A 60,948-nucleotide genomic window follows, 5' to 3' on the forward strand; every position below is an offset into this window, starting at 1 on the left:
AGGTACCCCTCCAAATTATATGTTGAAGTCCTAGCCCTAAATATCACTGTATTTGGAGATAAGGCCTTTCAGGAGGAAATTAGAGTTAAATGGGATCATTCAGGTGGGACTCCAATCTAAGAGGACTGGTGTCCTTATAATGAGAAGAAATATTAGAAGTATGCTCACACTGAGGAAAGGCCATGTGAGGTAGCCAGCAAGAAGGTGGCTATCTGCAAGTTAGGAGAGGGGGCCTCAGAAGAAATCAACCCTACCAACACCACCTTGATCTTGAACTTCTAGACTCCAAGAACTAATGGAAAATACATTTCTGTTCCTGCCCCCATCTGTTGTATTTTACAGCAGCCCTACCAGACTAACACAGCTGTGTAACCACCACCATAATGAAGATATAGATTATTTGCAACATTTCAAAAAAATTTTTGTCAACTTTCTTCCCCTACCTCCAGTTCCTGACAGCCACTAATCTGATTTCTGTTCCTATAGTTTTAACTTTTCCAAAATGTCATGTAAGTGGAATCAAATACTTACTCAAAGACTTTTGAGTCTGGCTTTTTTCATTTAGTGTTATGGTTTGAGATTAATTTACTTTGTTGCAAGGAGAATCATTACAATGAAATGTTTTGAGAGTGATCAAGAGAAAAGAAAGAGAAGAAAGAGAAATAGAACAATGGTTTTGAGGAGTATGGTGATGTTGATCAAGAATCAGGTATTTGAGGGGGCCGGGGTGGCTCAGTGGTTAAGCATCTGCCTTTGGCTCCGATTGTGATCCCAGGGTCCTGGGATCAAGTCCCCCATCAGGCTCCCCTCTGCCTATGTCTCTGCCTCTCTTTCTGTGTCTCTCATGAATAAATAAATAAAATCTTTAAAAAAAAAAAAAACAGGTATTTGAGAAATTGACTGCACTCAAAATATGATGCAGATAACTACTTCAGATTTTTCCAAACTCTACTTTAGACAAATCTCTTTCAGTTTGCTCCCTCTCCTTGGTCTTAGGTTAGAGCTGAGATAACCATCTTTCTTGGTTCCTAATATCCTATTACCTTTACCCTACGTGAGGCCTCACTCCTGCTTAATTTTATTATGTCTCACAGTTTATCCTTTACACTACCATTTCTCTCCCTCCAGACTCTCTCTTTTGAACGTGTTCACTATTCATGCTTATGTGTATATAGATCTTTAAAACATATATAGTGCTGGTTTGTATATTTATATGTTTTGAATATACATAAATGAGTTTGTACTCTTTTCAGTCAGCACTTTTTTAAAGATCTATTCATGATGAATTAATGTGTAGTTCTCTGTAAACTATAAAGCGCTCTACAAATATTTAACTACCTCTAGAGGTAGTAATAATAATAGTAATTTGTTCAAGAAACTTTTTTGAGCACCTAGTATATTCTATGTACTTTGTAAAACTTTGCATATAAAGAAATTATTTTTTAAAGTTTCCTTGCAAATACAGTAAATGAATAATTGCATAATTAACTATATAAATATGATCATAATAATCCTAAAATTGTAAATAACCATGTGGTATGAGAGTTTCTAACAGGAAGTCCTAACTTCATCTTGAGACTCAGGGACAGCTTCTCTGAGACAGGGATACTTCAGCCAATTTTTTGTCCCATTCGTTCAGGCTCATGAAAGACTCATATAAACCACAAATATATATGTATATACATATATGTATGTGTGTGTGTGTGTGTGTGTGTATATGTATGTATCTATACCACGTATACACTGAATGGGTCTCCCTTTTTTTTTTTTTTCAAAAGGGATGTTTGACCCATAACAAAAACAACAAAAATCTAGGACTGAGCTTTGGAAAATTGGGTGCAAAGACTGCTTTGGAGGAATGAGTCAAACCCAGATGAGCCGGAGGCAACAGAGCTATACAAATCATTTAAAACTGGAATAATCAACAGTATGAGTCAACTTCTCATTCCAAGCAAGTGGATTTCAGCAGCAGCCACCAGCATCATCAGAAAAAATATGAATTAACCTCCTCTTGCCATTCCTTGCGACTGTGGTCTGTTTGTTTACTTGGATGGAGGAGCAGTTAGAGATAGTAAGGAATAGAATGGCCAGACACAAGATTGAGTCATTCATTACCCTCAACTTTGGTACTGATTGCACCAAAAGAAAGAAAAAAATCCAACTTCAAAATACAGGACTAATGCCCTCAAACTGAGTAAGCCATTTACATTGCATTAATTTCAACATAATATAATGTAAGAAAGATGAACAAAAGAGAAAAATGCACAACCTAAAAACAGAGCACATATTCAAGTGTGGCTGTTCAGATAGCATGCAAATCCTAACTCTATTTCCATTAGCATCAAGAATAGCACTGCCCCATGGGTTAATGGCATACCCAAATATTTTTCCCTTTGGTGAGAAAGCCATATAAAGATTTTGAGAACTGTCAACAGGATTTTTTCTCTTAATGCAAGCCTATGTAAACACTGTTCTTCATTTAGAGAGCATTTATGTATTTTCTAATAATGCAGACTTATTTGAAAATGGCCTGGTCAATCCTCTCCCAATCTACTCCTGCCCCAGGAACTAATCTCTTCAACATCTGCATCCTTGTGTTAGAATAACATTTCATTTTAACTGCTTACTGATTTGCAAGTCCTCTGGCTGAGGAAGTCTGAAATTGCAAACTGCTACTTAGGAGTCACCAAAATGCTTGATGTTTAATGATGCCTAAAAGACAAAAGATCATGGCCTATTTCAAATGCATTTTCAGCCTCTCAGCTTGCCTTTTTAATGGGTTGACATGAGTGGAAAATTAATAGCAAAAGTGTCTACAACGTGATGAAATGTATTCTTAAGCCCCAAGGAGTAAACTTACATAATTATAGTTTGGTCTCACCACCTTACTATCTGAACATGATCCACAGTAGCAAACATTTATTAAGCCTTCCTACTACACTCAAGAGAGAAACAAAATTAATAAGAATACAGAGCCACAGCTCTTAACCACTCCTTAAAGGGACTTCCAGTGATGGTTTAATCACCATATTGTTATTACATATCTACATCTATAAATCCAGGTGAAGGAAAATAGGACCCAAACTTTCTATCCAATTCTTAGAAGCACCTGTGTCTTCAGGGAAGCTCAGGGTCACTATCCTAGATGTGAAATAAATTATATATAAAGATTAAATGATAAATCATTAAAGGTGAAATGGCACTTCAAAGTCATAGAGTCGGATATAGTTTTCTTATGCTTACAAATGAGAGAACACTCAGGCATGGCAAGGAAACATGATGTGACTCTCCTGCCAGGTAGAATCAAGAAATGGGTCTTGCACCGTTGTCCTAAAACTAACTATGGAGAGAACTAAAGTAGGGTAAGCTGCTGAACAGAAAAGAAGTATGGAAGAGAAGGAGGGAAATTATTTGCTTAAGAGTGTCAAACAAGACCTGATATGGGATGTGGCCTTTGAAATAGTCCCAAATGGTACACTTTGAGAGATATTACTGGAAAGGTCAACGTGAGAGAAGATGGAGTATGAGTGTTATCTGGAGAAGAAACATAGGAAAGTTAAGCTAGGGATGTGAGTCCAGCTGTGTGCGTATGTTCCTCATGTAGTACAAGGAGATGGGACTGGAAAGACAGGTAGGTTGTGGCTCTATTGTGAGTGACATCAGAGACCAGATGAGAACTTACGCTTCATGAACAACACAAGTTAAAGAATCCACAAAGTACCATATCCCCTACCAAATTGCCAAAGACTCCTTTAAATGCTCATACGTACTCAGCTTTGGCAAATGCTCATAAAAATTACTGGTGGGGTAATAAATTGGTACAACCTCTCAAGGAGGTGGGGACTTATGCATCAGTATCAAAATGCCTTGAAAAGTACATAGCTTTTGACTGCACAATTTTTATTCTAGGAATTTATTTTCAGGAAACAATAATGAATGTGCCCAGAAATCTCTACCCATCACAGTGAGTAATTAGACATTACCTAATGTCCACATGAAGGGGATAAGTTAACTAAATTATGGTCCTTTCTCTAGTTAGAATGATTATTAAATATTATGCTGGAGAAGAGTAATTAATGAGAAAACATTCGTGATCACTTGTGAAGATTTTAAATTCGTTTTTACTATTTTATCTTCCCTATTTGACTTTTCTCAAGTGAGAAGCTAGAGGTTTTGAACTTGCCTGTGTGCCCTAACTGCATAGAAATCCCCTGACCCATTTTTAGAGAAATAAAGCAAGTGTGCAAAGCAGTTAAAAACACTATCATCATGATTATAAAAAGGTATATATGGGACCCCTGGGTGGCTCAGTGGTTCAGCGTCTGCCTTCGGCTCAGGGTATGATCCTCGGGTCCCGCGTCGGGCTCCCTGCATGGAGCCTGCTTCTCCCTCTGCTTGTGTCTGCCTCTCTCTGTCTCTGTGTCTCTCATGAATAAATAAATAAAATCTTTTCTAAAAAGTATAAAAAGGTATACACATGTATTTATATAGACTGAAAGGGTATTCATCAAAAAGCTAATAGTGGCTATCCCCAATTGTGAAGTTAACATTTAAAAAATTTTTTTACAAGATCCCTGGATCCTGGGGTCATGACCTGAGCCAAAGGCAGACACTCAACCACTGAGCTACCCAGGCATCCCAACATTTTAAAAAGATGGCTTTAAAAAAAAAACCGAGCTGGTGATAATATTAAAAGCAAAGCAATACCAGTGTTATTTTTTTTTAAGAGCATAATCCCTGAATGTTTATTTTTTTAGTGATTACTGACCCTAGTAGTTCTTTCTCTTCCATAATGCACATCAAAATGCCACAATACACCCTTTCTCTTAATTTATCTAATAAGGGGCTTCATTTATCTCATAGTACTTCCCCCTTCTAGAGAGCATCTCTATAAAACAGCTTTTTTGGGACCCCTGAGTGGCTCAGTGGTTGAGCATCTGCCTTCGGCTTGGGGCGTGATCCTTGGGTCCTGGGATCAAGTCCCACATCAGAGTCCCAACAGGGAGCCTGCTTCTCCCTCTGCCTATGTCTCTGCCTCTGTCTCTGTGTCTCTCATGAATAAATAAATAAATAAAAATCTTTTTAAAAACAGCTTTTTTCAATTTGAATATTCCCAAGGCTACCAAACACATATCCAACACCTACTTCCTAGGAAAGTTTCTTCTGGTTTTGTCAGAAGTTCCATTGCTGAACCAGAGGATGCTGAGTGAAGAGGAAGTAGGCTTGGCTCTAACTTGTGCTCACGTCCTTCCAGCCTGACTTCTCTTTGCACAGGAAACTGAATGGATTATACCAGACAGCAAAAACTCATGATACCATGCCAACAAACATTTCCTAGAGAAATCAGGGCTCTTCTACTGATCTTCGGAAGGGGAAAAACTCTAGGTTTTTCCTTACAAATATCACCCAATAAAGATCTAGCCCATTGCCATGCTTAAACAGACTTGATCAACTACTTTGAACGTCAGTGGAGTTTACTGTTAAAGCCTGGGGACCTGCCATTGACAGTAGACTGGATAAATATACTGGATAAATACTGTACTAAATTCCTATGAGTGGGGGAGGAGGGAGTGATAAGGATTTCCAGGGAGCTGGTAATGTTGTGTTTCTTGTTCTTGGTGTGGTTATAAGGTTTAGCTTCTAAAAATCCATTTAGTGTATACATGTGCTCCTTTTGGTATCTATGATATACTACAATTTTAAAAAGTTTTAAATAGAATTTAAAAACCAACCGGGGAATCCCTACTGACATTCTCAAAGCAAGGATTCTTAGTTGGACAAGTACTGAACTTGCAGGAGACCTGTAGGATGATTTCTATGGTTTGAGCACCTCTTCGGAGTGAAGGGAAGCAAAAAGGAGAGCAGAAAACAGGAGTGACTTATATATGCATGGAGACCAAGTTGTGTAGCCTCATATTCTGAGGAAGTGCCCAGCTGGCACACTTCAGAGAGCAGGGTGGGTGACAGTGTGGAAACACAGCCTCCTATTCCCAGCCATCACACAGGAGACTGGACTCACTTGCTCACTTTTTCTCTCTGAACTTCAGCTCAACCAACTACAAAAGGAGAATAACTATTTAACTATCCATGACCTAATGGTTTTGTCCTCACTGAGGCTTTATGTTTAAGGAAACCTGTAAAGTGTTGGGACCAGGAGGAGAGGGGGTTGTTGGTGGAGGCAGATGGTACTAAATACAACAATGACTGACAGATTCATTTTTCTTATTAGAAAGCAAACATTTATAGTCACTCTCAGGTCACTCAGAGACAGGATATAGCTGAGTGATGACAAAGCCCACTTTCCAGAACAGGATAGGCACTATGTGAGCTGAGATCTTGGACCCAGCAGAGCTGGAGCCTTCTGGCCAGCTGTTTCCCAGCAAATTCTTCGTTCAGTTCAGCCCTATTAAAAAGCTGACTACTTGGTCCAGCCCATTTCCCCTCTGGACAGTGATAGCGACCTAGGGGCCAATATCAGAGCTCCTACTTCTCCACCTCAGGGAACATCACCACCTACTCCAGTTCTATCATCAACTTTCCTCTGCTGTTCCTATACATAAAACTATGCTTGCACATGTGCATGCATAGTCTGGAGTCAACCAGTCATTTTCAAACAAACTGGTAATTCAACAGGAGGCAGCAGGATTTCTACACTTAAAGTACTGAGACTGTATTCTGTAGAACACCTATACTCAAGGATATTTATACAAATTCCTCAACAAAAAGATATGGGGTCAAAGATGTTTGTGGAATGCTGGGTTTTTAAAAGTCTTTACTTTAGAAATTCTCAGAGCCTTCAATATGCATTTACAAATGTTCAAAAGGATACAAAACTCTTAAATCTTTTCTTGTAGGGATTTTGTAGTAATTTCTCAGGCCACCTAGTTTAGGAAAACTGGCAAATTCATTCATTCAACAAATATTTATGAAGTACCCATTATGTGTCAGGCACTGTTCTGGGCAGAGAGAGGAAGCATCTTTCTTAAGGTCCTTTTCAAAATATTTTTGAAGATAATAAACCAATAAACAAATAGCTTCCGCATGTCATATATAGAGAGAGAAATAGCCGGGGCCCACTTTAAGTCTTCTCTGGAGAGCTATTTGAGCTGAAACTTGACAGTAAACATGAATCAGCCATAGGAAGAGCCATGAGGAAAGCATTCTAGACAAACAGAAGAGTAAGTGCAAAGTCCCCAAAGGCAGGAAAGACCTTGTGCTACTTCAGGACCAGTTCAGCTTTTGACCAGGCTGGTGGTGCTGGATGGTATAAGGGATGGAGATAGCAGTAGGATATGAGGTTGGAAAAGATGCAGGTATTGGATCCCTTGGGGCCTTATGGATAACAATCAGGAATTTGGATCTTAGTCTAAGGACAATGAGAAGCCACTGGGGGGGCTTTAAACAGTGAGGTACTGCCAAGGGATATGGGGGAAACTAGGTGGATTAAAAATGTGGGATCCCTGGGTGGCTCAGTGGTTTAGCATCTACCTTCCACCCAAGTCATGATCCTGGGGTCCTGGGATCTAGTTCTGCATCAGGCTCCCTTCATGGAGCCTGCTTCTCCCTCTGCCTGTGTCCCTGCCTCTCTCTCTCTCTCTCTCTCTGTCTCTCATGAACAAATAAATTTTAAAAAAAAATTTTTTTAATGTGTGTTGGGGGAATACTCTTGGGTCTAATTCTCCAGACTCCACACCTTTGAATTTTAATGCCTATTTCCCAGGCCCTGATACTCTAGCACCTGAAACTCCAATGCTAATCCCTCAGGGTCCCTTGTCTGATACCTGTGACCCTGAATCCTGATATACTGATATCTGGTTCCCCAATAAAGGAGCTCTAGCACCCAACTGCCTTGATTATCAGACCGCAGGCTTAGCCTAAGACTGCAGGTGGGTCCAGCCCAGTGTGAGCCCAGGCCTCAATGCCCCAAAGTGGAAAATTACCTTCTGAGCTCTCAACTTCTAATTCTAACTCTTAGGGCATATCAATCTCAAACACTCCTCCTTGCCCATAACAGAAGAAAACAAGCCCATGGTGCTCACTACCTCCTCCTCAAAAAAAAAAAAAAAAGAGAGAGAGAGAAAGAGATTGAGAGAAAAGAAGAGGAAAGGAAAGGAAAAGAAGAAGAAATGTGTTTTGATGGGAAAACCTCTGGGACTCTTCAGTTTTACTGTCTGAGTTTACTGGTGCCTAAAGCACAGTATCTGTGCTATTCTCATGTTATCTTACAATGGTTGTGAACGTCTGTCTCCTAGCTCAACTGCAAGTTCTCTCTCTCTAGTCTACAAACAGAAAGCAAAGATATCTTGGTATCAGAAGACCCAGGTACCATGTCTGGGCTCACACTAAGCAGCTATGAGAGTATGGACAAGTTATTTTACCTATCTGGACCTCAGGCACCTTGTCTATAAAGTGAAACCAAAGACTAAGTGATCTACTTCTAAGATTCAGAGATCTATATTCTGGACCTCTCAAGGCCGGAAGCAACATAACCAGACAAATAGAGGGAAGGGAAATGAGGATTTGCCCCCCATTCCTTGAGAGATAGCAAAGGAGAAAAATAAAAGGTCAAAGATTAGCCATTTATATTGGGTTTGTCAATATTTTCTTGGATATTACACCAAAAGCACAGCAACAAAAGCAAAATTAGATAAGCAGGGCTATTGCAAACAAAAAAGCTTCTACACAACAAAGGAAACAGTCAACAGAGGGAAAAAGCAACCTACAGAATACGCAAAAACATTTGTGAACCATGCATCTGATAAAGGATTAATAATATCCAAAATATGCAAGTAACTCCTATAACTCAATAGCAAAAAATAACAATCCAATTTAAAAATGAGCAATGGACTCAACTAGACATTTCTTTGAAGAAGACATATGAATGGCCAACAGATATATGAAAAGATGCTCAATGTCACTCATCGTCAGGAAAACACAAATTAAAACTACAATGAGATATCACCTCACACTTGTTAGAATGGCTTTTATTTTTTAAAAAAAGAGAAGTTAGCAAGGATATGGAGAAACTAGAACCCTTATACACTGTTGGTAGTAACACAAAATGGTGTGGCAGCTATGGAAAACAACACAGAGTTTCCTCAAATAATGGAAAATTAGGACTACCATATGATCAAGAAATCCTACTTCTGGGTATTTCTCTAAAGTAATTGAAGTCAGGATCTCAAAGAGATAGCTGCTCTCCCTTGTTCATTGCAGCATTATTCACAATAACCAAGATATAGAAATACCCTAAGAGTCCATTGACCAATGAACAGATAAAGTATGGTATAAATATTCAATGGAATATTATTCAGCCTTGAAACAGAAGGAAATCTTGCCTTTTGTGACAATGTGAATGACCCTAGAAGACATATGCTAAGTGAATTAAACCAGTCACAGAAGGATAAATATTGGATGATCCTACATATGTGAAAGATTCAAAATAGTCTAATTCAAAGAAGCAGTGAGTGCAATGGTGGGGACCAGGAGCTGAGAGGAGAGGGAAATGGAGAGTTGCTGTTCAGTGGGTATAAAGCTTTAGTTCTGTAAGATGATTAAGTTCTAGAGATCTACTGAACATAGTGCCTATATTGAATAATATTGTATCATATACTGAAACATTTGTTAAAGAGAGTAGATCTTATGTTAAGTATTCTTACCACACACACACACACACACACACACACACACAGAGAGAGAGAGAGAGAGAGAGAGAGGGCCCTGAGAAAACTTCTGGAGGTGATGGATGTGTTTATTACCTTGATTGTGGCGATGGTTTCACAGTGGTATGTACATGGTCAAACTCACTAATTTTATACATTAAGGATGTGTCATTTTTTTAAAGTCAAAGATTAGATATTATATTAATTTCCTGCAGTTGATGTAACAAACCACCACTAACTGTCTTACAACAACAGAAATGTATTCTTTCACATTCTGGAGACCGGAAGTCTGAAACCAAGGTGTTGGCCGGGCTGTTGCCTCCAAAGGCTCTAGAAGAGAATCAATCCTTCCTTGTCTCTTGCAGCTCCTAGCATCTCCAGGAGGTCTTGGCTTGTGGCCATATCATTCCAATGTCTGCCTTTCTCTGCTGTCATTTTGCCTCCTCCTCTTCTGCCTCAAAACTCTCCCTGCTTCTTTCTTATAAAGATATTTGTGATTGCATTTGGAGCCCATCTGGAAAATCTAGGCTAAGCTCCTATTCTCAAGAGCCCTAATTTAATTGTGTCTTTTGCCATATAAAGCAACATTCAATCTTTTACCATATACAGTAATATTCACAGTTTCTGGGGATTAGGATATGGACATATATTTGGTGGGGGGCATCATGAAGCCTGCTACTAATATCAATTATCACTCCACCCCAAATATGTCCTCATGCTGTTTTCAGATATTCATTCTTCCTCTCCAGATCCCCCATGCCAACATGACTTCGTCTCTTTCATTTCTCCTTCACGGAGCCCCATGAAAGACTGCATAGGGTAGGTAGTTTTTCAAAGAGTGCTGCTCCCACACAGAAACTTCTGGAAGCCCTTCAGTAAGAGTAGCCTGGACACTTCCCTTACAACTCAAAGGTTGGAAAAAATCAGCTAGACATCAGCTGATTTGCAAAGCAATAAAAGAATGTACTCATTGAGGCATGAAATGATCAGGGTTTAGTCCCCACTCTGTACCAGTCTGTTTTATGACCCTGGCGAGGCAAGTCTTTCCAGCCATCTGGGAGTTGGCTTTCTAAAGAGAGAGGCCTAGCACAGCTGGCTTCTAGAAAAAATTATTCTCCTCTACCCATCACAGGTTCACTGGCTGGGACCCTGTAAAATGGAGTGGCAAAGACAGAATAACAAGAGGAAATCATCTAGCTGTTTATTAGCACATGTATCACACAACACGTGGGAGGATGCAGTGATAAGTAGCTTAAAGGGGTTGGTTAGAATTTGGGCTTATATAGCATTTAACAAAAGAACACTAAATTTGTAGTGAAGTGACAATGAAAAGGAAAAGAACTTTGAGTTTTTAGGGTGGCAAATTGTGGAAAGATTAATATGTGTGGGAAAATAAGAGCTAGTTCGTAAAATTTGTTACATGGATTCCTCTGGTGCCAACTGGGAGCTAAGAAGAGCCTATGGAGTCGTCTTCAGTGGTTGAGACTCACCCCACCCTTCCTAGAAGGGAGGGGGAGGACAGAAAGTTTTCCTTGTGTCTGGCTTTTCTTAATCACCTTCATCTCAAAAGAATCCTTATGTCAGAGTAGCATATTTTAGAGTGGCATACTCTGAATACCCTTCAAATTCAAGATTAAATATGTTCTTTCTCGGGATCCTTTGAAGCACATGTTTCTTCTAAGCTACAGAAGAAAAGCATAGTAGCCCTTTGCCCCCTCCTACCACAATTTGGAGGCAAGTGTCTGCCCTAGAAAGACGAAAAGAATTGCAGTGAGATAAAAATCTTCATTTTCCAGTTCTGATAGCCTAGATCTGAACACTTGAGGCTTTTGCAATAAGGAGGGTCAAGTTTCAAAGATCACTATCTCTGCAGTAAGCTCTAGTGCTGTTTTGGAAAAAGTTAACAAATCCTCCAGCTAACAAATGTTCTTAGGTTTAGCAGCGTATAACTGACTGGATGACTGTTTCTGGCTTCTTCCCTCATCCTGTCCCCCCTTTAGCCCCACTTTCCCCATCCCAATATATCCTAAGGAAAGCTTCCTCCCATAACCCATTGAAAGAGCCAAGCTAGTAACTAGAGACATAGTAACAGAGGATCAGAAAGGGCACAAGAAAAAACACTATCCTGTCCTCCCCACCACATTCCCTTGCATAGATTCTAAAAGAGATAAATAAACTTCTGCAACCAGGAGAAAGGAAGGATGTAATATTAATTAAGCACCTACTATATACCAAGTGTTTTCCTGATTATCTAATCCTCACAACAACCCTATGGAAGATATTATCATCCCCTTTATTTTTTTTCAAATATTTTATTTATTTATTATAAGAGACAGAGACAGAGACAGAGAGAGAGAGAGGCGCAGACACAGGCAGAGGGAGAAGCAGGCTCCATGCAGGGAGCCCAATGCGGGACTGGATCCCGGGTCTCCAGAATCAGGCCCTGGGCTGAAGGCGGTGCTAAACCTCTGAGCCACCTGGGCCATCCATTATCATCCCCTTTAAAAGATATGGACACAACAGCCAAAAAGGAGAAAACAACCTAAATGTCCATTGCCAGTTGAGTGGATAAACAAAATGTGGTACACACACACACTGGAATATTACTGAGCCTTAAAAAGGAATGAATTCTGATCTGTGTTACAACATGGATGAGACATTTAGATATTATATCTAAGACATTATTATGCCAGGTGAATTGAGCCAGACACAAGGGGACAAATCCTATATGATTCCATTTACATGAGGAACCTAGAATAGGCAAATTTACAGAAATAGAAGGTAGAATATGAAAGGAGGGGAGAATAGGAGTTATTGTTTAATGGGTATAGACTTTCTATTTGGGATGATGAAAACATTCTGGAAACAATGGTATGGTAGCACACACTGTGAGCATACTGAATGCCACCAAACTGTTCATTTAAAAAAATGGTTAAATGGTAAAAATTGGGCAGCCTGGGTGGCTCAGCAGTTTAGCACCGCCTTTGGCCCAGGGTGTGATCCTGGAGACCCAGGATCAGGTCCCACATCAGGCTTCCTGCATGGAGCCTGCTTCTCCCTCAGCCTGTCTCTCTGCCTCTTTCTCTCTCTCTCTCTCTCTCTCTCTCTCTGTCTGTCGTATCTCTCATGAATAAATAAATAAAATCTTTTTTAAAAATGGTAAAAATTGATACCATGTATATTTCACTACAATTGAAAAAAAAAAAAAAGATATGGAAACTGAGGTTAACTATCCCAAACCACACAGTTCTTATAAGGGGGAGCGGGGATTTGAAATATGTCTGACATACTTTTTTCTCCACATGATAACAAATTATCATGTGGAGGAAAAAAATGTAGATAATGGTAAGACTAATCTTCAGACAAAGCAGAAACTGCAACTGAATTAACAGTAGCTTTTCAGGTCTACTCCCAACTGATTTCCTGAGCTGCGGTTGTGTTTTGGATGACATCTGGGTGAATGGAAAGAATGTTAACACATCACTCTTTGCATATTATCTAACCACATACTCATTAAGTCTCTCCTGTAGATGGCCTCCTCTGTTATGTTAGCCCCTGGTTCTACCTCTGTTTGAACTTTGAGAATAATTAAAGAATAAAAAGAAAAACAAATATGGCTCTGAAAGCCTATGGATAATGGTCTTAAGGAGAGTAAATATGGTGATTCCCTTCAGCCAGTGTCAGAGCATTTTGAGAAGTCACTAGACTGTAGTTCTTAAGCTCATCTTTGTCTCCCATCCCAGGTAGCTGACACAGTATCTGGCCAAGAGCAGTATTTTCAAATTTTTTAGTTAACTGAATTAAATTTAGAAATTTCAACCCTGGGATCCCTGGGTGGCGCAGCGGTTTGGCGCCTGCCTTTGGCCCAGGGCGCGATCCTGGAGACCCGGGATCGAATCCCACGTCGGGCTCCCGGTGCATGGAGCCTGCTTCTCCCTCTGCCTGTGTCTCTGCCTCTCTCTCTCTCTGTGTGTGACTGTCATAAAGAAATAAAGAAATAAAGAAATTTCAACCCTAAAGCTGCCAGTTGAAACTCTATAGGACCAGTCTAGATATTCAGTAAGCCAAAGTCTCTAATGGAAATCAGTGATCTAAATTCTTTAGTGGTTATTGTACCCCCTCTACCACCACCACCATAGCAAACAGAGATTAATTCTCCTTTTTGGAACCATGTTCTGGGCATGTTGATCAAAGGACCACTGGAGAAGTTTTAAGTACTGTATCCTTTCCTCATAATAATAATAGCTAATGTTGACAGCCTGACACGATCTATCTACCAAAATAATACAATATGGAACATTTAACATAACCTATGAAGCATTATATTTTTGCCTAAAATATTTATCTTGAATTTATGAGGTCTTTAGACTTAGTTTCTAATTCATGGGAAATACACAAGGCAGAGAAATAAGTTAAAATTACACTACAAACCAGTAGGTAATGATAGGATGTAAGACATTCTTCAAGACAATTGAAAAAAAAAAAAAAGACAACTGGCCTTACTTTAAGACATTAGTACCATAGAAAGTACGAGGGGGAGGAAGCTACTGTTCTAGGTTATGGGAGACTAAAAAAATATAAAATCAAAATACATGATGTGAACCTTCAATTGATTCTGATTTTTTAAAAAAACAAGTTATAAAATGGACAATTAAAAATATCTAATTATGAAAAAAGAAAAAATATCTAATTATGGACTGGAAGTTAGGTATTAGAGAATTAATGCCCAATTTTTTATGTCTGATCCTTCTTTTTAGGGAGTGCATGCTGAGGTATGTAGGGCTGGAGTGTCAATGGTGTCTAACACTTATTTTTGAAAGGTTTTACAAAAAAATACACACACATGCCTATGTGTAAGCTAAACAAATATGACAAAATGTTAACAGCTGTTAGATCTAGATATTCAGTATTTGGGTGATCATTGTACTATTTTCTTAAGCTTTCCATACTTGAACATTTTCAAATTAAAATTTATTTTAAAAAATAAACATCAAAACAAGGAAAAACTTAGTGTTTTTTGAGTGTATTCTGTGTCCGGCATTGTTCTAATATAAGACTTATATTGACAGCTCATTTAATCTCCATAACCATCCTATGAGACAGATGCTAATATTCTTCGCAATTTAGTGAGGAGGAAAATATTTATATAATACAAATCTCACAAGGAAAGAACATGGGGTCATTTCAAGGCCATTTCCCAACAGGGCTGAAGTGAATTGTTTCACTTACAATAAATGCTAAAAAAAAAAGACAAGAGGCAAGCGTGGAATCAAAACCCCCACATGGAATTCCAGATTACTGAGTGCTTTCCTGACCCGGGAAACTCATGTCTTCCTTTTTTTTTTTTCATCCCTTAAATATTCATTAACACAGCTACTGATATTGCTTCAAGCCCCATCTTTTAGGAAGTTGTTAATAAAATGGCCTCAATCCTGCCAGAATTTTGTTCAGTTTCTAACGTTGGGGTCAAGTCGTTCCGTTTTGATAGCAGGAAACAGAGCAGTGGAGCTGAGGCTCTGCACACGAGACCATTTGTCCCACCACTGCCTTCAGTGGCTGTGGTCCTCTGGCCCTTTCTCTTGTGAAATGCAGGGTCTGACCACAGAAAGCATAAGATCCTTTCCAACTGAGCCTTGCTGTCACCAGAGCTTAGAGTAATCAATTTCACAACAATCTGTTTTATTTTGTTCAATTAGGGATTTTTTTTTTTTAAGAGGTTTCTCACAGTGGGCTAAATTACTTCCCTTCTAAAGTTTTGTGGTTCTGTTTTAAAAGTGTCCTCTGCGGCCACTCCCTGACCTCTCTTTTCATCCCACCAGTCCCTTTATCTGATAACCCCTTGCGAGCTCAGGCAGGAGACTCAAGGTTCAAACAGTGGGGCCCGAGGGGGAGGGAGGCCGACAGGAAGCATTTTACATTGCAAGTCTGTCCCTCTGGTTAGAAATGGTGTGGTGTGCTAAGTTCAAGTCTCAACCTTCTTTACCTCCTCAACTTCATATCCCACCCATAGTAGGAAGGGCACAAAGTAAACCTTCAATCACCTTCAAGTTCGAAATAGGTTGGTAGGTAGATGTACAAGAATTCTGCTACAATCTGTTCGGTCTCCAAAACTGTATCAGCCAGAGAGCTTATCCAGATGGGAGTCAGAAAGAATGGCCAAGCCCAACTCTTCCAAGTGGTGATGGGACTTTTTAAAATATTTTATTTATTTATTCATCAGAGACACACACAGAGAAAGGCAGAGACATAGGCAGAGGGAGAAGCAGGCTCCCTGCAGGGAACCTGATGTGGGACTTGATCCCAGCACCCTGGAGATCATGACCTGAGCCAAAGGCAGATGCTCAACCACTGAGCCACCCAGGTGCCCCAGGTGATGGGATTTTAATCTTGTAGCTGAATTGTCAAAAATGAGCCCTGGGTATTGATGTTTAGGAGTTTCATGCAGGTCTGTGATGACCCCCAGTATTGCAGCTGGAAACCTCTAGGCAAACTGCAGTGTATCTGACTTGGCAGGAACTGGGCCAGAAGAAGGACATGAAAGCAGAAGGCTAATCTCCACCCACCCTGTCCACCCTCCATCTATCCTACTGCCATCAGCCCCTCCCCCCAGCTCCCCCACAGAGCAGTTCCTCAACATTTTCTTACTTAGAGTTTTCTGCAGAAGTAACTTTGCGTTGTGATTGATTTTTCACCTTTATTTCACACAAACGCTTTAGAAAACACTTAAATGGAGGCATTTCAAACTTTTGGGAGAAGGGATTTTATTTTTTTTTTTAAGATTGTATTTATTTATTCATGAGAGAGACACACACACACAGAGGGGGTTGGGCAGAGGCATAGGCAGAAGGAGAAGCAAGCTCCCCACAGGGAGCCCGATGTGGGACTCGATCCCAGGTCTCCAGGATCACGGCCTGGGAGGAAGGCGGCACTAAACCGCTGAGCCACCGGGGCTGCCCTGGAGAAGGGATTTTAATTTAAGGTTGCCAGTTGTCCTTACTTTTTAAAATACAGAGTATATCCATCAACTTCAAGATGTAGCACTAAACCCAAAAAGCCTTTCAGAGGAAAGGAGTCCCTTCACCACCATGCCTAGCAGCTGTGGGAAACGGACCTTGCTCATTTCCAAGTGTGGGTGGGAACACAGAGAGGCCTGTGCCACTTTGATAGTACCATCCTTGCTGACAGGCTGATCTCCCTCCCTTTGCCCAGGACATCCTGCACCAGTATTTCTAAATCAGGACCAAATGCAACAAAGTGCAAACTCTACATTCCATTCCTTCTCTAGGAAAGCTCTGTGATAGTTCCTTTCTTGGAAAGGGGGAAGGTGGAGGACTATGTGGGCAACTGTCCCAGGAACATGTTTTCAGGGCAAATTTTCCTAACTTCCCATGGAAAGAGACTTCAAAAGGCAATGGCTAGAGTAATGTGTTATGTCCCAAAATTGATCCAATGTACATTCTGCTACAAAACAATTCCATTTTGGGGGGTGCCTGGGTGGCTCAGTCAGTTAAGTGTCTGCCTTCCATTCAGGTCATGATCCCAGGGTCCTGGGATTGAGCCTCATGTTGGGCTCCTTGCTTTTTAATTGAGGTTGGGGGGAAACGCATATTAATAACTGTCTTGGAGATTCACACTGTGCACTGGTATGTTAAAGCCTACTGTAAGGAAATCTATTTCTGTTTAATAATGCAAGATTTCCAAAAGCTATTTGACCATATAGGTTTTTTTAATCTCTTGTATGTAACATCTATTATCATCTGTTCTGAGGAGTACAAATTGGGAAGTGCTGGTTTAACGGAAAATCATGAACTTTTATGTCGGCAAATCTAGATGGGAATCACTATGTATCATTTCCTTGCTATGAAGCCCTGGGGAATTTACTTGACTTCTCTGACTCTCTATTTTGCCATCTTTAAAAAAATAATAAGTGAATAATTCCAACCTTACAAGGGTAGTGAGGATGAAATAAGCAAACATTGCTTGGCGAGTGACGGGAGCCCTAATGACACCTTGTGGAATGGAGGTTGTGGGGCACTTTCCAGATCCCCTTCTGGATAAAGGAAAGACTTGCTTTCCCCAGCTGCCAGAAGACAGCCCTCAGCCCTCAGACCTCTTCAGAAATTTTATTGGCTGAAGAGATCCATCTGTTGCAAGGACATGTCCCATCCTCAGGGAAGCTGTGGAGGGGTGGGGGTTCCAAAGGTCTGGCTCTCTCACTCAATTTTGAGGACCAGTCTGAAGGGCTGTGTCAGCTTCAGAGTTTCCCCATTGGGTTGGCTAAGGCCTCCCTTGAGATGACATTGCAGTCTATATTCTCCTTTTTCCCCAAACCTACTTCCATTTCTTCCTCCCTGTCATCCCTTCTCCTTCACTCTTCTCCCTTCTACAGATGTTAATCCAAGAGCACTCCCTAATAAACCTTCTACACACAAATTTCCACCTCAGAGTCACCTTTCTGGGGACCCAGTCAGTACTACTGTGATTCCAATAGCCCACCTTTCATCAGGACTTTGATGGCAGGAAAGAGAGACATGCATGGTGCAAAGGGCTTCAGCAGGACACAGATTCATGCATCTAGTTAAGTTCCTTAAAAGAAATGCATCTCACACCAAGAAAATGTCCTTCCCATAAATGACTCCAACAGGCTCCTTCAGGAAGCCAGGGGCAGATAGTAAATATTTTAAGCTTGGCAGGTCATATAACTTATGTTATAACTACTCAACTCTGCCATTGTAGCATGAAAGAAACCATAGACAATATGTGAGACAAATGACCATGGCTGAATTCCAATAAAAATTTACTTACAGAAACAGCAGACTGGATATGGCCATACACCATGCTTTGCCAACCCTTGCACCAGACTCTTGTTTTTCAAGGCAAATTGATCCTAGGATCATCAATATCACCTTGAATACTGCTAAAAAAATGCTAAATCTCAGGCTCAGGCCCAGAATTCCTGAACCAGAATCTGTAATTTAGCTAGATGGTCAGGTGATCTCTAATATGTTTGAGTTTGAGCAGCAATGCTATATAATGTCCATATGGTAAGGTCATAGATAAGCATCACCATGAGTTGGTTAGCTTCTCTCTGTTCCAGAATTACAGCAGAAATATTGGAATCCAGCCTATACCAGCTATCTTGCAAAAGTATGCCACCTAGAGCAGGTCAGCTCCACATACTTCTTTACTGGGCAAACCAAGTAAGTTTTGACTTTCTAAATGGAGGCCAGTGGTTAATTACCATGAAGGATACACATTTATTAAAAAGATATAATCAAGCTGATACAGAGAGGGGGAGAAAAAGGAAGAAACCTTCTTATCTTTTAGGGAAAGTTGAGTAAAAGAGGTCATCTTGACTGTCAGACACGAGAGCTCATCCTTCTGATTCATGCAGTCCTGTTTTTCCAGTAGAGACTGCAATATTGAATTAGTCAAATGATTCTGCAACATCATTTAAATGACATAAAATGTCTGCTTGTATCTGAGCATGATTCCGAAGGCGGACTTGCGCCAGCCCATCTGTTTCTCTGGAGAATATATCCAGAATTAATTCTATTAGAAACAATAGGCTTGTTTTGGCAGGAGAGCCCTGGAAAGTGGATATAAAAGGCCTGTGTGCTAGAAGAATGATCCTCAAAAGGAACATCACCAACATAAAGGCAGATACATCTTATTATCCCCTCCACTTGTGCCCTAACAAATGCCCAGAGATGCTTTCTTAGCTGGACTTAACCACTGTATCCTCTAAAGCAGTGGTTGGCAAACTTTTTCTGTAAAGCGCCAGATAGTAAATATTTTAGGCTTTGTCAGCTATACAGTCTCTGTTACAACTGCTTAACTCTGCCACTGTAGCACAAAAGCAGCCATAGACAATATATAAATAAATGGGAGCAGTTTTATTTAATAAAACTTTATTTATAAAAGCAAGCAGTGAGCTGGAATTGACCTACAGATTTTAGCTGGCTGATTCCTGTTCTAGCAACTGGTCTAGACCAGCACTTCTCAAACTTTTATGTGCATAGGAATCACCAGGGTTATTTTGCTAAAAAGGCAGAGTCTGATTCAATAGATGGAACAGATGGAGCCTTATATTTTTAACCAGCTCCCACATAACAATGATGGTGGTAGTCTAGAACGACACTCTTGAGTAGCAAGGATTGAACTTAGACCCATAATTCCCAACCTTGGATATACCCTGGAATCACCTTAAAGAGCTTTCTATCCTCACCCACAGACCCAAATTCTGTGACTTGAGGATCAGGATTTTTAAAAGCTACCCAGGTAATTTTGATATGCAGTTAAAGTTAAGAACACTGCCTAGCAGGCAAATGAACTACCTAGCAGTTCTATGATAAACATTAAAATCACTACTTAAATTTCTAAAATGGTACATTTGTTCAGAGTGAAGTTTTCGAGGAAAGAAAAATATCTCTACCCAAGAGGAATAACACTATTTCTTATGTGTAAAGCAAACAAGTCCCTGAATTAGCTAAAGAGTATTTAATTTAAAGTCCAAATGGATGAATAAGCCTTGTAGAGGGAACAAACCCCTTTCTCTTAGATTGGGGCAAGAAGAAAAACACAAGATTTTGTTAGAATCTAAATGTTGGGGCATTTTTGTCAACTGTTCTGTAGAGGGAGAAATACTGAACACTTTCTGAGCACTTAGCATGTCCCAGGGAAAGTCATCTGCTCAGTGTGGGGGATGGGGATAGTTTCTAAGAACGTTAGGAGAGAATGCAGAGCAGGGGACAAATAGACTTCTCAGCACTGTAATGGGCCAGTTACAGTTAGAGACATTTTTCAACTGAATGAAAGGAAGAATTTGCTGACAGTAAAACTGTCCAAAGTTGTCACTGGCTCCCATCAGAAATGGCGCACTGTTGTCCATAAAAGCCGTGTATCAAGAAAGTTAAGCAGGGCGTTACCAGTAATTTTGGTATTAGCCCTTCAACTGCCAACCTTTGCAAATGAATGACTTTAAAAGTACACTCTAGGATACAATCAAGTCTATCTCCGTAATAGCATCTCTCTTAATTATTTGCATTATTGATTCTCTTGGAGCAGAAGAAAAAGGTGTGGCACAAAGTTGGCATGCCATGAATTGCACACAACCCACAAGCCATCTTGCCTCATTGGCATTATCCCTCAGGTGTGGGGTGGTAGGATAAAAGGGATGCAAACTGCTTATTGCAATAGATAGTAATGTGGCAAGGGGAACCAATAATTGAATTCAGGGAGGGGATGTTGAACAGAGGCAACAGTTAAAAGTCTTTCCAACTCTAAAAACTCAGAGAATCTAAGAAAACACCCCTGCTTGCATTTGTTCTTTTGGTTTGGAAAGTAAAAGTTCCATAAGGGAAGGAAAATGAGTCACTACATAAATTATTCAGGGCCTGAAGTCCTTTGGGGAATTCCTCTCTGAATTTCCAGGCAGGAATCTTCTTCCATATCTCAAGCCTGGGTCAAGGCTGTATTTTTGATCTCTCAGCTGCAGAGAAAGGCCACATATAAATACTTAGCCTTCCTCCATCTCGTATCTTCATGATTATCAAAAGCATCACCTTGTACATAGCTTGTAATACATTACATGCAGCCAACAAAAGAAGAGCATAAAACAAAACCAAAAATGGACAGTGGATATTTTATTACCTCTCTTTTACAGATTCTATGTGTTTATAAAGTTAGGAAACAACTTTCTAGCTTGGCATCAAAGTCTTTCATGATTTGATGCTAACATTTCTACACATACAACACATTCTTTTCCTTAAGTCAACAACTTAACACTCGAGCCAAACCAGACCACTACCTGTGGTCCCAACAGCCTCTATATCTTCCCATCTCTGAAAACTTACTCATAATATTTACTCAACCTGTTTGTCATATTTTTTTTTTATTCACCTTTGCTGGTCAGTATCTTTCCATTCTTCATCATCCAGGCTAAATACTTCCTCCATGAAAGCTTTCTTTAAAACCTTGGCACACAGAATGTATCTATCCCTCACTATGGTGTCTTAATGCTTTATGCCTCTGTTGCCATATTGGTTTAGCATTATTTTGTGAAGCCCAGCAGATTTTAAGCGCCTGAAAGACAGAAGTTGCTCTTTATTCATCTTTATATCCCATCCTCTGACACAATCCCACTATTACCACCTTTGCAATACATACAGTGCAGGTCATGGTACCTTATGTACTCTAGGTGTTTAATGAAAGTGGGTGGGGTATGTGAATCTCTATGATGTAGGAAATGGAGATTGGGAAGAATTCCTATCTAGCCCAAGAGGGGCAAGAAAAGGGAGAAGGTTATAACCAGGGGCTGTGAGCACTTATTAAAATTAGATATTTAATGTCTGAGAACAAACCCTTGCACTTAGTACTAAGTGTTTTTCAGGTGCTAGCCACACCCATCCTCCCTTGTAAAAGAACTGCCCCTCACCTCACAGACTCTGATGAAATGGTTGGTGAGTCAGTTGTGTTTGTTCTTTCATAGTCCATCCTCCAACCTGAGTTGATTGGATCAGGGCTGCCAGTTCATAGAAAGCCTATTTACCTACGGTCTCAGGAGACAAGTTTAGCTCAGCTAATGGCTTCTTCCACTGAGAATTTCATATTGGGACTTGGAAATACTTAGCTGGGAGCTATAAACACCAGAGTTGCTATAATAATAACAACATAGCAAATAATAATAATAATAATAATAATAATAATAATAGCTGTATTATTGAGCATGTACTATGTGTTATCACTATGCTGGGTATTTAAGGACATTATCTTACTTACTTCTCACAAAATCCTACAAGGTTGAGGCTGTAAATAGCTCTATTTTAGCGGTGAGGAAACTGGAACCAGAGAAGTCAAGTGCCAAGTCAGGAGTCAAATTCAAGCAATCTGCCTCTAGAGTCTGTGCCCTTAATCTCCGTGCTGAAATGTTTGTTTCTCCAGGGCAGGGCAGGACAGTGCAGAATGAAATGTCCTGAAGACACAGAGATGGGGCACCTCTTTGAAGGTTCCAAATAAACCAAGGAGTAAGCTGAGGAAGTCAGCCTATGGAGGAAAACAAAATAACTACAGGAGGAGCAGCAAAGAGAGCTACATAAATGAAAGATCACACAGCTGCAGAAAACCTCATTTCCTGTCAGCTGTAAAATTCCCAAAGGGTTAGCAATATTGTGTTTCCTGCCTTAAGATTTCATGAACCCGACTGCTTATGTCAAATTGACCTTTGTGTGAGCTGAATCAAGTAGGGCCTCCATGAGATGAACAGAACCCCGTGCGCTTGTTGCAAGTCCATATCACCATACTGAATGTTCAGCCTGTGGACTCAGGTCACACTCATGGCATGTCCTCACCCCCACCCCCACCCCACCAGCTCAGCTCCAACTCTACAGAGCCTCCTGCTCAGGAAAGAATTCATTACTTAGAGTCAGATTGAGTCAATAAAAATACAGGATTGAGTTGAACTCGAATCTCAGTTAACAATGAATAATTTTTTAGCTCTGCTGCTTCATCAACTGTGTGACCTTGAACTGGTCCTTGACGTTTGAATCTCAACAGCTTCCTTTATTAAAAAAACATGGGTGTGGGGGTAGGGGCTACGGCAAACAAAACATTCAGCCTGCCTCCTACTTCCAGCCAAGACTGCGGTTGCAGTTTACCTAAGATAGACTAGGTGAAAAGGCTGTGCAAATAGGGAGCATTTTTTTTTTAAGCCTGGCATTCCTTAGCACTTGTGTGTAAACCATGGCTTTTTTATCAGTGGTTTCGTGCCAGCCGTAAAGAAAAAGCTACTGTTATCACCATGGTATTTCTCCCACTCGTGTCTCTGTTTACAAAGTCACAGGTATTGCCAGAGAAAGACATTCTTTTTTTTTCTCACTGTTAAAAAACAAAATTCAACTGAGTAAATTTGAATATCAAATTAACTTTATTATGCACAAAATTCAACTGGGTAAATTTGAATATCAAATTGCTTTATTATTCAGGAATTGGCCAGCATCCCATGGAGCCAATAGAAAGGAGCTCCACCAAGCTGTAGAAAAGGAAAGGCTTTTAAACCTAAAAAGGGGACCCCAAAAGGCAATAATTAGCAAAGGATGAATTGTTTCAGGCACGGTGGCCTTCCTGAGAGGAAATGGAAAGGGTCTATTAGCAGGTTATCTCACTAATAATAATAACTCTACCTTAACTGGTTAAAGGTTACATTCCCAGAGGGTTTAAATGCGATTAGGTTAGGTATTAAGTCTTGATTTGCTGCGGTGGGATTTAGCATAAATGACTCCATTTTGGCTTGGCTGTTTCCTTTTTAATATCACTAATAAGTCAACCCTGGAAGCACCAGTCTCTTTCCCAGTAAGACAGATCTATTTTCCATTTTACTTACGGGAGAGATGGTCTCCTGGGATGACTCTCCATAGTCTTGGCTCTCTGCTTTGCCAAACCTTATCTTCCCTGCCAGCTTGGGCCTCAGTGGCCCACTCCCTACCCCTTCAGCAAGGACTGTGATTCCTGGGGTGCCTGGGTGGCTCCACTGGTTAAGCGTCTGCCTTCTGCTCAGGTCATGATCCCAGAGTCCCAGGATCAAGCCCCAGATCAGGCTCCCTGCTCAGCCTTGAGTGTGCCTCTCCCTCTCCCTCTGCCCCTCCTTCTGTTCATTCTCTCTCTCAAGTAAATAAATAAAATCTTAAAAAAAAAAAAAAAAAAGGATTGTGATTCCTCTTCAGGGGACCCTTAACTAATTGTTTGGAGAGAAACTTGCATGGCAATAAAGAGATGGGACAGATGGACATTACCTTGAGAGTCCAGGCAACTGTGACTCCCTGATAGAGTTACATGTTCAAGACACAGAGAGGTTTTAAATATAGTTTAATTTTTTCAAGTGGGTTTGTTTGTAAATGAATCATGTCTCCTTTATAAACATTATTTTGTGGTGTTTTCCCAACTCAGAAAGGTTTAGTGTCTCATCAAAACCACAAATCTCGGGATGCCTGGGTGGCTCAGCGGTTAGGCTACTGCCTTTGACTCAGGGCGTGATCCTAGGATCCAGGATCTAGTCCCACATTCCGGCTCCTTGCAGGGAGCCTGTTTCTCCCTCTACCTGTATCTCTGCCTCTCTCTGTGTGTCTCTCATAAATAAATAAATAAAATCTTAAAAACAACAACAACAACAACAAAAAAACACAAATCTCCCTAAATCATGGTCTTCCCATCTTGTAATTCATAGAGACATGACCAACATTTCCTACAAAGAAATTATGAGATAGTTGATGCTTTTGCTTTACTAAATTATGGAGTGGGAAGGACCCTTAGGGGAAAAGTCCTGAGATAAGGTTGCCAGATAAAATACAGAATGCTGAGTTGAATTTGAATTTTAGATAAATAAGGAATAAACAACCTATACTGCACAGGGCAGACTCATACTACAAAATTATTTGTTGTTAACTGAAATCCAAATTTAACCGAGTGCCTTGTATTCTTATTTCCTCAATCTGACAACCCTACCCAGTTCTGGCTCTTATAACAGGGAACATTTAAATTCTCTGGTCCTCAGAATTCTCTGTAAAATGAGAAAGCTGAACAAGATGAACCCTGCCACTCAATAATTACATAATTCTATGACTCAAATACTAATGAACAACACAATATGATCTTGAGTGAGTTAAATTTCTAAGAGGGCCAATTTCCTCATCTTCACAATAAGGATGATAAAGCCCATATCACAGAAGTGTTAGATAGACACATGCCATGGGCTCCTGCCTGTGTCAAGGACAGATGAAGCCTAACTTTAGTTAACATGGTGAAAACAGATCTTATTCAGTAACTACTGATGAAAGGGAAAGAGCTGAGCTCCAGTCCCATCTTTGCAGAAGTAACTGGGCATTTAATGGCAGAATGTGGGGGGCACCTAGGTGGCTCAGGGGTTGAGCATCTGCCTTCGGCTCAGGTCATGATCCTGGGGTCCTGGGATCGATTCCCCCATCGGGCTCCCCACAGGGAGCCTGCTTCTCCCTCTGCCTATGTTTCTGCCTCTCTCTCTCTGTGTCTCTCATGAATGAATTAAAAAAAAAAAAAAAAAAAAAGCAGAATGTGGGAGGGGGTGTGGGGTTGGGGAAGCAATCGGGCTCCAGTAAAGTCGGGGAAGTGAAAATTTACAAAGGGTTGGTTAGTGTAAATGCGATTAAGCCAGCTGTGTCTGCAAGCTGGCAATTACTGAAGCAAGGATTCTATCCTTCCACAGAGACTAGAAGACAGAGGCCCTATCCTTCTTGATGATTACATTTCAAAGGAATGGCTTTCAGCTCCAGGAGAAAGATTGCGCTGAGTATAGGAGATACAGAGGGGCTACATCTCAAAGGGACAGAGGACGGATTTACAATTGTAAATTTTTTTAGTAAATGCTCTAAAAAAGAGAAGTCAGGGGCCAGTTAGGTGTTAGCTAGAACAAACAGCCAATTATTTTGACAGCCCTGAATTTTTCCAGCTGGGAACTCAAAGAGGGACCAGCTAGTCCCAGGGATAAGGCTTTTTAGGCTACTAGGACCCTATAGAGGGTTGGTCAAGCCTCTTAGTGCAGATATTCGGGATGAAGTCTTTACACGGCCAGAGTTCTCTACAATTTTCATCTTCAAAGGTGCCTGGCATAGGAGCTTGTGCTTAATAAATAATCACTCATTTCCTATTCAAAATACCAGGTGGACTGTGGGCTGCCAGGGTCGGTGAAGGATATCAAGATGGCTGGGCGAAGACTTGCTCTGAAAACCACTGACTGGGTAGCTTTTGGGGAGATCATACCCCAAAACCAGAAGGCCATTACCAACTCCCTGAAATCCTGGAATGAGATGCTCACTTCCAGGTTGGCTACTCTTCCTGAGAAACCACCTGCTATCGACTGGGCTTACTACAAGGCCAATGTGGCAAAGGCTGGCTTGGTAGATGACTTTGAGAAGAAGTTTAATGCCCTGAAGGTTCCTGTGCCAGAGGATAAATACACTGTCCAGGTGGATGCTGAGGAAAAAAGAAGATGTGAAAAGCTGTGCTGAGTTTTTGTCTCTTTCAAAGGCCGGGATTGAAGAATATGAAAAAAAGCTGGAGAAGATGAAGAACATAATTCCATTTGATCAGATGACCATTGAGCACCTGAATAAAGTCTTCCAAGAAACCAGATTAGACAAGAAGTATCCCTATTGGTCTCACAAGCCAATAGAAAATTTATAAACTTGAGTTGGGGAGAAAGCCCTGGCCCCCATATTATAAATGTTGGACATTAAAAATAATGAAATGATTAAAAAAAATACCATAAGATCCTTCATAATTAAAATGTATCCAACCAGAATTTTTTGTTTTTGTTTTTTGTTTTTTACAATTTACAAAGTTTTATTGTAGAAAAAGGAATAGGAAACTTGCTTAACTTGCTTAAAGTCTTAGGAAATTGTTGGCAGGCAATAGACATGCTACAGTTTTTTAAAAATATTTTATTTATTTATTTGACAGACAGAAAGCACAAGCAGGGGTGGACAGCAGATGGAGAGGGAGAAGCTGGCTTCCCGCTGAGCAGGGAGTCTGACAGGAGGGTTCCATTCCAGGATTCTGGGATCATGACCTGAGCCGAAGGCAGATGCTTAACTGACTGACCCACTCAGGTGCCTCTTTGCTGCAGTTTAAAATGGATTTTACTTTTTCATGAACGTATCTCTAAAAACTTGTCATCACTGTCTTTTGTTAAGATGAAGTTGGCAATCTATGAGGCACGAAATACACAGATTTAAATTATTCTAGAATTTATACTATATGTTAGCTCTTAGCTTGACCTCCTTCATTTAATCCCAAACAAAGATTTCTCAGCTTCTGAATAGGTCAGGGTACTATATTGATTTAATTATACCTCTAGTACAGCAGATCTCTGCTGGGTCTGGGGAAGAGTATATGTCCTATTTTTGTTTCTCTTTTGCTCATTAGATTTCTATTTTTAAGTGGTACTGAATTGTGAGTTTAACGTAATGTTCACAGAAGCAGTCATGGATGAAATTGTATTCCTCTTTGAGTTTTCAGAGTTTGGCTTTCTACAAAGAACCCTTCCATCCTTCTCATATTTGTTCCTTTCTCCCCACCCCTATTGACTTGGCCTCAGTTCTGTCCTTCATCACTTCTTGCCTGGATCATTCTAACCCTGTTTTAACTGGTCACTCTACTTCTAGTTTTATTCAGTGTCTGCTAGGATAACCTGCATGTGACAGAAGCACAAAATTACAGTGGTATAAATAAGATGGAAATTCATCCTTCTTGCACTCAGAATTCTGACTAGCATGGTAGCTCTGGACCAACACCACTGGGGCCCAGGCTCTTATTTTTATTGCTCTGCTATGCCTCATAATCCAAATGCCTCTCTTTCTTATCCACAGTGTACCTTTATTTTATTTTAATTTATTTATGATAGTCATACAGAGAGAGAGAGAGGCAGAGACACAGGCAGAGGGAGAAGCAGGCTCCATGCACCAGGAGCCTGACGTGGGATTCGATCCCGGGTCTCCAGGATCGCGCCCTGGGCCAAAGGCAGGCGCCAAACCGCTGCGCCACCCAGGGATCCCCACAGTGTACCTTTAAATGTGTAACCCAGACATTGTACTTCAACTCACATCCCATTGCCCAGAACTTAGTCATAGGGCCCATACTTTGCTATAAGGCAAGCTAGAAAATGCAGTCTTTACTCTGGATAGCCATCTGCCCACTTATAAGTTGGGGTTTCTGTTAATACAGATAAAAAGGAGAAGAATAATCAGATGGTAGAAGCTATATTTGTGGTGAGCACAGCATAATATATAGAGTTGCTGAATCACTATGTTGTACACCTGAAACTAATGCAATATTGTGTGTCAACTATACTACAATAAAAAATTATTCTAAAATAAATAACAAAATCTTATATAGAAAGAAGAATATATAGTGGCACTATCCAATATGGTAGCCACTAGCCAAATGTGGCTATTTACATTTAAATAAATTAACATGAAATGAGAGTAGAAATGCAGTTCCTTGGAAGCACTGGCTACATTTCAAGTTCTTGACAACATAAGTAGCTAGCTGTTAAGGCACTGGGCAGCACAGGAATAGAACACATCTAGCATCATTGAAAGCTCTACTAGATAGAGCTGATATAGACAACCAACCTTCTCATCCATACTACTCCAAACAAAGTTTATCAGCGAGATCTTCCTAAAATATAAAACTGATTACCTCGTTTGTGTGTGTAAAGCTTTTCAATGGGTCTCTATTGCTTGCAGTATAAACTCCAAATCTCTTTGGCTTAGTGCCTCAGTACTTCATTTAATATGAATCATTCTTACCCCTCCACCTCCATCTATGACACTTCTCCACAAATGCCTTTCACTTGTATCATGTGGATTTGCAGGTCTTCCAACATGTATTGCCTTTGCATATGCTGTGCTCTCTTTCCTTTGAATATCAACATCCTTATTGCTTAGCTTACTTACTCTTTCTTATCTAATCACTGGGTACTAAGTCTTAGTGTCATCTACTCTTTAAAATCCCCTTCTCCTACCCAGCTTCAATATCATTAGAGATTTTTATCATGTGCCCTTAAAGAATCACGAACAGTACTCCATCGTGGCACTTAACACAATGATTTAAGATCAATTATTTTTCTTTCCCACCACCTAGAAGTTCTTTGAGGCTAGGGCATCTCATACAATTTTGTGTATTTATTGACTTTCAATAAACGTGTGATAAATAATAATTTACTTGTTATTTTCAAGTCTTTCCCTTTCCATATCTTTTAAAGAAGGTAGATCTCCATGAAGACCCTTTGTTTTGCTCCAGAATGACTGGTGGGGTTGTCAGTGACATAAGCCAAAGAGAAAGAACTTTGCATGAGAAAATGTACAAAAAAAAAAAAAAAAAAGAGAAAATGTACAGACAGACCTTCCGGGGGTGGAGGGTTTTCCCCACTGGTGTCGGAAAAAATATGTTGGATGCGAAAATGGGGATGTTTAGGAGAAAAAGAAATGGCAGCTCCCCTAGGATGTAGGGCACTGGAGAAACAGAAGTTTAAGAGTGGTACACAATGTAATTCCCTTTTCCAGATTCACAAAAACTTTAATAACAATTGCCATTACCTGTCTGTGCTTTTAGAGAATCATTCAGGTTTATGTTTCTTCCAAGTACAAGAAATTTATACAGCAGGTGCAAGGGCATGTCCAAAAAGGCCCCGTTGCTTTTGGTTTACAAATAAATTAATGACACTAGGTCTGGACATGCTCCAACAGCAGGTGAAGTTTCAGAGCATCATCATTTGGCATGTGCAAGTTTAGAAATGTTCATGGGTATTCGTACCAGCATATTCTGCTTTTCTCTCTCCAAGAGAAGTCATGTTTCATCCTCATCAGCACTTTCTATTTGTCACGAACAAATAGAATACTGTGATGAGGCATGGAGGGAAAAGGAACCATATGTGGGGTCAGAAAAACCGGGCTCAAATCGTGACTTTCTCACTTACATTTGCAAAATTAAGTAGCTCACAAAGCCGCTGTAGGCTTTCACTGCTTTATAAAATAGATAGGACATTATCTCCCTCACAGGATGGTCTAAAGGGTAAAATGAGCCAGAATCTGTAAAAGTTCTAGGGTAAAATGAGCCAGAATCTGTAAAAGTTCTAGGACCACTCCTAGAAAGTTAAATCTGCATAACCATTGTACACTCACTTTCCGCGTGGTCCAATCTCTGAAAGAAATCACTGTCCAATAAATATAACTGAACATCTGAGAATAAAAAAGGGATTCTAAACTTTACTTATTAGAAAATATTAGAGTATCCAACTCATACTTTTAGCAAAACTTCTCACGATCTCTTTCCTGTTCATCTCATATCCTACAATTCTCTCAACCTTCTCATTTAGCTAAATCCCTCCCTACCTCACAAAATACCTTTACCAATATTCTGCAGACTAGGGAGTGTTTTTTCCTCACTCAGCTTCATCATGTAAATCAATATAGCCTGTTTACCTAAGTTCTTTCTTCCTCTTGGATTTCTCTTTCGTCCCTTTATTTTCTTCATGAAAGTCCAGGAGATGGGCATGAAAGGGATAGGTACTCCTCAAAGGTCAGGTGTCTGTCAATTCAGGCTGCTACAAAATATCATAGACTGGGTAGTTTATAAACAACAAAAAACCTTTTTTCCCCCCAGTTCTGGAGGCTACAAGTCCAAGATCAGAATTGCTAGCACGTTTGAGTTCTGGTGAAAGCTCTCTTCCAGGTTGCAGACTGCTAACTTCTCCCTGTGTCCTCAAATGCTGGATGGGGCCAGGGAACTCCCTCAGGCCTCTTTTAAGAGAGCCTTTATCTCATTCCTGAGGATGTTGGTTAACCTCATCACTCCAAATACCATTACATGGAGCATTAGGATTTCAAAATATCAATTTGGGGGTGGGGGTGGAGGGCACAAATATTCAGACCATTCCCATCAGGGAATGTGGGCAAAAGACTTAATAGGAAAAGATAGCATTCCTCTCTTTGGAAAAGGCTGGGAGCATTTACATTTTAGTAATTGCTTTATTTTGTCATATTGGTAAAGAGACAGATTGAAAGCCAGTCACAAAATAAGATCTGCAACCAGAAGTTCAGCAACCCTCCTGAGCATCTGCTGAAATCACAGTCTTGAGCAGAGTTACTACATTCTGGTTGGGCGACGGCAGCCAGAGGACTGGGTTCCAGGTGCTTCCTAGTATGGTCAGCATGCTATCCAGAAATTCTGTCTCTTTCAGCAAGCCAGGCAGGTGTTCTCCCAAGAGGTTCCTCTGTAGTTGGCATCTGGTCCATCACAAAATCTCTCTTCGAGGCACAGGCCATGCCCATGCAAATGCAGGCCCACCATTTTGCAGAAAGAACTATGTCTCTGACAGAACACGAGAGACTCCTAACTCTGGGAAACGAACTAGGGGTGATGGAAGGAGAGGTGGGCGGGGGGTGGGGGTGACTGGGTGATGGGCACTGAGGGGGGCACTTAATGGGATGAGCACTGGGTGTTATTCAATATGTTGGCAAATTGAACACCAATAAAAAATAAATTTATAAAAAAAAAGAACTATGTCTCTGAGCTCAACAAAAATGTCACATCCTGTTAATGCAGAAAAACTTCCCATTTTCTTCCCCTCCCATAACACTAATTTCTAAGTCAAATTTAGTACCTCTTTTCTGCAACCATATTTGGGATTTGTCCTCAGAAACAGAGCCAAATGGACACCTCACTAAAAAAAAGGTGTGGCAGGTGTTTACATAATTAATTCAAAGCTGGTTCTTGTGTTTTATTTTTATCTTTTGAGGATTGCTTTTACATTTAGGGAAGAGTTTTACCAACAATGAGGCTGATTTAAATTTGTGATCGTATTGTTTAAATAAGCCACTTTCAGTGAATACTCCAGCATTTCTGTGGAAGTGACCACTATAGGTCAAGGAATTTTTATTCTATTCATTTAATCTGATTTTTATCTCACTCATTTTTGTTCTTTTGGGTAAATACCACTCATATTGGTGTTTCCAAATCCAGGTGGCCTCTCACCAATTTTCCCCATATTAACCACTTCCCATCTTTGTTCAAGCCATTCTCCCCTTTTAAAAGGCTGTGCCAAGTCATGCCCATCATATCTTTCAAAATCCATCTCCAGACTTCCTTTTCTGCTGTACTCTTTTCCCTAATTAGCCCCACCACATTCTAAATACCCTCTTTTCTCTGTACGTTCTCAAGTCACAGATAGAATATGACCTGGCATCTGTTGATTCATTGTTTTTTTAAACTTTATGTTATTTCATATTATTTTTCAATCTATTTTTATTAGTTATTTCCTTTGTAATCTTTCCCCCTGCCACTCATTTATTAGCCTAGTGGCCAGACAGAACAGATTAGTAAATTTTCAATCCATGCTCATATTTCTCACATGGTATAGAAAAGGGTTTTTTTGTTTTTTTGTTTGTTTGTTTTAAAGAGATATACTACTTACAAACCCTAGAGAGAGGCAGTGTGGTGTGCCAAAGGGATCTGAGGCTTTTCTATTAGGCAAAGCTGGATACAAATCCTGGATTTGCCTTTGGCAAGTTTCTAAACTTCCCAGCTTGCTTATCTGTGAAATGAGTAAGATAATGCCTATCTCCTGGAGTTTCTGGGAAAATTAATGAAATAACCATGGAAAGTACCTGCCAGTTGGAAGATGTTCAAGGAAAAGTTGCTAGAATTCTGGTTGAAAGAAATTCCAGCTTTTCAATGCTCCACTGCATGCAGAGTAAAGAGTCCTAACAAGCAGGCCTAAAAGCCCCTCTAGAGTCACCAGTTTGGGATGTGGGAGTTTGGGTGTGGACAGGCACCCTGGAGGGGTGCACACCTAAACTCCCGGAGTGATAAGGGAAAAAGGATCAAGAAGCCACCCATCATTCATTTTCCTTTGAACATCTCTTCCAGCAAGCCCTCAGGGTTTAGGTTTAGCAACAGGACCCTGATTCACCTGTACTATTTGGTTTATTTGGAAGCTGCCTAGATTTTAAAAAAAGAAGCACTGAGGGGACAGCAATACAAAGGTCCCTGTGGAGGATACCCCCATTTGTGGTTCTCACTGAATCTCAGGGTTTCTTAGTGATACCGACTTCTCCCATGGCAGACAAGGAAAGGTGTTTAAATCCGCCCTGGAGCCTCGCTCAGTAGCCTGGGGAGCGCAGGCCCCAAGGTGGTGAAGGATACATGAACAGAGCTACGAAGAAATGAACGGTGAAGACCGAATGAATGCCACAGAGCCAGGGCTGGAGCGCAGACAGGAGCCCCGGTTTGCTGCTACCTGCTCCACCACTGCTTTCTAGAGTCTTGGCCTACCTCCTCCCGCGCAATTTCTCTCCCCCTGGCCTGGGCCTCGCGGGTTGGCCCAACTCCGCCCCTTCCAGGAGGGCCCCGCCTCCCCAGGCCGCCTCCTCTCCTGGCCCCGCCCCTCCGCCGCGAGGCCCCGCCCCTCCGCCGCGAGGCCCCGCCCCCTCGCCCGGACTCCGCGGGATGAATGGCAGCTTTGCCGCCGCGCCGCTCGGGGCGCTGATTGGCCGCCCGGCGTGGTGACGCGCCGGCGGCCGCGGGCGGACGCAGGTGGGCGGAGCTGGCAGGGGTGGAGCCGGGCCCGGGGCGCGGGCGCCCGGGGGCGGAGGAGCCGGGAGGCGGGAGGCGGGAGGCGGGAGGCGCCGGGGCCGTTTAAGCGGCCTCCCTCCCGCCCCCAGCCGCCCGGTCTGGCCCCGGCCCTGCCCCGACCCCCGGCCCGGCCCACGCCGCCCTGCCCGGCCAAGCGGTCCGCGGGGCACGCGGGCGGCCTCCGGAGCAGCCCAGGCCGATGCGGGCCGCGCGCCCTGCCGCCGGCGCCGACCAGACGGAGCTCCGGGGCCCCGAGAAGGAGCGGAGGATCAATGCGGTTCAAGAACCGATTCCAGCGGTGAGAGAGGGATGGCGCCCCTGCCCCGCCGCTGCCGCCAGCGGGTCCCAGATCCCGCCTCGTCCGGCGCGGGTCCGGGCTCCCTACCTGGAGGCATCATCCCCCGCGGAGCCCGCACCTTGCGGGGGGTGGGGGGGCAGCTCCGGGGGGGGGGCCCACCGTGCGGCCCCTGGGCGATCCCCCTCCTCCGAGGACCGCGATCTCGTGCGTGGCCCGGGTTCCGGACCCCGAGCCGCGAGCCCCGAGCCCGCCCTCCTTCCAGGCGATCGCGTTGCTCACCCCACCGCATCCTGCCCGACCCGACCCCATCCCGCCAGGGCTCGCGCCCTTCTCTGCAGACCGGAACCCCAGCCGCAGACGCCGACCCCGGATCCTCCGGCCCTGGCTCTGGCCTCCACCCCTCATTCCCTGCTTTGGGGGCGCGCGAACAGGGGCCGGGCAGCCGCTGCGCCCTGCGGCGGGGTTTGTCAACCCGGGTGCCGGGTGTTCTGGTGCGTTGTCTGCGATCGGCCCTAGCCACGGGGAAACTGAGGCAGGCTCCGGTGCTGCAGCCTTGCGCCCGGGGCCGGGCCTTGCCAGTGCTGTTCGCTTGCAGGGTTAGCGTCCGAGGGCGGTGCTGTGTCGGGCACTGCGAAGGGGCAGGTTAGCCTTCGGGTGGCGAGAGCTGCTGTTGAGGCAGGCGCCCGTGTAGGAAACGAGGAGGAGGAACCGAGGAGGCGCCACCGGAAGGTTGGCCGGCAGCTCCTTCACCGGAGGGCCGGGGGGTGGGGGGGGACGGGGACCCCAGCCCCGGGGGGCGCGGTGGCCTTAATCCGGACTCGGGTCTCTGACATTTAGCAACGGATGGAGGCTGGCCCATGGTTCTCAGAGGGAGCCCTGGGCCTTCTCCTTCCCCCCCTTCTAATGCTTCTTCGTTCTAAGTGGGTGAAAGTTCATCGCCCCTGTGTCTCACTCTCCATCCTTTGTCTGAATCTGTCAGCCGTGGCCCCATTCCCAGACCTTCGCTAGTGTGCAGTGATGGGGAATTTGAAGGAAGCCAAGAAACGCAGGAAAAATCTTCCAAGGAGGGTATTGTTAAGTGTTCCACACATTGTATTTCAGAATTTCAGACTGCGCTTTTTTCCCTTTCCAACTCCTTGATCCTTTGATGCCCACTCACCCCATTATGCTTCTTTCTTCTCATTCCTCCCTCAGTCCCAAAGGGTAAAGGAGCCAAAAATGCACATAGAAAGAGTTGAGGTGGGCTGTGCCATTAGAATAAGAGTGATGGGTTTGAAGACTTGGGTTAACTTCTGAATATTGCTCATCACTCAGGGTGTTAAATGCCTGGCACTATTCCCGTGGTGGGAACAGATCAGTGCCTGTATAGGCAAAAAGGACCCATGATGTCTGGCTTTAGAACATGAAGTCAGGAATGAGGTTGGAGGGGCTTTAAGGCAGAAAGTAACATGCATTCAGGCATGATTGGTAAAGCCCTGTGCATGTGGTTTGTTTGATTTGGTTTTACTTCTTTGAACATCTGTGCTCTTCCTGTTTTCAGAGAACAGTGGCAATATTCTGTGAAATTACCCTTCTTTATTTGATTGTGTTTCTTTCCTATCCTTTGAATAAAAGCCCCCCCTTCCACTTTACTTTGCACAAACATTAAAACAACGTTAAGAGAAATGGGGAAAAAAAAAAAACACAACAAAACACCTTCATTTCAGATCCTACCTTCTTAGCTGATTGAACTACTCTTGCTGGATGCTAACCTACCCAGTCTTTATTATCAGTGTAGTAATGTGATTTTGTGCTCTACTTCATTCATTTAAAAATGAAAAATAGAGGCATTTTATTTTGGTGTGGCATAGACGTTGTGTAATTTTCTCAGTAACTGCACGCTGTCAATGGATATTTAACATTTATTTTCTTGATGGCACCTACACCTACCCTGATTTTCTTTGGAGATTGAATGATAGCATAATTTCTTATTTTTCAGTTACAGACAAAATTGGAAAGCCGTTTCTCAAAGTAAATTTGATCTTGGACATAAAGCCTGCAAATACAAACTAACAAAAAAAGTACTGATTTTTATGGTGTACAACATTAAAATGCTGGGAGTATCTATTCATCATCTCTTAGAGCCATGTTCCTTATATATCTTTTGAGCATCCAGAAAAGTTATAGGTAGGTAGATTACAGAGAAACTGGAGGGAGGGACATACTGTCTTTGAATGCATGTGCCACCCCTCCTGATAGATTCATCAGGACTCCCTTGAAGAGCATCTGATTGCAGCAAAAACAATTCATTAGGCCATAGTTTGTGGCTATGCCTAAGTGACAAGAAATGAACACCTTTCTGGTTTGTTCATCATGGAAATTTGGTGGTCATTGTGGCTTTGGATAAATTTCCAGAGTTCTGCCTTTTCTGCAGAGGAAGGCTGTGAGGAAATTTAGCCCACTGCCTTAAGTGGAGGGCTTTTAAGCATGCTTGGCTTCTCAAAAAGTTTAGGATGTGGAGAAATGCCACTGGGACACAGAGCGTATTTTCTCTTGCTTTACCCTTTCCACATCTGCGTCTCCCCACACCCTTCTCTCCCAGAGTCATTTTCTCTTATCACTGCATCCCTGGCTGATTAGAATAATTGCTTACATTTATTGAGTGCTTACTTGTGCCAGGCAGTGACTGGGTATTTGTGTGTTACTCATCTCATTCTCAACTCTAACCCTGGAAGACAGATTTTATACCCATTTAATAGACAAGCAAATAGGGTTGGAGAATAAAAGGGAACTTGCCACAGTCACATGGCTAAGAAAGGGCAGATCGGTTTCAATTCAGTTTCCTGTCTCTCTCCACCACCCATACTGCCAGTTCACCTTTTTCTGTCTCCCTGCTCACACAATATCATGTGTACAGCGCGGAGGCCCAGGACCCACAGAGCTTCTGTATGGTGCTGTTGGTGCATACTCATTTCTCCAGTCCTGGCCTCTGAAAATCCAAGGAAAAGTATGCTCCTTGCCTCAGTGCCAGCCTTGTGACCACTGGTTAGCTTTAAACTGATGATGTGATAAAGTACCTTATTCACAAGTGTTAGGGTCTCCCAGCACTGCCTGTTGCTTTTTTTAAAAAACACGTGTTTTCAAAACATTGAATTACAGGCATGGGGTAGTCTTCTTATACATATGCTTTCTCCCTTATTTAATTACTACGTTAAATGTCTTCCACCACTATCACCACCTCTGGCATTGGACACTTTTCCAGAACACCATGCTCACTCATAAACTGGCTAATATAATAAGATACTAAGCCAGTAGGAGTTGGCTTATGTTGCTCCATCAAGTCCTTTTGAAAGAACCTTGGAATATCCATGGTTTTAGCCTTTAAGAATTTTCTTTTCATGAGACTCAAGGTTCTTTTGGTCCTAAGACTGCCTATTTCTCTTTGTTACATACAGAACCTATTGGATCCCTAGTGAAAATAACTGGCAATGGGATATCTCTCCCTTAGATAAAATAGTTAACAACAGGCAGAATTTTTCTTTTTTTCTTTTTTATTTATTTATTTTTAGAACCTTCCTTCCTTCCTTTCTTTCTTTCTTTCTTTTTTTCTTTCTTTTTCTTTCTTCTTTCTTCTTTCTTTTCTTTCTTTCTTTTCTTTCTTTCTTTCTTTCTTCTTTCTTTTCTTTCTTTCTTTTCTTTCTTTTTTTCTTTCTTTCTCTTTTTTCTTTTTTTCTTTCTTTCTTTCTTTTCTTTCTTTTTTCCTTCTTTCTTTCTTCTCTTTCTTTCTTTCTTTCATTCATTCATTCATTCATTCATTCAGCATTTACTTACTAAGTTCCAGCAAGAAGTTGGGTATTGTGCTTGGGATTGGAAATGAAATGGCAGACAAAAAGGCTATGGAATTCACATTACAGTGGGGAAAGATGAAAAAAAAAATGCTCAAGTTGAAAAAAACCAATTTTTACTAATTGTAATAAGGGCTCTGCTAGGTTGGGGAAGGCTGAAATGATACTTTAGGTAGGATGGTCAGGAAAGGCTTTGAGGGAGTGATATTTAAGCTGAGCTTGACAGGTAAGGAGAGTTGAACCTTCTGGAGAAGAATGTTCTAGGCAAAAATAAACAGCAAACACAAATGCCCTAAGCCAGACAAGACGTTGGTGGTTTGAGGAGCAGAAAGGATGTGGTGTAGCTGGAGGGTAGAGAGTGAGAGGAAGGTGGCTTCCTGAGGTTGCAGAAGCAGTGGGCCCAGCTTGTGGGCCACTTGGGGAAGCCAAAGGCAGGTTTTAAGCCAAAGTTGGGATGTGTGCTGTGATCTGGTTTTCATAGACTATTGTGACTGCTGAATCAAGAAAAGAGTCTATATGGGGACAAGCAAGGAGACTGGTTAAGAGATTCATGTTTGTATAGACTGGAAATGTAAATGTCTTGATGGGTAAGGTAGGGTCTGTGGAACTGTAGAGAGGTAGGCTGATCTGGAATATACTGGGAAGTAGTATTGACAATACTTGTATTTGGAAAAGGGGAATACATAGGAATCAAGGACAACTTCTGGGATTTGACCTTGGGCCTCACAGATCTGCTGGTCGGTCACAGATCTACATTCAGAAGGCACACTGCTTTGGGCTATCTGTTCTTTCCTTTTCATATATATATATATATATATATAATTTTATTTTATTTTATTTTATTATTTATTCATGAGAGACAGAGGGCGGGGGGCAGAGATATAGGCAGAGAGAGAAGCAGGCTCCTCACATGGAGCCTGATGTGGGACTCGATCCTGGCATTCCAGGAACATGCCCTGAGCCAAAGGCAGACGCTCAACCACTGAGCCACCCAGGCATCCCTCTGTTCTTTCTCTCAAGGTTTTGAAATTTTGTCATGGGGGATTGGAGGCTTAAGAATGCTGGGTAAGGGGGAAGCAAGAGAGAGTGTTGAAAGACAGAGCTAGGAGAGGAGAAAACCAACCTGACTAAAAATAGTTTTATTAGGGGTGCCTGGGCGTCTCCGTTAAGCATCAGTTTCTTGGTTTTGGCTCCGTCATGAACTCATGGTTCTGAGATTGAGCTCTGCTTCTGGCTCAGTGCTGTGCATGGAGCCTGCTTAAGAGTCTCCCTCTCCCGCTGTCCCTCCCTCCCTCAAAAATTAAATAATAGCTTTTTAAAAGTGTGTTTCCCATACCCAGGACTAAATCTTTTTAGATTTAAAACCCTGTAAAAATATTAGTGGATACCCTCTTCTAGCATCAGATAACTGGATAACCCTTAGGGTTACTCAGCCTTAGGTAGAGGCGGTTTCCATAAATGGGTGCTGTTTTCTATAACACTTGAGAACCTTTTTCATTCTTTTTTGGGGAAGAGAATAGAATAGGTTCAGTGAGTGGGAGTTAATTTGCATTTTACTTCTGCTTTTCCATTTAGCTTTTAGGAATGATTCCTTCAGGAGGCTCTGTTGGAGGCTTGATTGTACCCTGGCAGATGAGAGAAATGGGGAAATTGCATTGTAAATTTCTCAGCAGAACCCATTGTGGGGTGGTTTTCAGTGAGCTCCAGACGGTGATAGGCTCCTTGCAGACTTGCTCTTCTCTTGCCTTATTCCATGAATCTGGCTCTGGCCATAAGGGACTACCTTTAGTCACATGGGTGGGATATTTTTCTCTATAACTTATGAGTTTATTTTTATCCTGAGTGATTCCAGGTGGGCAGGGACTAAGCTGTCACAAACATGGCCACCCAGCTTCTTTGCTTTTAGGAGAAAATGTGAAAGTCTATCCCTGTTGCTGTGTAATGGCTTGACTATTTTTAGATTGGGCTGCCAGAGATATAAATTGCTATTTTAGTCTTCAGCCTGGTGGTGGGTAGACAAACCCTACTTACTGTGCCCTAAACAGAACACTCTCAATATAATCTAGTCTCTACCATCTTGGAGCCTTGCTCTTTACCCTTTAAAAATTCCTAATAGGGTATGCTACTTATAGCTCTGTTGTTATGTCTGGGGGTAATGATGAGGTACATCCTTGAATGCTTGGGATGCCTTTGAAGCATTCTTCTCAAGAGTGCAATTATTTTCCTTTTTACTAATAAGAGCTATGTAGCAACACTCTTGTCCCTTAGGAAATTAGTAAAATTACTTAAAGGATTAGCAGGGGAGAAAAGGCTTATTTTATCTATGTGCAAGAATAGCTTGGATAAATTATGGAGCTTTTAACTGTATGCTTCTCTTAATCAGTTTTCAAACCATCTGACAAATTTCATTCAATACCGTATATTCTGCACACTAGTTAGATAACTAACCCATTGGTGGTCCAAGAGAAATATCTTCATTGTCCCAGATTCATTCCGCAATGGATTTTCCACCTGAACTCTGTGTATTAGGTTAACAGGAACTGCCACTTTCTTATTTATTTGTTCTAAGGATAACAAGCCCTTTTATTTTTTTAAAAAAGATTTATTTATTTTATTTTTGTTTTTTAAAGATTTACTTATTAGAGAAAGCAGGAGCAGAAGGAAGAGGCAGAGGGAGAGGGAGAAACCAGCTCCCCATTGAGCAGGGAGCCCGATGTAGGGCTCCATCCCAGGACCCTGGGATCATGATCTGAGCCGAAGACGGACACTTAACCTACTGAGCCACCCAAGCACCCCTAACAAACAGGCCCTTTTAATTCAGGGAGAAAATGCTAGTCTTTTGTTCCTAAGCCAGGCACTGTTTAGGATGGCTTGACCATGTGCTTCAGACCTGGTTCTGCCATTTGGTTCAGCCTGGTACCATTTTTCATCATGGTAATTAAATAAGATATAACTAGTCAGAACTCAGTAGCGTCAGGTGACTCTCCCCTTTTCCCCATCTTAAACTAGCTCATGCAAAAGGATAATTTATAATAGCTCAAAGCCTGTTGATGTCTTGCAGGCTCCAAGCACAGGAATGCAGCAGGGCCTCTGAGACCTGAGTGCTGTTGGATCTCTTCTACCTCTGTTTCTCTGCATCTGCTTCTTTTGGGCAGCTGCTTTTTTATCTTCCTGAATTTACATCTGCCTTTCCAGAGAACAAACAGACTAAGCCAGCATCCTTCATGAAACATGGCACGAGTGTGGGTTGGGTTTTGGAGGATCCGCATCTACACACTGAAGTGGAAGGATACTGTTCATATCTTCAGGTCCCATGATAGTCACGGTTTTCACCTATTCATGCTATTTCCACAAAGTGGGCCCAAAGGGAATTATGGAATGTGGGTATGTGTCTATATGTGTAACAGATTTTGATATTTAGATCTATACATACATTTGTGTGTATGTATGAATTTTATAGCCAGAATATTAGGTACTAGTTAATATATTTGGATTTGAAAGCAAACTGTTTTTAACTCTGGGAGAATTCAGGTAAAAACATACCTCCAGTTTAGGTGACTTAGAGGCAGCCGGGCATCATTTATTTAAGCTGTCTGGTGCTGGAACAGGTAATATGATATAGGGAAACTAGTTGTATGGGCCTGCTGATCGTGAAACATAGGGTGTAAAGATTTATAAGCTTTATACATTTCGAGAGAGAAAATTGAAACCTTGCATTGTATCCCTTTCCTTTGAATGGCAGTTACTGGCATTTGTAAAGTTTAGAAAAATTCCCTTGCCTTCTTTACCTAGGATTTAAGATTTGGTTATGCCTTTTTTTAAATTGTTTGTTTTGGTTTGGTTTGGTTTGGTTTGGTTTTGGTTTTGGTTTTAGCATGGGGGGTTATAAGTTGAAGGGGGGTAGATATGATTGATTTCTGTTTGTTTTTGGTCGGTAGAGGTTTTTCTTTTGAGCAAACTGAAAGAATACTTAATCCAATAAACTAGGGCATTTGCTTTCAGATCATGGCTGTTGGCTCAGTTTACACCTGTTTAGTGGCTTTGGTCTTATTCCTGTAACTAGGTATTTCCAGCAGTGCCTCTTCAATTAGAATAGACCAAACGATACTGGCAGCCTTCCCCATTGTTCTTTATACACTTAGAGCTTATTTCACGTGATGTCTTTTTGTTTGTCCAGGTTCATGAACCACCGGGCCCCAGCCAATGGCCGCTACAAACCAACCTGTTACGAACATGCTGCTAACTGTTACACACATGCAGTGAGTACACATTCTGCCCTTTGCATCCTTCCCAGAGGACTCTGGTGGGAGGAGGGGCAATTATCTCTAAGACCCTCCGCCCATAGCTGGATATACCTATCTATCTCTGTGACCTCACCTACCACAGCATGGGTGCTCTGACCTACTCCAGCTCTGTCCATCCTAAACTGATTTTCACTGACAATATCTTCTTTAAAATAATAAAAATAGTGAATTACCTTAGTTCTAGGAAAACCAATGAAAACTACTTAGGAGGACTACTGGCTCTGGAATGAAGAGAATCACCTTTTCAAGACAGTCAGCTGTGTTCATGTGGCAAGGAAGATGCACAGATTTGTTGAAAAAGATTCTTTTTCTTACTAAGTGATCCCTTGAAACAGGTAGCCGTACGGTCTCAACTTCCACAGCATCCACTTTTCAGAGCAGATGTTACTCCACATTGTTGAAGAAAAAGCTGATTCGATCCCTAAATTCTTAGTGAACTTTTTTCTTCCTAATAAAAGCAAAACATGCTCATTTTAAGAAACTTAGAAAATACTGAAGAATGTATAAAAAAAAAAAATAAACTGCCCAGAGATTGATTAATGCTTTGGTGCATTTCTTCTCTTTGTGTGTGGTGTTTATGAATATATTTTCTTAGTTTTCCTGTTAATGTGTTACTGACATTGTCGTGTCATTATAAATTTCCCTTTATCTATGGTTTCATTATTCTCTTTGAAAGTTGCATTTAGTGAGACTTTTTGAAGGAAAGGAGGTAGCTGCTATATAGTATGAAGATAAGAAAAAAAGGAGGCCAATCTAATCCTTTCATGAAGAGTGTTTAGAACAAGTTCATGTAATTATTTTAGATAGTGTTAGTACAACACATAGTTTGTGTACATATGTCATTAGAATAAAATTTGCTTGGATTCTAGTCGTGCCTTTTCATGTCTTTAATCTTCTACCCCAAAGAATAATCATAAGGTTTTCTGTAAAGAAACAGTGATGCCAGGCAAACCCCAAATAAACTGGTTTCTAGTAGATTCCTTTATAATCTAATAGATCCATGCCACTGGTCATTCCTTAGCTAAATCAAATTTTATGAAGAATCTTTTATATATTATAGTAGTAGAATTCAGATAATACTTATTAATACTGAAACATCGTCCCAATTTATCACCGGATGTCCTTTTGCCTTAAGGACTAAAAAGACCTTTATTTAAATAATTAATATCCTGGAATCTTGCCAAAGAGGAAAAATTAATACCTGACTAGCCTGCCCTGAATTCTGTAAAAGAGCTACAGTAATGAAATTTGGAGTAACCTCTCTAATGTACAATCTCCCTGGACCCATAGCTTAGATTCTGGGGACAAGAAGGATTTGCTGGAATTCTTTAGACTTGATCTACTCCTGTCTTTGCCTTAGTGACACAGTTATGTGAAGTGAGCTTTGACCAGAAGATCAAAATGTTTAGAGTACCAACTTGGACTAAAGAATGCATTGGTCTAATTTATCTTCTATACCTGTCAGGATACCCATCTTTTTTTATTCTTGACCAAATGTTTGATGAATTTAACAGCTAAAAGTAAAATTATTTCCAAAGATAATTATCCACAGGCCCATAAGGAAAAGTTTTGTATTTGTATGTGTATGAGGAATGTAAAAGTTTGAATAATAATTTATTCAATATATATAATATATAATATGTAATATGTAATATGTATGATATATAATAAAAAAAGACTTCTTATTGTTCCAATATACATCCATTATTTTTTCTATTTATCAGCAAAGCACTGATGAAAGTTACAGGTACAGTGTACCATAATAGTTTCCATACCACTGACCAATAAAAGTAATCAATAAAGTGTTTGTTAATTAGCATTATATTGAGCACTTAAAATATAATATGGTTTGACTGTTGAGATGTACAGTTCACCTTTAGGAATATTTTTGCTGGAGAAGGATCTGAATGATCCCTTATGTCTTTTGGGTATGCTGTAAGTTAAGGAATACTTGTATAAAACAAAGTTAAGGAAAAACTGACAAAACCTCCATGTTAATTTTTTAGGACAGAAAATATCATCTTACTAAATTTACTAAACCGTATCTCTGAGTTTTGACTTTCATAGAGCAATAACATTTCTACAACAGACAAAACAAACTTCCATTGTCCTCATTTCATTAAAGAGAGAGGATACTTTAACATGAGAAAGTAGAAAGGACATAATCTCAAAATACATAAAGTTCTGTCTTAAGAAAAACTACTGTCTTTAATTTTCTCATACCATCTGGGCCAATGAAAACTTCAGCATTTGAAAATTCAATGCTGATCTTATCTAGAGGATGTGATATTTTGTTGCCAGAGGGCAGACGTAGGTGTTGGGGACAAAAAGATTGCTCAAGTTTGCATTCTTTGCCAGGTATGCTTATTCTAATATCTAATAAAAGTTTATTTTTCCTGAGGATGTCCATTATTATAAATGGACAATTTTACAGGAAACCAAAAACTAAAAAGATGAAGTCTTCAAAAAAAACTAATCATACTCCTACTCATATGATAGACACTGAAATTTGTGTTCATATGACTATAAACTTTGGCACAGAAAACAAAATTCTCTGTAAGATTCTCTCTTAAAATTACTTGAATAGGTATGAATGGATTAGTCTTGCTTACTTGAAAGGTGCTATTAAAAATGAAATAACCCCCTAATGCTTTCACTTTGCAGTAGTTCCCAGGTTGGTGGAATGTACAGATCCAAACTAAAAATCAGGACCTATGATTGCACAGTTGATTTTGTGTATGTGGTGTACATTTTAATACTTATGACCTCGATTCATTCACTTAACCCTTTGCTGAAATGTTGAGATTTCAGTGGATCATGGGGGAAATAGGAAAGAACATTTAAAAGTATGCCCTCCCTGAGAAATCTGGATACATGCTTGGCATTTGAATATTTTAAGTGCCTACTTTATTTTTATGTATTTACTTTATTTTTTTAAGATTTTATTTATTTATTCATGAGAGACACAGAGAGAGAGGCAGAGACATAGGCAGAGGGAGAAGCAGGCTCCCTGCAGGGAGCCCGATACGGAACTCAATCCTGGGACTCCAAGATCATGCCTTGGCCGAAGGTAGACGCTCACCGCTGAGCCACCCAGAGGTCCCAAAATGCCTACTCTAAATCACATTAGAGAATAGGATGAAATATATTCTTGTGTAATGAAATTAGGATAAAAAACAACTGCCTTGCAACAGTTGAGTAATGTTGCCTCCTTTACCTGCTTATTTGTGTACTGATTGGTGGGCACTGTTCCTGGGCCCTAAACAGCATTTGCTGTGCCCAGGGCAGCCACCAACCAGCCCATCTGGCTCTTGTTAGGATTACCCCGGAGAGGCAAGTGTTTAAAATGATCTTTCTAAAATTGTCCCTGGGAATCCTATGTAATTTTTAAAAAGATTTTATTACTTGACAGAGAGAGCGCGAGCACAAGCAGGGGGAGTGGCAGGCAGAGGGAAAGGGAGAAGCAGGCTTCCCACTGAGCTTTGAGCTGGATGCAGGGCTGGATCCCAGGACTCTGGGATCACGACCAAAGGCAGACACTTAACTGACTGAGCCAGCCAGGAGCCCTGAAACCTATGTATTTTTAACAAAGTTCTCAATATAGTAAAACCTAGGATATTTACTTTTCTTTGCCTTTCCCTCAGTTCCTCATTGTTCCAGCCATCGTGGGCAGTGCCCTCTTGCATCGGCTGTCAGACGATTGCTGGGAAAAGATCACCGCATGGATTTACGGGATGGGCCTCTGCGCCCTCTTCATCGTTTCCACAGTATTTCACATTGTGTCGTGGAAGAAGAGCCACTTAAGGTACCATTTGTGGCCTGCCCATTTGCCAGATCAGAATAGCTGACCCAGGCTAGCCTCCCATACCAGCATGTTTCAATCAGGTCAGAGCTACGGAGTGGATAGACCTTTTCTTACCTTGTGGATTATAATGCTGTGCTGTTATCCAGGAAGATTCCTATGGATTGGACAGACTTTGAGAACCCCCATATGTATCTAAGAAAGCAGGCATTACTCATAAGCCACCAACAAAATTGCACTGCTTCCCCGGGACTTAGAATGTAAAATCCTGAGACTTGTCCTTTAAGGTTGTCAGCTCACCAAGGACACCATAAGAGCACAGCAGCTGTGGGGTAGTGACTAAGTACACTGACCTCGGAGTGCGCCCAGCCCTGCCACTTAGCTCTGTCAGTTACCTGACCCCACAGAGCTGCCATCTCTTCATCACTAAAATGACAATAATGATGCCCGACTCCCAGGGTTTTGCGATGGGTGAATGAGACAGTGCATGCCAAAATGATTTGAAAATTACAAATAACCAGGGCTTGTAATGTAAGGAGGTTGGCTACAGTTTGGGTTTATTGTTTTGCAAAGTTCAGCTTTCAGAATTAGGTCCTGTGTATCTTACTCAAACAGAATTCACATGTTTTGCTACTATTAGCTGTCAAGTGCTTTGCAAGGCATACCAGGCCTGCTAGCCTCCTAATAAGAAGGACATGAATGCATTCCTCCTCTGAGTGAAGGATTAATTTGGGAGAATCCAAAGCGAGAAGCACACCATTTAGTTGCTTGTGGAATGGATTCTGTACAACCTGAAAGTGCAAAATTTTGTTTTGTAAAAGGAGGATTCAGAGCAGACTTAAGAGTGTTTTAAAATACTAGAATATAGCTTTTGGTTTTACAGAATGTCCAAAAACATCTCAAACTATTCAAACAATCTATTATTAAAAAGACATGCTTTATCTAAGAATAGGGTTTGGGATTCGTGAGGTGATTACTGGTCTCCTTATATGTAGAGTCATAGTGTCAGAGTGAGAAGGATCCTTAGGGGTCATCTAATCCAAACCCCTTATTTTTCACCTGAGGAATCTGAGTCTCAGAAGTGGCTTGCCTTGCTCCGGTCAGTAATACCAGCTGAGTCTGATTGTCCCAGACTTCTGACTCCCATACCCCTCTCAGTATTGCTTACAGTTCCCAGCCTGCCAGCTTTGCCTATAGGGTGACAGCTTCTTGGACCTAAAATAAAACCACAGCATTGGATCACAAGGGCTTGCTGGGGCATGCTCACAAGAGAGCCTCAAAAGTCTCTGTCTCCCTAGCACACAATGTCACAGGGACCAGAGGCCAGGGTATTTCATTATCTTCCTGGCACAATCCAACGCTTGTGGTTGCCTTGGCTGACTTGGCTTTGATATCTAGATTTCTGAATCAATAAAGAGTTGTAGATACCTACTTCACTATTTAGGGCCTCCCTCCCAGGCTCTGGAGAAGAAAGTGTAATAGAAACCAGGCTTTCTTGAACCTTGAATTAGCACTGCTAGAGTTATAAGTGTGAATTTTTGCTCTGCCCTAAATTTTTTATATATCCAAACCTAGGCTTATTTAGAAGCAAAAGAATGGACCTTTATTGAGTACCTATTGTGTGCTAGATGCTGTCCTAATGAACACATGGTCTAGGTGATCACACATACTCCTCACACATACTCCTATGATAGAAATGTTGTCGTTTCTATTTACCCTGTGATATAAGTGAGGGTCAGAGAAGCTGGGATGAATCTTGAATAAAATTACAGGTCTGACTTTACCTGCTGTAACAAGTGCATAGCAGTCTAGAAAGCAGAATTAGAAAGGCCTAGACATGATTAGGAATCACAATCATCCAAAGAGTTTAAAAAATAATAATAATAAAAGATTCTCTTCATCCCTCCATCCCCTATCCCATGTTCTAGCCATTTTAAAAATTACAATCTTCTGGACTAGAGTTTATGACTATATTTTATAAGCTTCCCAGATGATTGTGATAGGCAGTCAAGCTTGAGAAGCATTAATCTAGTGTTTGCTTTTTTAGATCCAAGACCTAAATTATTTCCCCTTTACTAACATATGACTAACAATAGCCATGACTAAAACATCCTCAACTTGCTTTGGTCAACACCGTGTGTGTAGTGAGGCAAAATCTAAGGCCAGCACTCACCCAAGTTACAGGTATCACCCCTTGGACACTGAGAATGGATTCAAGACGATGCAGTGCATTCATACTTTTAAATCACCTTAGTAAAGGGCAGATTCTCTCTATAATCCACTGGTTGGCTAGACCTCAGTGAGCCAGATCTTTGTACACTTCCTGAATTTTCTGTTTTGGAAGGAAGAGCTCACTTAGAAATCCAGGTGGCTACCCATTTGCAGCAAATGTGCCCTTTTTGGTTTTGTTTTGTTACTGCTATTCCTAAATTAATTTTTGAATTTCCTTTATTATAACTTCTTGTGTACACTAAGATATTTGAAATGAGAGCTTCTTTGAAGATGTTCTAGAAAGACATGAACTCCTTCATGCCCTGCACTATGATAGGTGTTGAGAGATGGTCTGCCCTCAAGGAATTTCATTTTTCTGTTACATCAGATCTAAAAGAAATGTAAAACAGCAGCACAGACAGATTTTATTTATTTTAACCAGAATAAATTCAGAGCTGATTACTGTGGGGTCCTGCCCCCTGTATCTCATACATGGTGACTTTTGTATGTGCAAGCTTAAAATTAATATAAAGCTTTTACTTGTAGCTTTATATCATTAAAAATAGCTGTGGGACTTTGAGAGCCAAGTTATAACTGCCACAAGAAACTAGAACAGGAGTGGAAATTACAGCATAGTGGAATGATAACCCATGCTGCGAGTCTGAAAATTTTCTAAAAACTTTGCCTAACTTGTTTTTCCCCCCACTAGGACAGTGGAGCATTGTTTTCACATGTGTGATAGAATGGTTATTTATTTCTTCATTGCTGCTTCTTATGCTCCATGGTAAGATCCTGTCTTTCTATTTTTTAAGGTAGTGTTTTTGGGATAGAATGTCTGTCTTCCTTCCCTAACTTCCTCATGTCCCTGCCCCGTGTGTATGTGTAGGGTAGTGCCCCTACCGCACTCCCTCCCACACACACGCATAGATGCTTTTTTAAAAAAAAAAAACTTGGGTCAGATTGTAGATTTTAAGGAAAAAATGTCACTGCTGTTCAGAATATATATCTGGCACTGGATTGTTCAAGAGGAAGTGCTAGGAACTGTGTGCTAGGTAGCACGCTCACTTTCGAAATATGTCACCTTAGCCTTCCACGTTCTTTCTATATACTTCTGCTGCTGCTCAGAATACTTGGAGATCTAATCATTTAAGTGGAAATGCTATAAATATGTATGAGGCAAACAAGCTCACTTTCAAAATTTATCCCATTTGTCTTCAGTTCACAGCACAGTAGCTACTATATATGGAGTGCACTTCTCATTTCATTAGCGTTATGAGTAAGATAACTAATTAATTAGCTATTTAAAACACTTAGTATTCTGGCTCAGTAGGTGGAGGCTGCAGCTTGATTCAGGGGTTGTGAGTTTGAGCCCTGCGTTGGGCATAGAGATTACTTAAATAAAAATGAAGTACTAAAAACAATAAAATACCTCGCATTCTGCTCAATTTTTTAGTCTTTCTGCCCTTTTGGTATACATAAGATAGAATCTTTTGTTTCCTGGAAACCTACAATTAAAGGAACTTTAGATTCCTTCTATCAAGACATGGTTCAGTTTTAAACACTCAGAAATTCACTTTGCTATAGTCACTAGAAACAGCAGGCTTCTACATTCTGACTTACGTAGCATCCATCATTACAAAGAAACTTAATTATCTATTAGAGTAAAAAGTGTGTTCTCTCCCTAATTGTCACTGTATTATAGTTCTGCATCATATTGGAGCAAGAACACTTACAGGATATGGGGAAGTATTCCACAACTTAAAATAAGGAAATAAAATTTTTAAAAGCTAAAGAATCAAATATTATAGTAAGCAACCTTTTCCCATGTAGTTTTCAATAGGCAGGTGGTGCCTTTTCTGTTTGGAAATAATAATTTTGTAGTCATAGTCAATCAGAATAACACTTGATTTTTTTCTCATAGCTATTCTTAATATGAAATGAATACAAATGAATTTGCAGCATGTTAAAATTCAGGCTTTACAAGAGCCCACAGTTAAATTCTGACAAAATGTCTTTCATAACATATGTTGAGTTAATTCTTCTCATGTTCCGCCTTGGCAGAGAGATGGTAATGGAGATACTTGGTCCATGTATTAGGTATCTGCTGTGGGTAGGTGATCCTGGTTGAGGATTCTGTTCAGGGTTCTTATTAAGCTTTGTAAGCAATCTGCTCCCAAATATATTATCAGAATTAAGCTGATTTGACAGCAGTCTGCCTAATAAGGAAAGTCGGGCATCACAGGTGTGGTGGGACTCACTTCTGCATATCTCCTTTTAGCTGGTTCTATTTTTAAACCACGTTGGAACTAATTCTAAGTCTTAAAGGTCAACTAACAATTTTATCTTTGAATTATTAATTTTACCGAAATTGCCTAAATACCTCCATGACCTGTTGAATGCCTTTTCATCCTGGTTTTATGCCAGCACTTGCCCAGTTTTCAAGCCTAGAGGAAAACACAGGTCCTATGAATTCCCTTCATTTATCACTTATGTTCTTTGTTGTCATGTTTACATTTTTTAGGTTAAATCTCCGTGAACTTGGACCCCTGGCATCTCATATGCGCTGGTTTATCTGGCTCATGGCAGCTGGAGGAACCATTTATGTATTTCTCTACCATGAAAAGTAAGAGAAAATAATCTACATTTGATAGTTTTAAAATTAACTGCCTAAATTTTATCTACATTACAACATAATTTGCTTTTTATATTTGTACTTCAGAATAGTAGAAATACATAAACAATATATACTGCTTTTAACAAATCTTCGAAACCATTTGGTATTCATTATTGGTAGATAATTGCTTTGGGAAGAACTGAATGGCACATGTGTGATAGGATGCATTTGAGGGACAAGATGGACTACTATTTTAGTTGGATGTTACTTCACATCCATAGGAGACTTGACCTTATCAGCAAACTAGCCTTATCCTCTGTGATTTTTACTTATCACATGAGAAAAATAACTGCTTCTCAAGCTTTCAGTGAAGATTGAAGTTAATAGATAAGCACCAGAACAACACTCACCTCCCTTTTGGGTTCATACCCAAAAGACTTCCAAACTAGGATTCTCTGAGGAAGGGAATATTTGGAAGAGCATCCAAACTCTTAATATTCTAACCATAGGGCACATTTTTTAACCTGTTATTTATAGTCCATAGTCATAAGTGTTAAGCAATATAAAAAGGAAAGCTTATTGAAATTTAGCATCACAGCCCTAGAGGAGACCTTCAAAGTCATCTATTCCAGCTACATGCTTAAAAAAAATGAAGCCATTTAGGATGTGCATCAAATTAGCAATTCATCTAGAAGTAGGACCCAAGTGTCCTAGTTTCTACTCCATGGCTCTTTTCATTATTTCACATACCTGAACTTCAGAAATTCACAAGCATGAAATCATTGTCCTTGAATGCAGTTTATAAGCTTATCTATTGCTATTGGCAGAATAGCTTTCATATACAAACATAATTTGAGTTTATCATAAAGTATTCAGTTGTTTCTTCTTTTCAGAACAAAATGGCAGTTTTCACTAACTTCTGACTTTGAAAGTCACTTAAATGCATCTTTGACAACAATTAACAATTCTGAGTAGTGTTATGTAGTATGTATATAAATCCAAGGGAACAGTTTGCTTCTTGGGCTCAAACTTGACCCTAACTTACATCCTTAAATCAAATAGAAAGTAAGGTGAAATGGATATTTTTTCTCCTATTTCAGGCCTCCTTTTATACCAAACCCACAAATCTATTCTTCCCAGTTCCATGATAAGGTTATTTCCTGGTAGACTCTGAGTATAAAACATGGAGAATGAGATGTGATTGGCCCTTGGTTATTTGGTTGGGCAGATATTAGGGAGTACCTAAATCGTGTCAGGTGCTGTGCTAGGCCTTACAAATCCAAATATAAATGAAACTTGGCCACTGCCTCCAAGGAACTTAGAGCTTACTTTGATTAGGCAGAAACGTAAGTTGAATTTTAATACAGTGTGTTTCTTAGCATTTTCAGACATTCTGTAGCCTAATGCAATGAGCCTTACAAGTCAGAGTTTGTGCAGATGGAAAATAGAGACAAAATTAAATGCCCTTTATTCCTTAGGGCTTCCATCCCTTTGCCACTGATAAACCCGGCCCCACACGACATCTCTGTCCTTCTTCATAATTTCAACTTCTTGTAGCTGTGGATTGGAGTGATGATGAAGGCAAATACTCTGGGATTGGGAGGGGGAAATGCATGGTGGATTGGATGCAATAATAACACTTTTGGTAGCAAACATTTTCCAAATCGCATGTGGCATTTGATGCCATTTCAATCCTGTAAGAAATACTAGTTCATTGTGACTCAACTGTAGTATTTTAATTAGAAGCCCAAAGGTCTCCTACTGGGAAAATATGTTCATTGGAATAGTTTAAGAATTTGCATTTTTCTCTTAAAGGAGGAGGGAAGCTGGTATGGAAATGATCTAAGTATTACAGGAAGATAAAATTAGCTGCCTTTCTATCCTGCAGGTATAAGGTGGTTGAACTCTTTTTCTATCTCACAATGGGGTTTTCTCCAGCTTTGGTGGTGACGTCAATGGTAAGAAATGGCTTCATAATTTTAAGTATTTCACCTTATTTCTTTCTGAATTGGTGGGACTCTTCTTTCTGAAGTTATGATGTGTCTATTATTAACTGGAGACTCCAAAGAAAAAGTATATAACAACAAAGTCCCTGAAATCTATAGGAGCTACTGGTTGTAGTTTGGGGAAGTTATATACTGAAGTATGTTTCTTTCCATATAATAATCTTCTGTATGTGTTTCTTTTGGACAACCATTCTGTTCACCCCACCCCTTCCCTATCCTTCTCCCAAAGAGGCATGCAGTCATCTGCAGATAGATATTTCTGCCTGAATTGTTGGGTGTCTCAACCATAAATCCATGGAGGAGGGTAATTTTTTGGATGTCTTATAATGAAAAAACTATAAATTACTGACTTCCTAAATCTTAAAAGGACCACAAGATGTCAGTTGTGTCAATATTTTATTTAGTATTTCCCAAAAGTCTTCACTCTTACTTTTCTTTCACTTACTTGCTTTTAAGTTGTATTATTTCTCTTTCTCAAGAAAGTGACTTTTTTTTTTGTTTTTTCTAATTTTACTTGAAAATTTTAAGGACTTTAGTGGGTGGAAGTATAACATTACCTGTAGTAGGTGGTCAGTGTATATATTTTGAACTCCCTTTCAAATTGAATTGCTGTTGAGAAATCCATGTGTATCTATCACTCAGTTTGAAAATAAAGCATATCGTTATAGCCTTGTGATCCCATCCAGCTGGTTACTGTACCATTAGTTTATGTAGTGCCATTAGCTCCAGTGTCTTATGCTCTACATTTTTTGGCATTAGCCACTGTGTTAATTAAGGAATTCATAATGTATCTAGTTTGAATTCTTTTCTCAGTCTACAAAGGTCAGAAGAATTGTACCTATAATTTCACTCCTGAGCTCATAGGCACATTATAAGAATGTATATAGCCCCTACCATGGTCACAAAAACACCTGTAAAAGACTTAGGAGCTATAGAGGTTTGCTTTTTTTTTTTTTTTTTCAGAGAATATATCTTATGAGAATGTCACAAAATATGTTTCTTTAAGGTAAGAGCTTTATGATAGCTTTTGTAATTACCTAGCACCAAAAATAAATATAGTTTAGTTGGTAAAGGCAACAAGGAATAGTGAAGGGGAGGAGGTGAATGATGGAAACGAGAAAATCTGCCTTGAAGGCCATATTGTTAGAGGGCAAATCAGGACACCCAAAGCAACATAAAGCAGGGTCTGTACATGTAGGTTACTAATCATTAGAGTAGAACATCAAATAAATTCCTTCGGGGTATCATAGAAGCTGGTTTATCCAGTATTTTTACTAGCCTAAATCTTGGCATTTTCACAAGTTGTACAATAGTCGGTGACTAACGTTTATGATAGTCAAACAGGATAATCCTCATATTTCCCCCCATAGAAATTCCTACTGAGCAGGAACCTAAAATTCATATAAATGAAAAGGTATCATAAAGTTTTATAATGTCTTTGATTGGGAAAAGCATAGGCTGCTATGGGAGCACATGACCCAAGCACCAAAGGAAATGATCTTCAAGCTGATTCAGAAAGAGAAAAAAGCCTAGAGATAGTAGGGATGATGCAAATTGGATAGGAAAGAATCTGGCATCAAGGAAGCCCTGGGGAGGGGGAAAGCACCAGCACCTTTGAAGTACTGAAAATAGTTCATTGTTTGGAATATGAGTGTGTGTGTACCTGTTTGAGTGTGCCTCTGCACAAGGTGGATAATTTTGCAGATAGCACAAGTCTTGTGATAAAGCTGGAGAGGGAGATAGAGACCAGATCAAAAAGAACCTCCTAAGCCATCTGAACTAACAAACGGTATGACTGGACACTCAAAGCTTTGGTTCTGGTCAGAATATTGGACTATCAGACTTACTCTTCTGCTATAAAGAATGATTAAAAAAAAAAAAACCTGGCAATATATTTGAAGCAATTGTTTCTTGGCATTGGACCACAGACACAAGGCTGTGTTCCTTGAATAGAAAGATGAGCTTCAAATTTGCCCCAATTTTCTCCCTGGGGACACTTTCCAAACTGCAACCAAAAAAAGTGGAACCAGAGAGCAGTAGTCAGGGTAGAGAAAACAGAAATCAGTATTTTAGCTACTGAGCCTGCTGCAGTTTTGGGGTAGGATCCTGGAGAAGAGGGAGCTTCACAGAGAAGTATCTCCAAAAATGTACAAAGGGATTTCCCTGAGTCCTTGCCCAGATACAAAGCTGAACCTGTGCAGGGCAAGACTCTGCATGCCCTGGCCAAGAGTGGCTTTTGGAGAGTTGTGAGATAATGAGAGTCCATAAGTGCCTGGTGCTGAAAGGTTGATCAGAGTCCAGCCAGCCACAGTGGAGAGACCATGCTGAACAACACAGGTGTTCAACTGAACCCAGCAAGTTGACCTCTACACCTTAGGAGAAGAACTATTCCAGCTCTAGAGTAAGGACTGTCCTGGAACTATTGTAACAAAGGCCAAAAACAACCTGAAAAGGATAAAATTGATCCTCTGTACGTAAACTGCCAGAACAAAACTCAACATTACTGAAGGGAAGACAGCAAAATCTATATATTAACAGTTTGGCATCCGTTTATCCAAATATTACTAGATAAGCAAGAAGCAAGAAAATGTGACACCATGCACCTAAGGCAAAAGCAAGTCAATAGAAATAGATCCAAAGATGACAGACATGTTGAAATTAGCATACAGGGACTTGAAAACATAATGAGTAAACAAATGAGCCTTAGAAAAGAAATGGAACTACAAAAAAGGAAGTGAGTAGAAATTCTAGATTTGAAAACAGTGTATTAAGAAAAACATTTATTGGAGGGGTTAACAACAGATTGGATACTGCAGAAGAAAAGATCAATAAACTTGAAAATGCATAGACACCTACAGACTGGAAGAAAATATTTGCTTTCTCTGTATGTATCTGGCAAAGGATATGTATATGGAATATGTAAAATAATCCAAATGAGTGATTAAGAATCAATCCTATAAAAATGGGTGAAACACTTGAACAGACACTTCACAGAGAAAGTTACATGAGCATCCAATAGGCCCTTGAAAAAGTGCTCAACATCATTAATCATCAGAAAATTAAAATTAAAGTGAAATTAAAATAAAATGAAAATTAAAACCTCAATGTGCTACCAGAATATACCCTGGAGACTGACAACACCAAATTCTGGCAAAGATGTGAAATAACTGGAACTCCAACTCATCATTGGGGGTAATGTAATATGGTATAACTATTTTGGAAAATGGTTTAGCCATGTATCGTAAAATTAAACATAAATTTATGACTTAACAGGTACTACCCAACAGAAATGAAAACATCTACAAAAAGACTCCATAAGGCCTGGATGGAAAGAACTGATAAACAAATTAAATAAATCAAGGGAATGCTAAATAATAATAAAACAGAATGATTGATATAGATAAGCATGTGCAGGAATCTCAGAAATGTGATAATTGTACAAAAAAAGAAGCCAGACACAAAAATAGGCGTACAGTATAATTCCATATGTGAAGCTCTAAAACAGATAGACGTAGTCTGTGGTAATAGCAGAAGTAAGAGCAGTGGTTGCCTGGAAGAGATTGTCCAGGATTGGGAGAGGGTGTTGGGCTAGTTGCCTGTCTTGACTGAGGTATGGGTTAGATAGGTGTATGCATTTGTCAAAGCCCATGATGTTCACTTAATATTTATGCATTGCACTCTGTAAATTAATTATCAATTTAAAAAAAAATTACCCATTTCCCCCCATTCCTCCCCAACAAAAGAATGTAAGTTCAGGAAACCAGACCACCTTGGTTCACATCCTGATTCTGACACTTAAGCACTACATAGCCTTGAGCAAATTATGTAATCTCTCTGTTTTAGTTTTCTCCTCTGTAAAGATAGGATACTAATAGTACCTGATATAGGGTTGTGAAGATTAAATGAGTAAATATATGGAAACACTTCAAAGAGTGCCTGGGATAAAGTAATAGCGCAATGACATAGGTAATGAAGAAAACAGGTTTTGTTTTAGGATTAACTACATTCTGGTTCTCTGAAAGTTGGTAAGTTAAATGTGGTGTTTGAGGAACTGTTACCAGAATATATGTCAGAACCATCCTCTATACTTGGCTTGGTCTCTTGCTTATTGTTTTAGCAGAGAGAAAAAAAAGAGTGGTATCTTTTGGGCTGTGCCCAGCTTTGTGGCTTTGTTCAGGTTACTTCATTCCTCTGGTTCCATTCTCTTCATCTCTAAAATAAGGAGGTTGTGTTATATAAGACGAATAACTTTTTACTCTTTGGGAATTACATTCCCCTTTGAGAATCTGATGAATACCTTCTAGAAAAATACCCCTAATGCACATACACATAGAATTTTGTATAATTAACGGATATCAGTTGCTTTGTAATCTTTAGGAAATAATAAATGTGTGGTATTTTGGGAGGGGGTTGTTTTGGGGGGTTTTGTTTGTTTGTTTTTGATAAAAACCGATCTGGCTGACACTTTCATTTTTCAAAGGTTAATGAGAAACCTGTTGTCAGTCGATGTGGGTTGGCTCCTTCCCCATCTTTTGCTTGTACAAAAACCATGGGGTCTTAGTGAACTTTGAAAGGACTGATCCTTACCTGTGGCCCTAGATCCTCAGCCTGGCTCTTAGCTCATGATTGTCCGTTGCTGCTGCTGTCTAGGTGCATGCGACCCATTCAGGTTGATGGCTGTGTTAGAGCTTTCCCATGCTCCCAGCTGGACCTGGCTGCAGTCCAAGGCTCCAGGGCTCACAGGCTTGCCCAGGCCTCTGGGCACCCACACACACAACCCATCCCCTTCCAAGGCCTTGCCAAAATCTGGCTTGGTTTTCACCACCCTGCAGAACTTGAGACCTTTCTATTCCTAGTCATCAGGAATCCAGGGGACTGACTTGTTCATCAGCCTCCTGAGCCCCGCCTCTGTTCTCTTCCCCTCATTCATACAACTTAGTTTAATTTTGAAGATGGGCCAAGTCTTCAAGCAGCCTAAAAATTCTCCTTTTTTGTGTTATAAAGCACACATGACTGTTAACTTCCTGCTGAGCTAAAAAACACTTGGGCTCATAGACAAAATGGCCCGGCAACATCTAGAAGGTCAGGAAGTATGTTATCCTTCCCTGCTGTCTGATCTCCGAGGCCACTTGTAGCTGTAATTTGCCCATGTCAGCCATACGGAAGCCGTAGGCTCACATAAGCAGGGGAAGTCTCAGGGTAGAACAGAGTTTGAAGAGGATGGGGGAAGTGCGAACCTGGGCCGAGATGTCCATTATAAATGTGGCAGTGTGGATGTGCCTTGGTAGGGAAGGAAGCTCTTAAAGAAGGTGGAAAGTCAAAGATTATACTTGCTTAAAATGAACTCCCGTATCTGGATGGATTAGAGTCCGCTTCAGCATGCTGTAGGTGAGCGGAGTGTGCTGCTTTTTACAAGGGGGGCCCGACTGCCTGCCCCAATCAAGACAGCCCCCAAGGGTACTCCAGGTGGGTGCATGAGAGACTCAGGTTTAGTTCCTGTTTACAGATCAGGATTCTGTCTGGGAAGCTCCTTCATTGTCTAGCTTTGGGGAATTGCAGTGATCTCTTCAGTTTGTCACTTCAAGAGTAACATCAAAACCTCTTTCTTTTTTTCCTCTGTTGACAGAATAACACTGATGGACTTCATGAACTTGCCTGTGGGGGCATAATTTATTGCCTGGGAGTTGTGTTCTTCAAGAGTGATGGCATCATTCCATTTGCCCATGCCATCTGGCACCTGTTTGTGGCCACGGCAGCTGCGGTGCATTATTATGCCATTTGGAAATACCTTTATCGAAGTCCTACAGACTTTATGCGACATTTATGACCAATCTGTACTAGGTCTCAAAACCAGTATTATTTCAATTATGGCACTTGGAAGTAGGGTAAGAGCTGAAAATTGCACAGAGGAAAAAAAAAAAAAGACAACTGCACTGACTTTCTATCTTTTGAATATAATTACTGTGAAAGTCTAAAAGCTGTGTTCTAGAATTCTCCGCCTCACAGCAGATAAATAAGGTAGTGAATTAATTATTCATTCCATTCCACTATCATGAAGGACTCCGGATAGACTTGGCCAGCCGATGTTTACAAACAGAATTTTGTATTTTAATTTTACAGATTTTCCTACATGATTTTTCTAAATTACTAGGTCAGGTTGTAAAAGTCAGTGCAATAACAAAGATTCCTTTTTAAGAGAAAATTGTTTCTATCACTTTCCCATAAGCTGTGTGAAGAATCATGGACAGAACTTACACTACTTTTACCATGTTTCATCTTGGCATAACATGGTTATTTTTTAAATAGAAATTTTCATTTTTTGTAAATTTTTAAAGAATATTTCATTGAAGCGCATCTGCGGTTCCTCATTCATGTGAATTTTTGCAGCAAGCTGTCAACATTCCACAAATGAACAAACATTATACCTCTTCTGATAGTTTTATTAAGCATAGGGGGATTGCCAATTTTTAAAAACTGCGGTTTTCCAAACTTTTCTGCCAACCTCTGACTCTGAATTCCATGCTGCTTTGGGGCATATACTTGACCTAGTTTGGTTTACCAGTGATGGAAAAGTATTTTGATATCATTAACTTTTTCAAAAGATTCAACTTTTTCTCTATGCCTTTGCCATGTTTTCTTCAGGGTCTCTTTCTACAGTGGATGAGTATTCACAACTATATTATGATGGTATTATTAGAGTGGTCATCCACTGAAGATTCCTGAAGAGTATTATGAATTACAGTAAATAGTGGTATTGCCTGTTTGGTGCCCGTCAGTTAAGTCATTGTCACTTAGCTTAATATTATCAGTTTGATACTCATTTTCAGTTGTGGAATTAGATGCACAAATTCACATTCCTATCTTTCCTCTGTATCTCCTGATATACTTTTTTCTTTTCCGTAGAAGAATATTTAAAGCATTGTTTGACAGGTAGAAACTCATGCATCTGTAGTTCATGGGTTATATCCTGGCTCAGTCGAGTGGTATTTAATATATTATTTTTGGTTTTCCTTCAGTGTCTTATATTAAGATTAACATTAGTTGCTTTGTTTATTAATCTCCTATTGGTGTTTTAATAAATGAGATAACCTTGCCTTTAGATCTGTGCTCATATTGACTGTTTGCTAGAATTGGGTTTGATCAGTGGAATAGTTGGTTTAATGACACATTTAGGCTTATTCATTGAAATGTTGTACTATATGGCTTTAAAAGAGGGTTTATTTTGGGCGTGCATATTTAGAATGCTCTGATTTAAGTGAATTACAATGGGAATGAAGAACAGAACTGGTATTTGCTGATAAATTCTTACATAGGCAAGGTGCCCGGTGATAACACCAACCAGACCATCCCTATCTGCATGATTCTGAACATCCTGATGCCTGTTGTTTTGTGTATATTTTGTTTTTAATATATTAACTTTTGTGGATTCATTTAAAGTCTGCTCAAAAGTAACACTGTTGAAACCACTAAAATGTATGTAAAAAATTGTGCTATAGACTAGAATAAAATTGTTACTTGGATTTGTTCCATTGTCTCTAAATTAGATGACTGTGAAGATGATAATGCATTTTTGAGAGCTTGAGCTCATCTAGCATTTTAATTTGTATACTAGCCTTTTTTTTTTTTTGAAAAGTCAGTCAACACAAATGCTGCCTGTCATCTAGAACTTTCTAGTCCACTTTTTAATAATTGAAATGCCAGAGCCAATTCAGACATTGAATCACATGTTTTCAGTTTAAAATATGCTAGTTGGGGCCTAAAGATCGTAAATTTTATAAATAATATATCTTTACCAAGAGAAGCCTTTTGGTTTAGTTTATAGAATATACTATAGAGCTGAAGTTACACACTTGTATATTAGCAACCAGACACACATCATATTGCAAACAAAACCTGTGAATGTTCAACATCATTCTCCCCTTTTCTACGTTGCAAAAAGCAGAGTCAAAAAGGTTGGACTCCTTTCTCCAGAGTCAGGGAGCTGGGATGAGAATGCATGTCATCACACACATGACTGCATTTTCAAAGTCAGCAAAACAAACCAATCAAGAAACTTGAAAATTCA

General features: G+C 40.4%; 1 protein-coding gene and 1 pseudogene across 3 annotated transcripts; both read left to right on the forward strand.

The window, feature by feature from the left end:
* The first annotated feature begins 26,374 nt into the window (after nucleotides 1–26,374).
* Nucleotides 26,375–26,873, forward strand: LOC144285304 (ATP synthase peripheral stalk subunit d, mitochondrial pseudogene; annotated as a pseudogene).
* A 7,025-nt stretch (nucleotides 26,874–33,898) lies between these two features.
* MMD (monocyte to macrophage differentiation associated) lies at nucleotides 33,899–60,403 on the forward strand. Of its 3 annotated transcripts, XM_077852630.1 has the most exons (8): nucleotides 33,899–34,122; nucleotides 42,124–42,205; nucleotides 45,895–46,055; nucleotides 48,973–49,047; nucleotides 50,785–50,886; nucleotides 52,766–52,835; nucleotides 53,847–53,889; nucleotides 58,510–58,647. In XM_077852630.1, the coding sequence occupies exons 1-7, from the start codon at nucleotides 34,097–34,099 to the stop codon at nucleotides 53,886–53,888; spliced, it is 558 nt and encodes a 185-aa protein (XP_077708756.1). In that variant the 5' UTR covers nucleotides 33,899–34,096; the 3' UTR covers nucleotide 53,889; nucleotides 58,510–58,647. The 3 variants fall into 3 exon arrangements, with proteins under 3 accessions (XP_077708756.1, XP_077708755.1, XP_077708754.1); XM_077852628.1 differs by lacking the exon at nucleotides 53,847–53,889 and having other exon boundaries at nucleotides 33,916–34,122; nucleotides 58,510–60,403; XM_077852629.1 differs by lacking the exons at nucleotides 48,973–49,047; nucleotides 53,847–53,889 and having other exon boundaries at nucleotides 33,911–34,122; nucleotides 58,510–60,403.
* Nucleotides 60,404–60,948: the final 545 nt, after the last annotated feature.

Source organism: Canis aureus, chromosome 16, assembly GCF_053574225.1.
Source record: "Canis aureus isolate CA01 chromosome 16, VMU_Caureus_v.1.0, whole genome shotgun sequence".
Taxonomy (NCBI): Eukaryota; Metazoa; Chordata; class Mammalia; order Carnivora; family Canidae; genus Canis; species Canis aureus.

Coding starts and splice junctions, on each gene's coding strand:
- MMD (XM_077852628.1), top strand. CDS start 34,097: ATGCGGTTCAAGAACCGATTCCAGCG. Junction 46,056..48,972: donor TGGAAGAAGAGCCACTTAAG/GTACCATTTGTG, acceptor TCCCCCCACTAG/GACAGTGGAGCATTGTTTTC. Junction 50,887..52,765: donor GTATTTCTCTACCATGAAAA/GTAAGAGAAAAT, acceptor TCTATCCTGCAG/GTATAAGGTGGTTGAACTCT.